This window comes from Coenobita brevimanus, chromosome 79 (genome assembly GCF_032717465.1).
Source record: "Coenobita brevimanus isolate Jiangsu-jjx chromosome 79, ASM3271746v2, whole genome shotgun sequence".
Taxonomy (NCBI): domain Eukaryota; kingdom Metazoa; phylum Arthropoda; class Malacostraca; order Decapoda; family Coenobitidae; genus Coenobita; species Coenobita brevimanus.
The window spans coordinates 16610200-16682288 of NC_137032.1; positions in this window are offsets into that span (position 1 = coordinate 16610200).

A 72089-nucleotide genomic window follows, 5' to 3' on the forward strand; every position below is an offset into this window, starting at 1 on the left:
AGAAAGATAATAACATCATTCATCAGACCAACCCTGGAGTATGCATCTGTAGTCTGGAGTCCTCATCTCAAAAAACACATAGATAAGATTGAAAAAGTTCAAAGGGCCACTACAAGATGGGTACCAAGCTTAAGGGATCTAAGCTACGAAGAAAGACTAAATAAACTGAATCTACCAACAGTACAGGAGAGAAGGAAAAGAGGTGACATGATTATGCTATATACTCGTAAATGCATATCAGGGAAGGAGAAAATAGACATAAATGATTACTTAACCTATGGGGAAGCATCAGCAAGAAGACACTGCAAAAAATTGCATAAGAAGAGAGGTGACAAAAACGTAAGGAAATTTAGTTTCCCAAATAGAGCAATTGATCACTGGAATGCACTACCGAATGGAATAGTGTGTGCCAAAACAATTCACAGTTTTAAGGATATGTATGATAAATATGGTTTAAGACACGGGGCAGTACAAGCTTGACTCATTCCTGTAAAGATACAATTAGGTAAGAACACACACACACTCACACATTACATAACTCCTCATCTTCAAACCCTTCAAGGTCCTGCTAACATCTCAACACCTCTGGAGGAAGTGAGTTATCCGTATTTTGTTGACTTGTATGTTGGCCTGTTTCTATATTTCTATATTTTTTTGCACAAATAAGTATTGTTTTTTACATATACATATATGAGATGGAAGTTCAGCTTCAGCATCACTACTTAGCAAAAAGACAAGTGGTCCTCGAATTTCTGAGTGCACTATCAAAAAGCTTGTGATATTTTATGTGTATACTTTGAGTAAAAAAAGAAAATAATAAAACCTAATGAGCGACAATATGTAGGTTTGGGTGAGGCAGGGAAAGAGAGTCCTTTTATCTCGCTTGCAGGCGAGGAGTATTCTACGTTTGTCCATTTACTCAAAAACTATTGGACGTATTGATTTCCTGTAAGAACCATGATAAAGATCAGTGAATTCTATGTGTGTACAGGACATAACAAGGTAATATCTCTAATGAAAAGTCGTTGTTACATAGGCGGGAATATAAAGGTTATTGTGCGCGCATGATGAAAGCGCAGCACGGTTTTGAGTACCCAGTAGTTTTTTGCGATTTACTTGGAAACTATGAGGCCTGTCAAAAATCTGCAGGTACCATGAGAAAGCTCATGAAATTCTAAACAAGATTATGAAATAGAAACACAACGTTCGTGAGAAAACTTTTGCAGAAGAGCTGCCTGAACAAAAATCATTTTTTCCAAAAAAATGGCTTTCAGGTTTTGGTTATTTTCTCGAAAACTACAAATCGTATCACAACCGGTGTCTCAAAACTTTTCAAGTCAGTTCTTAACAGAAATATTTTAAAGCATCTTTCCTATTACAACCTTCTTTCTGATAGTCAGTATGGGTTTTGTCAGGGACGCTCCACTGCCGATCTTCTCACCTACCTTTCAGACTCCTGGTCATCCTCATTTCAGGACTTTGGAGAAAACTTTGCCATTGCACTTGACACCTCAAAGGCTTTCGATCGAGTCTAGCATAAATCTTTAATTTCCAAATTGCCCTCTTACGGTTGCTATCCTATCTGTGCCTTCATCTATAGCTTTCTTTCTGGTCGTTGTATAGCCGCTGTTGTAGACAGCCACCGTTCTTCTAGATCTATCAACAGTGGTGTTCCTCAGGGCTCTGTTCTGTCACCATCTCTCTTCCTTTTATTCATTGATGATATTCTAAGCTGTATATTTAACCTTATCCACTCGTACTCTGATGGTTCCAACTTTCACCTTTCCATTCATTCCCACAACATCCATCTCAGCAGTTACTTCAACTAACAAGGGATGAGGCTATGGCAAATCTAATGTCTGACTTGGCTCGTATCTCTGACTGGGGTAAAAATAATCTTGTTGTTTTTAGTGCATCAAAAACTCAGTTTTTACACCTATCAACCCAACATAATCTTCCACAGGAGTATCCACTAATGTTTAATAATATCCAGCTCAACCCCACATCATTCTTGAATATGCTTGGGATTTCATTCACTCGGGACTTATCCTTGGAAAGACCATATTGCATCTCTTGTAAAATCTGCTTCCAAGAGATTAGGTGTGCTAAGCCGACTCCATATCTTCTTTACCCCTGCAAAGTTGTTAACTTTATACAGGGGTTTTATTTGCCCCTGTGTAAAGTACAACTCTGATGTGTGGGAAGGCTCCCCACATACAGCTCTTCTCAAAAGAGTGAAGTCAAAGGCTTTTCTTATCATCAACTCTCCTTCTCTTACTGGCTCTCTTCAACCTCTGTCTCTTCACCGCACTGTTGCCTCTTTATCTCTTTTATATCGCTACTTTAATGGTTGCTGCTCCTCTGAACTGTCTGCTTGCATCCCTCCACCTCTATGATGGGCGCTTAGCACCCATCTAGCAACAAACTCTCATCCCTTTTCTGTCCAGCTCTCTAATGCAAGCGTTAACTGTTACTCCCAGTCCTTCATTTATGCAACAGGTCAACTCTGGAACTGTCTCCCTCTGTCAGTATTTCCTACTTCTTATGATCTCCAGTCTTTCAAATGCAGTGTGTCCAGGCGTCTCGAAATGAATGGATCTTGAATTTGGCTCTCTTTTGTATTGTTTTTGTTTTTTTCTTGGAAGGAACTGTTTGCAGGCCCCTGGGCTTTGGTTCCTTCTTTCTTGCATAAAAAAAAAAAAATGAATCGGGTAAGTAATCGGGCCAATTTACGTGCGTGTCTGGATAACTCGAAATTAACAGATCTTGAAATTTACATTTCTTCCTTTGAGGGAATGACATTGTAAACTTTTATCCTTTAAATGCTTCCAAAAAAGAAAAAAAATAGGATTCGAACCTTTGTCCTCTGAATGCCTCCCGTACAGTCCACAACACCTGACAGCTGATTTACTGAGTGGAGTCTCAATTACCTAAGTTACATACATCTATGGATACACACAATGTTGCTGCTCAGTATCCCCATCTGTTCCGAATTGCTGCCAAGTGATGGAATGTCTGAAATGAAACCAATTAAATTAACTGCCTGGTGTGGGACTCGAACCTGTGCCTCCAAAACATCACATATGTACATGTTACTACTGAGCCATGGACGACCTTCTTAACCCGCCCCATCCCGACGTTTTCTGGGCAGTGGTAGCCCCAGTCCCGACATTTTTGGACCTTTTTTTTTTTTTGGCTCAAACATCTGCTTTTGGTGAGAAACATCGAAAATTCATAGAGAAACCGCTCACCTGAGGTTTAAAATACTCGATTCAGGTAAGAGTACCTTCTTACCTGACTGGGTTTTCTAACAGGCTGGCATAAAAGAAAACGAGTTCTATGGGAGGGTAACTATTTTATCCACTCATAAACAGTATTTATTTATTTACTTGGTACGAATTTATATGTAGTACAAGAGTATATTGGTTTTCAAACAGTAATATAGGCATTATAAGCATTGTTTCACTCACTAACTCATCACCATTCATGACCTTTTTTTCCCACATTACCTGATCATCATTTCTGACTGTTTCTTCCTCTAACGCTATGTAAACTTCGTCCTCCACATTGTCATCGATTGGGGAATCACTCTGGCCCTGAATGTCTTTATTGGCCAGGTCACTGGTAACAGGTGAATTGCTGAGACAATGGCGTGCAGGTGGGGGGGGAGGTTATGCGGTGTAAGGCATTGTTCCTGCTTGGCATCTTGTAGAGGAATAGAGGAAGGTGTCCCGTGTATACGTACCAAAAATCACTCGCGAAATCACTCATGAAAATTGAAAATTGTGCAAATTAGGGACCTTGCAATGTTGCCGCGTTAATTTACGTCTCCGGGATATGAGTGCACATCATGTGAGGACGTGAATTCACGTCTCCAGGATGCAGCAGGATAATCAAATAGTGCAACTCTGACCATTTTATAGACCTAGTTGTACATATTTTGTATGTATACCAGTGCCCCTTTAACATTATCAATTATGATCTAGTAAGCTGAAAACAAGTTCACTTCCACAAAAACATTACCAAAAATAAGACTTTCGTTTTATAACAAGACAGTTGCATGTGGAAAACTCCCTTTTGACGAAATTTCTATATTATATAAAATATATTTCAGTTATTCAATATATGAAAATGATCTGTGATGGATGATGTATATCACTCAGTTGTTAGCTGCTTTATTGGCGTGATCAGCAACACATAGATTAGGCCTACATTTTATTATCATTCTTGACCTAGTTTTCAAAAAAAGTTATATTTATATATCCGTCCAGTACATGTTTTACACCAAGTATGTATAAATCCATTACTGCCAGGAATCAGTCCAATGTATGGTTGCCGTTTCAGCCCAGTGTCGGAAAAAGTTTTATTTATATATCGGCCCAACACAAGTTTTACGTCCATTGGCCCGATATAAACAGCGTATTATGGTCAGGAATTGGTCCAGTGCATGGTTGCCGTTTTCCCTTAGTTCCGTTATATGTCAGTGATGGCCCGCCATTTCAATGTTTGCTGGGTACATGTTTTATCTATCTATCTATTGCCAGACGCCTCAATCCCGTTTGGGGTGGCCACAAACAAATCGCCTCCAAGTCGCCCTGTCCCCCGCCATTTCACTGCCCTGCTCCCAACTCACACCCCCCTCTCTCATATACCTCTCCACCCCATCCCTCCATCTCATCCTCGGCCTCCCCCTCCCTCTTCCCCCCTCCACCTCACTCACATACACTCTCTTCGTCAGTCTTTCACCCTCCATCCTCTCCACATGGCCAAACCACCTCAGTGTGTTCCTCATAACGCTTCCTATCACATCCACATCCACACCACAACGCTCCTTTATATCCTCATTTGTCAGCCTGTCTCTCCACGTGACTCCACAGGCTCCTCTTAAATAACTTATTTCCGCTGCTCTCACTCTTGACTTGTGTCCTTCCAACAACGTCCAAGCTTCACTTCCGTACTTTAGAGATGGTATCACAATACTGTCATGTAGTAACTTTTTCACTTCCATGCTCACTTCCCTGTTTCTTATCACTGCTTTCAAAGAACAGCAACCTTTCTTCCCTGCTGTACCCTTTCAAGCACTTCACCCTCCAAACCTCCATCCTTACTCATCACACTACCCAAGTACTTTAATGTACTCACATTTTCCAATTCCTCACCATCCAACCTCGCTGTACATTCACTGATTTCACCACTCTCAAAGACCAACACTTTACTCTTCCCAACATTCACCTTTAGATTCCGTTTCTTACACACTCTCCCAAACTCATCCACCAAGCCTTGCAGTTCCCCTTCGTCTTCACTCAACAACACATTATCATCTGCAAACGACGGTACAGGGAGTTTCCAAACACTATCGTCTCTCGCCAGGGCCACTCCAACATCCACTATCCTACCTTGTACCTCTTTTATTACCCAATCCATGTACAGATTGAACAACCATGGAGACATGACACATCTCTGTTTCAACCCAACTTTCAAAGAGAAAATTTCACTTAGTTCACCATCCACACGCACTGCAGCCTCAGCACCATCGTACATACTCTTCACAGCATTCAACAACTTCCCATCTACTCCATATATTCTTAACACTTTCCACAATCCTTGTCTATCCACCCTGTCATATGCTTTCTCCAAATCCATGAAAGCCACATACAACTTCTTTCCCTTCTCTAGAAACTTTTCCACTAAAGATCTAAGAATGAATATCTGATCTACACAACCTCTTCTCTTCCTAAAGCCTCCCTGTTCTTCTCCAATTAATTTCTCTGTTCTTTCTCTAACTCTGTCAATAAGTATCCTACCATACACTTTTCCTATTATACTAAGAAGACAAATGCCCCTATGATTACCACACACTTCTTTTTCCCCTTTTCCTTTGTACAAGGGAATAATTATACCTGACTTCCAATCCTCCGGGACTCTACCTTCCTCCCAGGCCAATCTGCACATCTTCCACATCCATTCTACTACTATCTCTCCCCCATGCTTCAGCATTTCACCACACACTCCATCAATTCCTGGGGCTTTCCCCGATTTAACTTTCTTCATTGTTTCCACAACTTCTATCCTACTGATTTCTTCCTGTCTTCTCACCTCCCTCCTTCTCCCAGCCATTCCCCAGCCACTTATACTCGCATTACTTCCATCCTCTATGTTCAACAATTCCTTAAAGTGTTTTCTCCATCTGCTCACTTTTTCTCCCTTCTCCACTAGTAATCTACCATTTTTATCTTTCACTCCCCTGCTAACGTCACTTTCACCCTGTCTTACTCTTTTCACCTCTTTCCGGAACATTTTCTTACAGTCCCTCCACTTTACACTCAAATTCCTTCCAAATTCCTCATCCACTCTCTTCTTACTCTCTCTTACTAATCTTTTCACCTCTCTCTTTCTTTCTACATATAACTCTCTCTTCCGCCTCTCAACTTCTTCCACGCCCCTATTTCTCATCCATTCATTGTATGCGCTCTTCTTTTGTGCCACAGCCTGTTTCACCTCTTCAGTCCACCACGCTGTTCCTTGCACCCCCCTCCATCTTCTCTTCCTTCCACACACCACATCACACGCTGCACATAATTCTTCTGTAAATGTCCTACACACACCTTCCACGTCTCCCATCTGCTCCAATTCATATTTGCCCAATCGTTCCTCCACTTCTTTCTTATACTCTGCCTTTTTCTTATCCTCTTGTAAACTTTCCACTCTCCTTGCAACTACTCCTTCCTCTCGTCTCTCCCTTCTTCTATTCCTCCATCTTTCTTGAATTCTAATTCTGGCCACCACCAAGTAGTGGTCAGAAAGTCCACTCTCCCAACCTCTATAAACTCTTGCATCCATTACACATCTTCGCATCCTTTCATCCACACACTCATAATCAATCATTGCCTTCCTTTCATTCAGTTCACCACCCACCCTTCTCATCACTCGCCATGTATACCTGTGGATCATTTTATGCCTGAAGAGGGTATTGGCTATCACCAACCCCCTCCCAGCACAAATGTCCACTAACGCACTCCCATTCTTATCTATCTCAGCAGGCACACCCCACTCACCAACTATTCCATCCACCTTCACATTCCCAACTTTACCATTCATATCACCAATCAAAAACACTCTCTCATTCCTTCCAAACTTTTCCATGCACACTTCTACATTTGTCCAGAACTCTTCTCTCACTCTTCTAGCACGATCTTGCATTGGCGCATACACACACACAATCGCCCACATTTGTATTCCAACTTTCAACTTTACCCACACAATCCTTGACCCAACTGATCCATACTGTCTTATGCTCCTCTTCCATCTTTTACTTACAACTATACATACTCCTTCCTTTGCCCTCTCATTCTCACCTACTCCTGCACATATACCCCATCCATACTCCCATTCTCACACACTTTCTCCTCTCCATTTTGTTTCAGTTATTCCACATACATCCACTTTCGTACCCTCAAGCACCTGGACAATCTCTCTCTCTTTCACATGTTGATTCATGTAAATATGTACTGCTGTATCAGACCTATTCATAACCATTACAGAACCATCTGTTAGCCAGCATTGGTTATGTATCAGACCAATAAAGGCAAAACTGCATATCCTGTTTTGATCTCTTTGTACAAGTTGAGAGACCACCTTTGAATTACCTTGAACCGAGCTGAACATCATTCATGTCTTTGTTGAATTGTGATATTCAGCACAATACAAGGTGATTTAAAGGTGGTTTTGCAGCTTGGAAAAAGTTTGTGATAAGTCTGTTTATGTCTTGCAGTTGTCAAACATCTGCAGTTTATGATTTTTGGTTCTTTCTTAAAGCATGTCTGATATATATTGCACACATAATTCTACTGGACAGACTGCCTGACCTGTATAGGAGCCAAATAGTTTGAAATAATAATAATAATAATAATAATAATAAAAAACAGGTTTAGCATACAGTAGGAAAGTACAAACTACACAAAATCAGTACTACACAAAATCAATATTTAATTTACCACACTAATAACGAATCGACTATTGAACTACTAAGAAAACACGGAGATTTGCCTAGTCAAATTAGTATAAAGAGTGTAATTTGCTCTGCAAATATCGGGAGAATAGACATCGGTGGTACTGTGGGAGGTGGAAGAAAAGTCGGAAAAATAAGGGGAAAACCTAGTGCAAATTCACTGTTTTGGATAATAATAATAATAATAATAATAATAATTATAATAATAATAATAAATAACCACTTGTTATTCAGAAAAGTTATAATAGAATGCATAATTTTCTAATTTTCAAGTAAAAATTGAATTTAAGATCATCCATCGACTAACCATTTTCTGTTTCAGTGTTCTCTATCCAAAATTAACTTAGAAACTGAAAAATTTATATATAGGCAAACATTAAACAAACAGCTGGAAATGGCGTGATAAGAGTTTAACTATATAGACCCAGTTCAGGTATATATTAGCATTGGCAACAATATTCTGTTTCAATTCTGGTTTGCCAGAATTGGAATGGAAGAGTATTTTGTGTATTAGGCCGATGCAGGTCACATGCTATTTGCTGCAACCCGGCGGTACCTATACTAATCTGGAATAAGCCAAATTTGGCCCGATAACCCCATGTTATCTGGGTTTTCTGCTTGTGATTATACATTGTTCTCCTTCAATTGTCAACTAGACTTTTCATGCAAGACGTGCCTGGCTTGCTAAGTAGTGACCACTACCCTACTGTGATTAACCCGTTGCCTCCGGCATATATTTCTTTTGACCCTTCTCCTAGTTGGGCACTTCTGAGAAAAGCACCTTTTTTTAAATCTTCATATCTCAGCTATTACTTAACCAAAATTTTTTAAAAACTAAGCATCATAATACTCGCCAATCCTTCGACTTCGAGCTGATTGCCTCAGATTGTCCATGAACTGCGTGAAGTCAGAGAAAGTGAATAGGGAAAGGAGGCAATTTTTGTGTTTTTGCCCGTGTCCTTATTCGTGGCTGAAGCACGATGGCACAACTAAGGCCCTCCACATTAACAACACATCCAGAAAAACGCAATCCACCACAAACACCATTTTCGTATTGGTTTCTCAAATGTGTGTTGTGAATGCTGCCATGAGTCCGGTAACTATAGTAACAACTTTGAGGCTGGCTGGCTTAGCCCTCCACCTACAGCTCCATGCGCCTTCTTGCCTCACCACTGCTCCACCAACTCCTTACATCCCCTTCCCTCCCACCCTTACACACACACACACACACACACACAGATGTATGTTTGGTTTGCATTGTTACTCGATTCTATCACCACTATGCCACTAGAAGAGTGAGCATTACTCCAACCACTACAAATACAACTACTACTACTACTACAACTGCTACTACTACTACCACTGTTACTGCTACTACCACTGCTGCTGCTGCTGCTACTACTACTACTACTACATAAAACCTTAATATTAATATTGTGAACAAAATATTTATGCACTTGCTATCCATAATCCACTGTATTTTCCACTATAACAGAATTTTTTCCCTGTGATTTTTACTTCTACATCATAACAAATATACACACACATGAAAACTTTCATTAAAAAATAAGGCACTGATTTCAGTATGAAACAAAGTTTCTGCTTCCATTACCAATAAATAAGCACAGCACAGATGCAAGTCTTGCCCTACTGTGCTTCCTTTTCCCTCCCTCCTCCACCTCCTTCCTTTCTCCACTCCACTATATTTGTCACTATAACAGATTTTTCCCCTCTGTAATTTTTACTTTTTCATCATAACAGTTATACACACACGAAAACTTTCAGTAAAAAATAAGACACTGATTTCATCATGACACACTCTTTCTGCTTCCATCATTCACATAAATAGACACAGCGTTGGTGTGAGGCTTGCCCCACCATGCTTCCTCCTCTTTCCCTCCACCACTTCCTGCCTTTCTCCACTCCCTGCCTCCTCTTCCATCTCCTCATCCGTACCAATATCCTCCTCTCCAGGATCGTCAGTACCCTCTGAACTATTCTCATCATCAGAAATAGCAGACGAACGTACAGGGGGAAATGATGGACTCACAGTGGAGGACTCCCGTGATCCATCCTCCTCATGCAATGCATAAATGTCAACACTCATCATGGCGATCGCTTTCCTCAAAGGAAGTCACTTTCTCCCCTCATAACTGGCGATAATGTCACCTTGAGTTCTCTCTGTATGGCAATATCACTAAGGCATTATCTTTTCTAACCTTTGAACTTCACTGGTGTTGAAGTTGATGGCTGCAGGCACTCAGCCGAGGATCCGGACACAGGGAAATTTTTTGCATATGTCTATCCGTTATGGAGGTAAGCAGGTAACTGAAGCATGATTCGGATGCATGCAGGAGGGTTGCCAGTAGCTGCATGTGGTGAAAATAACTCGCAAAACATTCAAACGATGCCGCAAAACACTAGATCATGTATACATGCCACCTGGATGTCCCTGGGTCATCAGATACATGTCACTCGGATGTGGTGAGTTACTGTAAAGCATGCAGTTCTGTGCTGGTGAGGTGTGTCCCTCATTTGTATTTGGGTAAGGTTGACTGGACTTAGTTTGAGGAACACTGTAGCCTTAAATGTAGCGTTCACGATTATCAGAGTGTTGATCATCTGCTGCATATCAGGACAGTATATTTTAAATTCCTCAAATGTCTGGATTGTAGGAAACCTGTGCTTTGGTGGAATGAGGGCTATAGTGATCATACCGCTCATCCACCTCTCCCATCCTCTGCTCCTATTCCTACTATCGTAATGACTCGGTGATGTATTGTACTCGTTTATCATAAATTTTATTTCCCATACATTATATTTTACCCCCCCCCCTGTGGCGGGGGGGATACAACCTGACCGCACTATGGGGTGGTACTACTACTCTGCGGCCAAGTTGTGTTAGGAAGAATACTGCTACCGTATTCCCTGCGTGTCGTAAAAGGCGACTAAAAGGGGCGGGGTGAGGGGACTAGGGACCCCCTCCTCTGTTTTTTAGTTCCTAAAAAGAGACAGGCCAGAGAAAGGGATGGGGGATGGAGTTATCCCCGTACGAAGATTGGGTCTATGAATGTGCGTGGATGTAGTATGATTGAGGCTAAAAGGGAGGAGATTGGGAGAATGTTTGTGAGAAGAAAGTTGGATGTGTTAGCTTTGAGTGAAACGAAGATGAAAGTGAAGGGGGAGTCTCTATGTTTGGAAGTGTGAATGGAAGATTGTCAGGTGTTGATAGAGGAAGGGCAAGAGAAGGTGTGGCCTTGTTAGTGAGTCCGGAAGTACACCAATGTGTGATTGAATTGAAGGAGGTGTCATTGAGACTGATGTGGGTGAAAGCAAAATTTGAACGTGAGTTGTGGGTGTTTGTGAGTGCATATGGGCCTGGTAGTGAAAGGGATGAACAAGAGAGGGAGTCTTTCTGGAATGATGTTGATGTGTCTGCAGAGTTTTGGAGCGAATGTGAATGTGGTAATGATGGGAGATCTGAATGCTAGAGTGGGAAATGTAGCAGTTGAAGGCATAGTTGGTATGCATGGTGTGCCTGGAAGAAATGAAAATGGGGAACGAATGATAGCGATGTGTGTTGAGTGAGAGATGGTGATTGGGAATACGCTGTTTGAGAAGAAAGATATTTATAAGTATATATATATATATAGGTGAGACAGGAGGGTGGAAGAGTTGTTGATAGAGCTTTAATGGACTATGTGGTTGTGTCTAGGAATGTAATAGGAAGATTGTTGGATGTGAGAGTTCTGAGAGGGTAGGGTGGAGGTATGTCTGACCACTACCTGGTGGAGGGAAAGTTAAGAGTAGGTAAGAGATGGGTGAGAGCTAGGAGGGTTAGGTGTGGCAGGGAGGTTTTGAAAGTGAGTGAGTTGGATAAAAGAGAGAAAAAGATAGAGTATCAGGAGAAATTGAAAGATGAGTGGAACGCAGTGAAAGATCGGGAAAATGGCAGCGTGGAGGAGGAATGGCAGTTATTTAAGAGTGCTGTGGTGGGGCATGCAGAAGAGGTGTGCGGTGTGAGACGTGTGGGTGGTGGTGTAAGAAAAGGAAGTGAATGGTGGTGCGAGGAAGTAAGTATGGCTGTGGCTGAGAAGAGACGTGCATATGAAGTGTGGCTGCAGAGGAAGGATGAGATGTCATATGAAAGGTATAAGGAAAAGAGAAATAGAGTGAGAAGGGCTGTGCGTGATGCTAAAGTGGCAGCAGATGTGAGGTGGGGTAGGTGGCTGACAGAGAATTTTCAACAGAATAAGAAAATGTTTTGGAAGGAGGTGAAAAGGGTGCGAAAGGGAGAGTCTGGGAAGGAAGAACGAGTAAAAGCAGAGGATGGAAGGATGTTAATTGAGATGGATGAAGTAAGGAAGAGATGGGCAGAGAATTTTGAAAGTTTGTTAAATGTAGAGGAGGAAAGGGTGGCTGAGATTGTGGCGGATGGAAGGGTGCAAGGAATAAATGTGTTGGGAGAGTTGAATGATTCTTTGATCACGAAGGAGGAAGTGGAGAAGGCAGTAAAGGAGATGAAAACAGGGAAAGCTGCAGGTATGGATGGGTGTGCTGTGCAATGCCTGAAGGGTGGTGGAGTGACTATTGTTGACTGGTTAGTAAGATTGTTGAATGTGTGCTTTGTGAAAGGTATGGTGCCAGTTGACTGGGCAAGTGCTTGTGTGGTCCCATTGTATAAAGGCAAGGGTGATAAGTATGAATGTACTAGCTTTAGGGGAATAAGTCTGTTGAGTGTTGTAGGTAAGGTGTATGGTAGAGTGTTAATTATGAGAGTTAGAGAGGGTACAGAGGGAGTGATTGGTGATGAGCAGTGTGGCTTTAGGAGAGGGAGGGAATGCATTGATCAGGTGTTTGCTGTGAGACAAGTGTGTGAAAAGTATTTAGCGAAAGGCAAGGATGTGTTTTGGGCATTTATGGATTTAGAGAAAGCGTATGATAGAATTGATAGGGAGGCTTTGTGGACTGTTTTAAGATTGTATGGACTTGGTAGGTTACTAAAAGGGGTGAAAAGTTTTTATGTAAATAGTAGAGCGTGTGTAAGAATGGAAAATGCTGTGAGTGATTGGTTTCCCCTGATAGTGGCGTTGCGACAGGGATGTGTGATGTCGCCTTGGTTGTTTAATATTTACATGGATGGTGTTGTAAGGGAGGTGAATGCAAGAGTTTTAGGTGGAGGTCTGAGTCTTGTGAATGTTGATGGTGGAGAGTGGAATCTGAAGCAGCTGCTGTTTGCAGATGATACCGCACTGGTGGCTGATTCAGAGGAGAGATTGAGACAGTTGGTAGAGGAGTTTGGAAGGGTGTGTGAAAGGAGGAAATTGAAAGTAAATGAGAATAAGAGTAAAGTGATGAAGTGTACGAGGTTGGTAGATGGTAGGGGGATGAATGTAGTTTTGAATGGCGAGTTGCTTGAGGAGGTAGAGTGTTTTAAATATCTCGGGTCACACGTTGCTGTGGATGGAAGAATAGATGCAGAAGTGAAGTTTAGAATAAATGAAGTAGGAAAGGTGCTGGGAGGAATGAAAAAAGTGTTTAGATGTCGTTCGCTTAGAATGGATGTAAAGAGAAGGCTGTATGAGGGTGTTGTGGTACCGACTGCATTATATGGGGCTGAAACATGGAATATGGGTGTAACAGAGAGGAAAAGCTTAAATGTAATGGAGATGAGGTGTCTGAGGAGTATGTGTGGAGTGACGCATATGGATCGAGTGCGAAATGATGAAGTGCGAAGGAGAACTGGAGTTGTTCGGGAGATGGCTGGTAGAGTTGAGCAGAGGGTGTTGCGATGGTTTGGGCATATGGAGAGAATGAAAAATGAGCGATTGGTGAAAAAGATAACTAGATCTGATGTGAGAGGTGTAAGGCTGAGAGGGAGACCACAAATAGGTTGGATGGACAGTGTGAAGAGAGCGCTGGATGCGAGAGGGATGTCTGTTGAGCAAGGAAGAGTGGCTGTGCGTGACAGAAATAAATGGAGAGAAATTGTGAATGAATAAGCGATGACGCGGCCCTGAGGGGATATTCTCACGCATTTGGTCTGATCAGCTAGTCAGGTCAGGTGCGGGTAAGGGAATGGATCTGTTATGATGTGGCAGGGGTAAACCAGTTCTGCTGTCGGGCCCTGCTGCAGATGTCACTGATTGCATTGCGCAGTTGACCCTTGTGTGGTGTGGTGCGGTGAGGATCTGTCCGTTCTCCACTTTGGGGCTAAGATGCGAATAAATGTGTTTAAATGGATGAGTAAATGGGGAGTGTGTCGTCCTGTCTCGGCTACCTCCCTTTCCTTGGGGGAAGCAGCCTAGGTATATAGATATATAGATAGATATTTTACCTTTAGTGTTTTATTTCACCATTCTTTGATTTTGTTTTTATTTGGTGTTATAAACTTTAGTATGTCTGTTTTACAGTGGAACCCACCGTAATGACCATTATCTTCTTTCAGTTCACCATTCTTCCTTAGTCTGTTTACGTTAACCCTGTTTGTCTTCCCCTCCAGTACCTATACTTGACTATTATTTCTTGTTTTCTCCTGCGCCATGTCTTGTTTCAGCTACGTTAGTCCACCACATGGTTCCTTTTGAACATCTTTCCCTTCACAGCAAGGTTCCGTTCATTTTATTCGTGTTTTTCTCGAATGTCGGATTACGGTGGTTTCCAATTATTTTCCACCCTCCCAGCATACTGATTTTCCTGCTGTATCTTTTATTGCCCCAGTTAATAACCCCAGTTTTATTGTCGGGAGATTTTAACTGTCACCATGTTCTATGAGGCGATGCTATTACTAATTCGCGTGGCCGCCGCCTTGAGTCTTTTGTTTTTAGTAATGTTTTATGTTTATTGAATACAGGAGCTTCGATGCATTTTGATGCTAGAACTCGTAATTTCTCCGGTCTAGATCTCTCCTTCTGTTCCCCTTCGCTTTCATTAGATTTTCATTGGTCTGTCATTTCTGATGGTGTATATAGTGATCACTTTCCTATCGAACTTACTCTTACTACATATTGTCCCATACTCAGACCTCCTCAGTGGTGTTTCTCGAAGGCTGACTGTCTATCTTTACTTCCTTAACAGTTACTTCTATACCCCCTTCTTCCGTCTCTGCTGTTTTAGATATGCCCACCTTTTTTAATGTTTTTGTTCTGAGTGCAGCTTTGACTGCAATTCCTAGGTCGTCCTGTCTTTTTACTTCTAAATGTGTGCCTTGGTAGGATTCTGATTGTACCATGGCACTCAGTGTTAAATGCACAATTTGGATAAGTTACCCATGTAAACGCAACGCCCTGGATGGACAGAGTGCGTTTCTGTTATTTAAAAAGACCCGTGCTTATCTTTGTAAGGCTGTTAAATGGGCTCAATGTCGTAGCTGGAGACTATTCATTTCCATTAGTAGGCTACTCTCGGAGATTATACGTTTTCACTGTTACCGTTGATACGTCCAGTGCTTCTGTCTGGAAACATATATGCAAAATAGCCGGTAACCATCTTCCCATGCCTTCCCCTGTCCTCCAGTTGGATAGGGAGTCAGTTGCAAATGCTCATCTAGTTGCTAATGGCTTAGGTCTTCATTTTATTAATGTTAGTGGTGGCTCTCATCTCTCACCTGAATTCCATGCCCTTAAAGCTACTTCTAAATGTATGTTTGTTGTCTTCTGGCTGTCGACTAGTCACTCATATAATGTGCCTTTCACACTCCATGAATTGTCCTTCATCCTTCATCTTTGCAAGAACACTTGCAAGGGTTCTGATGGCATATACTATGATATGCTCAGACACCTTTCCACCCCAGGCCCTGGCCTTATTATTAGCTATTTATAATCGTATCTGGACAGAGGGTGATTTCCTCCCTCTTTTCGTACTGCTATCATTCTCTCATTTCTTAAGCCCGGAAAGCTGGGCCATGCTCCTCAAGATTATTGCCCCATTGCTCTTACTAGTTGTACCTACAAGTTGTTCAAGCGTATGATAAGTCATCGTCTTATGTGGCTCCTAGAATCCATGTGGCTTTTGTCATCTTCACAGCTTGGTTTTCGAAAAGATCACAGTACTTTAACTCCCCTCCTGAATCAAGAGACTTATATCCGCTCAGCCTTTGCCACTCACCAATCTGTTATCACAATGTTCTTTGACCTTATAAAAGCTTATGATACAGCCTGTTGCTACCATATTTTACACACAGTTCGTTCTTGCAGTATTGATGGTAACCTTGGTGTTTTCTTAAAGAATTTTTTGTCAACTAGTTTCTTTAGAGTCTGTGTTCAGCATACTTATTTGGTTCCATTCCCACAATATGAAGGTGTTCCCCAAGGCAGTGTTCTTAGCACTACTCTCTTTTTATTAGCTTTTAATGGGATTGTTTCTTGTCTCCCAGTTGGGCTTCGCTCTTTTTTATATGTAGATGATTTTGCAGTATATGCTTCAAACTCTGATATTTCTACCCTTGGTGCTCTTATTCAACGTGCGGTTTCTGCTGCCTCAGAATGGGCTACTTCACATGGTTTCCGGTTATCTCCTCCTGTCTCATGCTATTACTTTTACTCACTCTCACCTTATTCCTCAACCATTTCTTTTTCTCTATGGCTCTCCCCTCCCATACAGACCTTCTGCTTCCCTTCTTGGCCTTCTTTTCGACTCTCGTCTTACTTGGAAGGACCATATTGTTCCTCGAAAATTTCAGACTGACAACGCCTCTGTCTCTCACAAACTTCGTCTCATGTGTCGTGGGGTGTTGATCGAACTTTTTTTTTTTTTTTTTGTATGTGAGGAGGAAGGAACCAAAGGCAACGAGCCCGCAAAACTGTTCCCTCCAAGAGAAAAACACAGTACAAGAGAGAGCCAAATTTAAGATCCGATCATTTTGAGATACCTGGACACACTGCGTTTGAAAGACTGGAGATCATGGGAAGCAGAATATACAGAGGGAGACAGTTCCAGAGTTTAACTACTCTTCTTCGCCTCCGTATTGTTCTCATTCTCTCCAAACTTGATTATGGTTGCCAAGTTTATTCTTCTGCTTCAGAGACCGTCCTCCACGGACTTGATTCTGTGCATCATCACAGTTTACATCTGGCTCTTGGGGCTTTTAAATCTTCCCCAGATGAGAGTCTCTGTGCTGAATTAAGAGTTCCTTCACTTTTTCGCCGTCATGCCTTACTTTCTCTTCGTACCTATGCTAAGTTGCACTGTTTTCCTAAAACCCCTTCTGTACTTCCTCCTCACATCCAAGGATTACGCCACCTTTTGTAGTTTGAGCTCGTACTCTCCTCTCGCATTCTTTCTTTACCATTAGTATTTTTTTTTCTTTCCACATATGTCTTTTTTCCCCGTGGCTACTTCTGCGACCCCACGTTTGTCCTTCCATTTTCCCTTATTCCAAGTCCAATTCTTCATTCATTCTCTGTTCCCAGTTCTCTGACCATCTCTCCCACCATTCCTCTGCAGTCCCTGTATACTGTACACTGATGATTCAAAAATCCCTGTGGATGTTGGGTTCGCAGTTCTCTTTCCTGACACCATTTATCATTTTAGCCTTCCTGTTTATATGAGTGTTCTAACAGCAGAGTTATATGCCCTCTTGTTTGCATTGCGGTATATTTGTCATGCTTCCTTTCCCTCATTTGTGATATTCTCTGATTCACATAATGCTCTGTCTCTTCTTCAGTCACCTTTTGCTTCTTACCCTTTAGTCCTTCATATCTTGGAATGGTTGTTCCATATCTCTTCTCGTCATAAAACAGTCCAGTTCTATTGGGTACCAGGACATGTGGGCATCGCGGGCAATGAACGTGCTGATCAGCTTGCCTGCACGGCTGTTGCCAAGGATGCATCTCCTTCCTTCCTCATTCGTCTCTGATTTTCTTCCTGCTCTATCTTCCTTCCTTCAACACCAGTGGCCGTCTTGTTGGAACTTTATTAATAATAATAAACTCCGTGTTGTTAAATCCTTTATTTCTCCTTGGCTGACCCCTATCCACTGTAATAGGAAGTGGGAGACTGCTTTAGCTCATCTTAGAATTGGTCATACTAGACCTACCCACTCTCATTTGATGTCTGGTGACCTCCCTCCTCTCTGTACTCACTGCAATACCATCTTCACCGTAGCCATATTTTCCTTGATTGTCCTCTTTATGCTCTACAGCGGCGGATTTCTTTTCCTTTCTTGTCTCACCTTCAACGTTCCCTCCTTCGTGCAGACTTCCTCCGAGAATCACTGTATTTTTCCTTGCTTAATATCATGTCCTTCCCTACCTCTATTGATCTTCTTTCCGACATCTCAATCCGTTCCCTACTTCAGTAGCCCCATCTGTAATATGATATACTTCTTCCATTGACCCATTTCTTTCACCATGCGGCGTCTGTGCTCCCTGCCTGCCCAGCATACACAGCTTGTAGCCGATGATCTGGCCTTGTGCTGGATTTTGGCACTAGGTTCTTGTTGTTCTTCTATGGTTGCGTGGTGTACTCTTCTGTTACTGTACCGCAGCTTTGTGATCTCGATCCTGGGCATCGTGCTGGCTTGGGAATTTGTCCTTGGTGAAGTCAGCTCCTCTCCATTCCTAGCTTGTTGGTGGAGGCTGACATGCCTCCCTTAGATCTGCAACATAAGTCATCAAAAATTCATTGCTGGAACCATGTGAAACCTGTGCCAGATTCGCCTACAGCTATTTGTGTATCACAACAGTATTTTTTTTTTTTTTTTTTTTTTTTTTTTGAGTATTATGATTCTCATCTTCACTCTCCACATCCCTTCGGGTACAGGGTCTGGCAGATTCTGGGGTACTAAGTTCTCTCTTTAGTACCTATGTGCCCCGTCCGACTCCCAAGGATCTCTCCATGTTTTTTTTTTCCAGAAATGCAGGTCTGAAAGATTTCGAAGGTACAATACCAACGTCTGTAGTCTCTTCTCAGACTCTTCATCAGTTATTTTTGGAGCATTCATCTCTTCATAAAGGTATCGTCCCTGCATACGCAGATGGTTCGAAATCAGATACTGATGTTGGGTTTGGGGTGGTGTTCCCAAATTCTGCAAGGGGAGGAAGGTTTCCTCTGGATGCGCCCATTTTTACTGTTGAGATTACTGTTGTCCTTTTAGCTCTCAAAGTATGTTTAGCAAGCAAAGAGGATTCTTTGGTTGTTATTAGTGCCTCTAGAAGCCACCCGTGTGTCCTTGAGTTTTAACTCACCTCATCCCCTGGTCCTTGATTTTTTCTGGTTCATCAACGAGGAAAACTAGTCCAGTTTTGGGGGGTTTCTTCGCATTATAGCGTCAAGGGCAGTGACAGGGCGGATTCATTAGCTAAATCCGTATCTTCTCCACGACCCCCTGCCAACTGTCCACATCCTACTTCCAGTATGACGGCTTCCTTGAAGCCTGCGATTCGTACTTGTTGGTGAAAGCAGTGGGATATTGTTGTTAATAATGAATTAAAGGAGAATTATCGGAGGGTGGCTGTACCAAGCGATTTCCCCTCCTTGCCTCTGCCCTTACAGTGGCTGCTGCCCAGCTTCGCTCTGAACACTCAAGAATACTCATGGGGTGGGACTTAGCCGTATTGTGATGACTACCTGGTTCCCTTTACTGACCGCCACATTCTGGTCGAGTGTCCGGTTATGAGGGACTTGCATCCCCGGTCTCTTTATAGGCATTGAACGGGCTGACGGTGCCATTTATCTGTCTTCCATGCTTGGGGAAACCTCTGGCTGTCCAGCTGACATTTTAACCCGCGCCGTCCCGAGGACGTACTTCCACGTCCTCACGTTTTGTCACAGCTAATCCCGAGGACGTACTTCAACGTCCTGCAATTGCAAGGTTCATAATTTCCACAATTTTCAATTTTCGCGAGTCATTTTTGGTACGTATACACGGGACACCTGCCTCAACAAGATGCCAGGCAGAGACAATGCCTTACCCAGCATGACCTCCTCCCCCCCCTTGCATGCCCTTTTCTCAGCAATTCACCTGTTATCAGTGACCTGGCCAGTATAGCCATGTCATGCCACGGTACGAAATTCAGGGCCAGAGTGATTCCCCAATCAATGACAATGTGGAGGACAAACTTTACATAGCATTAGAGAAAGAAACAGTTAGAAATGATGATCAGGTAATGTGGCAAAAAAAGGTCAGGTATTAGTGAGTGAAACAATGCTTACAATGCCTATATTACTGCTTGAAAACCAATATACTCTTGTACTACATATAAATTCGTAACAGTAAATAAATAAATACCGTTTATGAATGGTGTGAAATAGTTATCCTCCCATAGAACTCGTTTTCTTTGGTGCCAGCCTGATAGAAAACCCAGTAAGGTAAGGAGGCTCTCCTACCTCTAATGAGTATTTTAAACCTCAGGTGAGCGATTTCTCTATGAATTTTCGATGTTTCTCACCAAAAGCGAAAGTTTAAGCAAAAAAAAAAAAGGTCGAAAATTGCCCGGGATTGGGGGGTACCAGTGGTCGAAAAGTGGCCGGGACTGGGCGGGTTAAATATTCTGAAGGAGACAGACGTCCTTTATTATTTAAAATTATTATTATTTTTTTTTTTACCGCTCCATGTGTTATGTTTGGAAGCAGACACTTATTTTTGTTCAAGTACACAAGTTATAACATTCTTTCGATGCCATATGACCGAGCTGTTGTGGCGCCAAGTTATTATTTAATCATTCAGTCTAGTTCCCTGCCAGTTTAAAAACGTCATGTAGCCAAAAGTGCCGGAAACACATTTTTTATATAGGTAACAGTGACATTTTTATGCAGTCTCGTTGTCTTCGGTGTAAAGTGGTGGTCATGTGGTTAGAGATGTGGTCTGTGTATGAATGTATGCAAACAAGGCATGGATATGTTAAATGACTGAATTTCGTTGAAAAAGACATTACTGATCCTGAACAAGAATTATGGACATATCATGAAACCACCGTTTATACCACCACATCAATCCTGAATGAGAGAATTCAAGCCTGTTTTCAAGATCAACAGAGGGTATTAGCGACAAAGTGGTGACACGTGAAGGTGTGTGGCACAGAAGTTGTACTACTGGGCCTTGTGGAACCGGTAGTCAAGTCTATACGAAGAATGGGATATATAAAAAAATTGCATTTTCTTGTTAGCGAATTATTTGCATATTACATCTTAATATTCTCTTTTAGATTACATAAATTTCTATAATATCAGCATAATATGCATTTACTAGATACTAGAAATTACGTTGTGGCAAATAAAGAATATCTCATGGATGAACATAATTTACAAAATCATCTGTACCAAGGAGGATACAGCTCATTGGCTGGAAAAGAAGCGTTATTTTGCATAAAACAGAAACTAACACAGAAGTTCTATTTACGAGAAATATATCACAATTTTCTTTTAAAAATAACAATAGTACTGTGGGAAATTACACTGACCAGAAAAATCACACTTGGTCGCATATGAAAGTGGGACAGTATCCATGTGAAATGGAGGCCTGTTATCTACACTTTAGACATTCATGCATCACAGTGACTTGGCCATTTCGTCTAATGTTTGACAGCCCATTTCATTCATAATACTCTAACTAATAAACATGTGAATACATCAGTGCTGTCAAACGTATCGCATGACAGACCACGTTTAGACACTGATGCTGTCCCAGGTTCATAATGTGACCAACTGTACCTGCTCCAGTACTTACGCCTACCACGAACGACAGTACTGTACTCGGAAGTACGGCAGTGGTAAATCCCTTTCTCGACTCATTCACGTTAATCTATCATCCATATACAGTATTTACAATTTATGTGTAACACCAACTGACTGCAGCAAAACATTTCGGCCTGCTGGGAAAATGAATGTAAACTGAATATACAACTGCATTCTGTTATTCTTATTCTTGGGCTGGATTGACACTCAGTGTTTCATTTGTATGACTTGCAGAGTGAAAAAGTCCACATAACCCATTCTTAAAGATATATAGGAATAACCTGAATGTATATCTAAATTACAGCTAAAATACGACATAGATCCTCATATCTTATTTGCAGTTGTTCCATTTCTGATTTCATGTCTGTCACGGCGTCCCGTATTCTCTCCGAAGCAGCTGTGTTGCATCCTTTGTGGATTTCCTTTGCTCTATTAACGATGTTGGTGAGGTCCCACACCAGAAGGGCCCCGGCAGCTGCTCCTGCCGCCAGTCTAGCGCCTTTGCTCATGGCCACGGGGGCTGCTTTTCCAATTGCATCCACCACAGCTGAAGATCCAGAGCCTCTACAGGCTAACTTGGCTGTCAGTCTGAGTTCCGGCCTTGCCTCAAGCACTACTATGGCTTTTGCCAGACTGTTAATATCTTTAATCTGTTGAACCTTAGCTAGGGATTTAGGATTAAAATTAAATCCATTTTCTCTTTCAAGAGCTAATATAAATTGCCTGATCCAGCGAATGTCTTCGCCTACTGCATTAAGAGCAACATAAAGCTCTTGAAACTTACTGTTGGCCTGTTTTGCCAAAGTCTCTGCCTTTCCTAAACACTTGTTTACACTCCTACTTTTCAGTATATCTACGCCAATGTCAACTCCACCTCCAGCTACACTGAACGTCATGCCAGCTGTTGCCAAAATAGTGGATATGCCAGCAGTGAAAGGAGCCAGTCCCAGTCCTGCAACAGTACAAACCCCACCCACTACACTATAAGAGCTTCCAGCAGTCTTTGCCACTGTAGCACCTTTATTTATTTTCTGTAGGTCATTGGCTATTACCAGCAACTTATCACAGTCTTCCTGAAGCGTAGGTCGGTAGTCGTTATAGAGATCGATGAAGCGTATAATTGAAGACCTCCTCCGTCGAATATCTTCCTCTCTGGAAGCAAAATGGACAATTGTCTTAATATTATAGTAGCAGTGGAATTATTCTACCTATCTTATATCCCATATATTGTATACAAACCCATTAACCCAAGGTGTGTTACTCTATCTGTCTATCTATATTTGCCATGATCACTGCTATGAGGATGTAGAGATTTAATATTTTCTGCCTGTATGGGATTAATATTTATAGAAATTACTGCTGTAATGAAAATATATATATATATATATATATATATATATATATATATATATATATATATATATATATATATATATATATATATATATATTACGGTACTTAACAGTTTTTACTTTTGGAGTTTGTTGATATCTCTTACCGCTTTGCGGGCCGCTCTGCACAATAGTAATTCTGCTACGAAGCGGGTACGTGGTCGACTTTTAGTAAGTTTCGGGCTTATGCTTCTCAGGGTCCTTGAACACTTTGCTTTAGGAATTTGTTGATATATATATATATATATATATATATATATATATATATATATATATATATATATATATATATATACAGTATATATAAATATCGTTTGATATATTTGGCAAGCTGCTTTTCATACTTCCTCTATTTTTACCCAAAGCTCCCTATCCAGTTGTATGCTACGTGTTGTCATTTTCATAGTATTTCGCTTGTTTTATAATTTTCCCCAAGTAATTATATATATATATATATATATATATATATAGAGATATATAGAGAGAGAGAGAGAGAGAGAGAGAGAGAGAGAGAGAGAGAGAGATACACACACAGTTTGTCAAGATCGGTAGGGAGGGGGAAGGAAGGGGCAGTTGCCCGAACTTAAATTTTTACTAGGGGCAAACACAGAAATCATTGTCAGCTGTATGTATATCTGGCAATATTATAATTGCGAAAAAAATGAGGACGAGATGTTAGTTTTTAGAGTTGCAAGTATTTATATGTCAACAGTTTCAAGATACTACGAGGGTGTTGTAGATTTAGCAAGATTACTTTCTATTTTTTGCTATGATGCATCGTTACATCCCAAGGCTGACCACATGGCAGGAGAGCCTCCAGTTCTCCTAGATTATACATGCTGTCCTCACATCGTAATCTCTACATCCCCTCTCACCCTCCAATCCACCTCTCACGTTTCTTCAAGTTGGTCCTCCTGCAGGGGCGTCATTTGTGGGGGGCAGCGAGGGGCACTTGCCCCCCTCAAGCTTTCTGAGGGGGCCCCCGAATCAACTACAATTAATGAAAAAAAATATAAGGTTAACACAGTGAAATTAAAAATAAATTGTATTTGGCCTCAATACGTTTTGAATTAAATATATCGTGTGTGTGTGTGTGTGTGTGTGTGTGTGTGTGTGTGTGTGTGTGTGTGTGTGTGCTTTCCTAATTATTCATACCTAATTGTGTCTTCACAGGAATGAGTCAAGCTCATACTGCCCAGTGTATTAGACCATTTGTATCATACATATCCTTAAATTTATGAATAGTTTTGGCACACACTATTTCATTTGGTAGTTCATTTCACTGATAAATTGCCCTATTTGGGAAGCTGAATTTCCTTACGTCATTATCGCCTCTCTTTTCATGTAATTTTTTGCAGTGTCCTCTTGGTGATTCTTCCCCATAGGTTATATATTCTTTTATGTCTATTTCCTCTTTCCCTGAGATGCGTTTATATAGCATAATCATGTCTCCTCTTTTCCTTCTATCCTGTAGTGTTGGTAGATTCAGTTTTTCTAGTCTTTCTTCGTAGCTTAGATCCCTTAAGCTTTATACCCATCTTGTAGCTGCCCTTTGTACTTTTTCAGTCTTATCTGTGTGTTTTTTGAGATAAGGATTCCAGACTACTGATGCATACTTCAGGGTTGCTCTGATGAATGATGTTCTTATCTTTATCAGCATCTCTTCATTTATATATGTGAATGCTATTCTCATATTAGCAAGCAATGTATACATGTTACATACCTTCTCACTGATGTGGTCAGCTGGAGATACTCTGTTATTGATAATCACTTCTAGGTCCTTCTCCCTTTCTAATATGTGTAGGGTTGATCTTCCTAACTTATAATCCCAATCTGGACTTTTCTCACTTTTACCAAACTTATTACATGCCACTTGTCCACATTAACCCTTCGTTAGTCCTGTGGGGTATTCAAACGTGGTTAGTCCGGTGGGGTGTTACAACACCCCAATACAAAAATACATGTAGTGTTACTAACATGTATAATATATTCATACTGCCGCTTCAGCATATCTCTGCAATCACTAATGAAAAGATTGAATGCCTTGTAGGTGGTGTTTATTAATAAAGAATAATAAAATACAATAAATTGTAATATCAGTAAAAAAATAACAAATGGACTCATATCTCATTTGTCAGGTAAACACGCACAGTAAAATACATTTTGTGATTTTTAAAATCAGTATAATGATAAACAATAAGCAAAAATAAGATAAAAAACCAATCTGTATCACAATATGATCTAAATGGTCAGTTTGATGGGGTGACTGGACACCCCAGGGGGGGGGGAAGAGCCCCCTCTCTCTCACTCAGTGGCTTACCCAGAGAGTTGAAAAGGGGGGGGGGAACTTTATTTATTTATTTCTTAATCTTTTTAACTGTGCAGCCCATGACTTTGGCGAGCGCAGCGAATCCGTACAGTTGGGGGGTTCGGGGAAGCGCTGTAAGCCCCCCCCCCCCACGCCAAGAAAATTTTGCATTTTGGCCGATTTTGTGATCATTTTGAGGCCATATGTAATGAGTATACGACATAAAGATAGCATATTCGAAAGTCATTTTAAGTACTCTGTGCCAGTAAGTTTTGATCCAGTCTCTCCAATAACCTTGTACAGTACTACTAAAATTCAAACGTTCACATTTCGATCAAACAACTTTACAACTGTAATAAACTAAAAACAAATTATATATTGTTACGGAACAGAGAAAGATAATGTACACTTTAAGTGAGAATGCTAAAAATCACTACTGTCCCGTAAGGTTCCAGGTTCAAAACAAAAGAGTTAGGTAAAATTACAAGTTAAAGTTTAATGCACAAACTAACAACAAAACATTCAGGACTCATAAAGATAATGTAATGGCAAATAAACAGGTTAAATATATGGTTAACTGCAATAGCCTCTATTAACACGAAATTAGCAAGAGTAAATTTTATCTAAGTCAGCCCTGATAAAATGAGATACCAGATAATACTCAGTGAATGCCAGATAAATAATTACAGATACAAACTATTATCAAAAATGACTGACATAAAGAACCCCACACGAATTACAAAAACTTCACTAGGCCCACAAATTAAAGTTATGCTATACAGTACAAGAAAAAATACAACAGTTATACTCAAATTACACACAGCTGCCAGATGTTTGGAGATTTCTTGAGCACTCACAATAATAATATCTGTACAGGGGAGGACAGAGATGTGAACAAAATGAGGAGCAGATCTAAGTGGCAATGATGCAGAGACTGAGCTCATTATATAGGGGCCAGCAGAGCCTGATACAACTTGTAATAAGGACGCGCAAATGAAGCGATGGGGACAAACGGTCGACAATCCCGCACTGAATAACAGAAAGGACGACTTACTCTACTATAACGGTAGAAGGGGGGGACTGAGGCAGAACACGCTCGTGATCAAACATGCAGCAACTGTGCGTTAAAATTAGACAACGGATGATGAAATCATAGGCTATGTAACACCTCCCCACAAAGAAAAAAGAAATTTACAAAGGAAATTTCTTATTACTCTAAAACAATCTGTATATGGCACTACAGACCATGCAAAAGTCTTTCCTAATAGTACAAAACATGAGATCTCCCTAGCACGCTCAGTCATAGGTACTTGCCAGTATCCCTTTAAGAAATCAAACTTACCTATGTACCTAGCCTTTCCGATCTTGTCTATGCAATCTTCCACACGAGGAAGAGGGTAAGTGTCTGTTTTAGTTATCTGATTAACACGTCTGTAGTCGATGCAAAGCCTATGTGACCCACCTGGCTTAGGAACTAGAGTGACAGGAGAACTCCACTCGCTCTGACAGGGCTCAATCATCTTGTGGTCCAACAGGTAGCCAAGCTCCTTCTGGATGAGAGGAACTTTCACTGGGTTCACACGGTAAGGAGGCAATTTAATTGGCTTTGCGTCTCCAACATCGACATCATGCATCAACACAGTAGTTCTTCCTGGAGTGGCATGGAACACTTGCGGGTACTCCTGCAGTAATGCCGAAAACTCCTGCCTTTCCTTGGGAGGTAGATGAGAAAGCTTAGTCTGGAGATCATTCATGATATCAGGATTCTTCCCCAAACTATCACTCAGGCTCATACTGCATGGGAGAGCTTCACTTGCAGACTCGGGTGGAACAGCTACAGTGCAGACTGGATTATTTTCGTCCCGCCTGTGATATAACTTTAGCATGTTGATGTGACATAGTTGCTTGCTCTTTCTACGATCTGGCGTGGCGATGACATAGTTGACATCACTGAGTTTCTTCTCCACGAAATAAGGACCACTAAACTTGGCTTGAAGAGGTTGCCCATGAACTGGTAGCAGAATCAAAACCTGGTCTCCTGGCTGAAAGTGGCGTAACCTGGACTTCTTATCATACCAAGTCTTCATCTTCTCCTGAGCAGCTCCTAAATTCTCTCTCGCCAGCTGTAAAGCAGTGGACAGCCGTTCTTTGAACTTCATCACATACTCCAGCAGGTTGACGTCATCCTCCGACAGCCAGCATTCCTTGAGTAGCTTAAGGGGTCCTCTTACTTCATGGCCAAACAGTAGTTCAAAAGGTGAGAAGCCCAGTGATTCATTTGGAGATTCTCTTGCAGCAAACACAACGAATGGAAGACCCTTATCCCAGTCTTTCTGATGTTCCAAACAGTATTTCTTGAGCATCGATTTGAGTGTTTGATGATATCTCTCCAACGCTCCTTGGGTCTGGGGATGGTAAGCTGAAGACGTGATCTGGGTAATGCCCAACTCTTTCAGAGACTGCTTGAAAACGTTTGACATGAAATTACTTCCCCGGTCTGACTGTACCTCCTTAGGCAGACCAAACTTTGTGAAGAACCCCAGCATTTCCTTAACCACGTTCTTTGCTGAGATGTTTCTAAGTGGAATGGCTTCAGGATAACGAGTAGCCATGTCAATCATGGTCAACACATAAGAAAATCCTGAAGAAGTCTTAGGAAGAGGGCCCACAATATCCACCAACACACGGGTGAAAGGCGCCTCAAAAGGAGGAATGGGAACTAGAGGTGCAACCTTTTCGGTCTGATTACACTTCCCCACAACTTGACAGGTGTGACAAGACTTACAATACCAAGAAACATCCCTGAAGATACCTGGCCAGTAGAAGTGTTTCAAAATGCGTGCCACAGTCTTCCTCACTCCAAGGTGTCCTGCCAAACTGGAATCATGAGCCACTCTAATGATATCCTGCCTACAAACACGAGGGATGACAACTTGATGTACAACCTCCCATTCACAGTCGGCTGATGCTGTTGGGGGTCTCCACTTCCTCATAAGTACTCCTGACTTTACATAATAACAAGTAGAAGCACCGGCTGACTCTTCTTCACTGTAAGCAGAGTTAGCTAGACCTTTCAACTCAGGGTCAGCAACCTGCAACTCAACCAACTCTTGACGAGACAAATTATCAACACTACGGGGTACTGCCTCATCTGGTGAGTGGTCCAAATTAGCAAGAAAAGTGTCAGCTAGGATAACATCATCATCATCATTATCCTCTAAATCACCAGTAACTTTAGACTTAGCCCTAGTGACAGCACATGCAGGGAACACATCAGGGACATCACAATCCTGGGCCGCAGCCACTGGCTCACTAGACAACTGAGGAGCTGGACACACTTGACTTCCACCAATATCATTTCCAAGTAAGAAAGTTACACCTGACATTGGGAGTGTCTCAACCAACCCAACCATAACAGAACCATTAACAAAACCAGACTCTAAATTCACTCTGCACAGAGGAACAGAGAAGTAATTGTTCCCTACACCTTGTAAGCTTACAGTTTCATCAGAGGAATTAAAATTAGAGCCTAGAACACTGGTCAGCATAAGGGATTGGCAAGCACCTGTATCACGATATATTTTAACTGATTTCCTGTCATTACTGTCCAGAGGACTGACAAAACCATCAGACAGGAAATTAGCACATGAACTCTTGAGAGTGTCACCCACGTTACTGCTCAAAAGAGGAGCTCCATCATGAGAATTTAAGTTACCCCTCAAAGCAGGTTCAGTTAACTCAGTTAAAGAATTCTGGGAACTCTCAAGAGTGGACACTAGACCAATTGACTGAATATTTAAAGACTCCTTTTTGTTCACATCACGCTGTCTCCTGAAACATCTCTCCGTAGTATGACCAAGCTTACTACAATAAGTACATTTACTTTTCTGAAATCTAGAGGTGAAGCTGGTATTTACTTCCTGAGAAACATCATCCTTATTCTCTTTCCTGTTACCTGTACTCTGAGTAGAGGCAACGTACTGACTCTCAGCTTTCCTTTTTCCTCTAAAATATCTCTTGTGAGTGAGAACATATTCATCAGCTAAAACTGCAGCATCAGACAAATTATCTATTCTTTTCTCATCAAGATATAGGCTTACATCTTTACTAATACACCTTTTGAAATCCTCCAGCAAAATCATCTGCTTAAATTTGTCAAAATCAGAATCCACATTCTTAGAATTTAACCACTGCTCTAACAAATCTTCTTTGATTTTTGCATACTCAACATGGGATTGCTTATCTTGCTTGTAAGTTGTCCTAAATTTTACTCTATAGGCTTCAGGAACAAGCTCATAGGCCTTAAGAATCAAGCTCTTAACTACATCATAATTATCAGACTGATCCTGAGGCAAAGATGCATAAGTTACTTGAGCTTTACCGGTGAGAACAGTTTGAAGGAGTACTGGCCAATACTCCTTAGGCCAATTAAAACCTGTAGCTACCCTCTCAAACAACTGAAAATACTTTGTTAAATCAGATTCATTAAAAGGAGGGACAAGTTTAACATTTTTAGCCACATCAAAATCATCAGAGCTAGATGATCCAGTTCCACCTTGTTTCATGCGATACTCATGGTCTGCCTGAATCCTAGCAAGTTCAACTTGTGCCTGTATCTGTGCCTCCTGAATCCGAGCCTGAGATTCCGCCTCCTTAGCATTTGCCTGAAATTCAGCTTCTTTAGCACGAGCCTCCTGCAGAGCTAGCTGTAACTTAGCTAATTCAATCTGCGTTTGCTCATTTGGAGGAGTTACATTAAACAAGCTTTTATTAATCATGCCAACAATTTGATCTTTAGAATGATGAGAGTGAACTGCAATTCCCAATTGTTGAGCAACAAGCTTAAGTTCATTCTTTGTTCTGTTTTCTATATCACACACTGTTTGCACATTTGACAAAAAATCTTTGGCTTCATCAAGTGTAGAAATAGTAGCCATCATGGATAAGTAACAGTCACAAAATTTCAAGCAATATCCTTATGATAATATCCTGAATATCCTGATATGAGGTCGCCAAATTTATGTTACGGAACAGAGAAAGATAATGTACACTTTAAGTGAGAATGCTAAAAATCACTACTGTCCCGTAAGGTTCCAGGTTCAAAACAAAAGAGTTAGGTAAAATTACAAGTTAAAGTTTAATGCACAAACTAACAACAAAACATTCAGGACTCATAAAGATAATGTAATGGCAAATAAACAGGTTAAATATATGGTTAACTGCAATAGCCTCTATTAACACGAAATTAGCAAGAGTAAATTTTATCTAAGTCAGCCCTGATAAAATGAGATACCAGATAATACTCAGTGAATGCCAGATAAATAATTACAGATACAAACTATTATCAAAAATGACTGACATAAAGAACCCCACACGAATTACAAAAACTTCACTAGGCCCACAAATTAAACTTATGCTATACAGTACAAGAAAAAATACAACAGTTATACTCAAATTACACACAGCTGGCAGATGTTTGGAGATTTCTTGAGCACTCACAATAATAATATCTGTACAGGGGAGGACAGAGATGTGAACAAAATGAGGAGCAGATCTAAGTGGCAATGATGCAGAGACTGAGCTCATTATATAGGGGCCAGCAGAGCCTGATACAACTTGTAATAAGGACGCGCAAATGAAGCGATGGGGACAAACGGTCGACAATCCCGCACTGAATAACAGAAAGGACGACTTACTCTACTATAACGGTAGAAGGGGGGGACTGAGGCAGAACACGCTCGTGATCAAACATGCAGCAACTGTGCGTTAAAATTAGACAAAGGATGATGAAATCATAGGCTATGTAGCAATATATATATATATATATATATATATATATATATATATATATATATATATATATATATATATATATATATATATATATATATACCCCCCCCTCGGTACCCCACTGCTCTCACTACGGCAGAGGCAGGACTAAACTAATCCACATGCTCCCTCCCCTCCCTGAATCAGGAGAGTACTGGAACGGAGAGAAATATTTGAATTACTGAATAGGAAATATGAGCTTTTAAAAAATTCTGGGCTGCCAAAACACCCCACCTGACTAACGAAGGGTTAAATTCCATTTGCCATATAGGCCTATTGCTCCATTCATGAAGCTTATTTAATTTCTCTTGCAGCCCTTTGCAAGAATCTGTTAGCAATTATCCTTTGTATTTTTGCATCATCCACAAACATATTTAGATGGCTTCCATTTCCAATGTTACTGTCTATGTCATTTATATATATTAATAACATAATTGGTGCCAGCACTGAGCCCTGTGGAACACCGCTAGTCACTTCCCTCCATGATGAGTAATTTCCCCTTAATACTGTTTTCATTTTCATTTTTCTGAGAAAATCCTTCATCCATCAGCACAGGTTGCTTTGGACACCTCCCTGATGGTACAGTTTCCAAAAAAGTCTTTGGTGTGGTAGCCTACTCTGTCAAATGCTTTCTTGAAATCTACTGTAAGTAGATACTGTCCACCCATCCTTCCCTTTTCTGCAATGTTTCTGTTACTATCGTAGTACCTTAGTAGATTAATTACACACGGTTTTCCCTTTCTAAAACCGAACTGTCTTTCTGTTATCATATTGTGTTCTAGATGGTTTACCCAAACTTTCCTTATCAGCTTTTCCAGTATCTTACTTACAATTCTGGTCAGTGATACTGATCGGTAGTTGAGTGGATTCTGTCTATTCCCTTTCTTGAATAGGGGAACAATGTTTGCTTTCTTCCAAATATCAGGTAGTTGACCTTAATATTAAGATTCCTCGAATATTAAATATATTGGTCTGCTTGACTCTTAGTTGGCCTTGATATAAGGATTCCTTGAATATTATATATATATTGGTTTGCTTGACTCTTCTGCACATTCACGTAGCACCCAACCTGAAATTTCGTCAGGACCATTTGTGTGTGTGTGTGTGTGTGTGTGTGTGTGTGTGTGTGTAATAATCACAATAATTTACTAGATATATTAAAGGATGTCAATGTAAGCATGTTCCTAGCCCGCTGTTCAGTTACTTTCAGTATCGAGCTGCCTTTTTTATTGTATTCTGGCTATCATTAATAGCTTTTATTCATCCTTGGAGGTACGTACCTGTAGGTAGGAGTCTTAAGAGTTCATTTAGATCAGTGGTTCCCAAAGTGGGAGGTGGTCTGGAAAGATCCAGGGGGACAGTGAGGTACCGTCAGACCGTGAGGAAATGGGGACGGTAGGGTGGCATCAGAACCAGGTAAGCATTTTTATTTTTTACAAAATCTGTATAGCAAACTCTAAGTCACAAACACTTAAGTGACATTTATGCTTTACAAAAAATTAAATGAACATAGAATTTTACATGAAAGTATGTGTTTTGTTTTGTGTCTTCAAGTCGGAGTTAAAACTTCAAACATTTCCCAGTGCTAGAATATCCATTAGTGTGTGTGTCAGGAAGTAACTGGTTTAATAAATAATTATATACAGTATACATATTTATTTACTCCTTTAATTGCCTAAACATAGCTTTGCATGTGACTTCAAAATGCTCGCTCGCCACCACATCCACGTGGGCAGGTGGCAGTAGGGGGGCCTTCTAAGTAGCCTATGCCTCCCCCTCCCAAGGAAAATTGAAATGACGCCCCTGTCCTCCAGTTATGTTGGAAGTATCTCTTTTACACCTGCATCTACAATTTTAATCTCACAATTTTTTTCGTAAGTTCACACACACACGCACACACACACACACACATTAGAGAGAGAGAGAGAGAGAGAGAGAGAGATGGATAGATAGATAGAGATATTACAGGGAATTTGTGTAACCAGTGATTTCATGAATTCCCTGGTGAAGTCGTGAAATGAGTTTAAATTAGGATGGGTTAATTAAGGTTAGGTTAGTTTAGGCTGCGGTTAGGTTAGGCTAGAATTACCTAGATTAAGTTTAGGTTAGGTTAGGTTAGGTTAGGCTAGATTAGTTAGGTTAGGTTAGATTAGGTTTATTTAGATGAATAAGTTATGTTAAGCGTTCATCAAAATTAACCTAACTTAACCTGACTAACCTTGCCTAACCTAACCTAAACTTAACCTACATCATCCTAGCCTAACCTAACTGCAACCTAAGTTAAGCTAACTTTAAATAACCCATCCTAAGTTAAACTCATTTCAGGAATTCACCAGGGATTTCATGGAATCACTTGTTACACAAATTCCCTGTAACATATATTATATATACTGTAGATAGATAGATAGATAGATAGGTAGGTAGATAGATAGATATAGATAGGTAGACAGATAGATAGATAGATAGATATAATAAATATCTGCCAAATTCTGCCTGCAAACTATGCTATCTCACCTCACCACCTCCTGTCTGGCATTTTTCTGCTATGTTAGCGATCTCCTGCAGTCCTGTCAGTCAGCCTCTTGCTCCATTTGTTATCACTTAATCTTGCTACATGACCTGCCCACCTCCATTTCAGATCTTTTATAACATCTATAGACTAATGTTTTTCACTTTAGTCTGCTATCCCACCCACGTTGATCTCTTCCTATCTCGCAAAGATATTTCTCATATTGACCTTTCCATTGTTCTCTGAGAACGGACTAGTTTCACTTATTTTTATTGTTTTCTAGGCGTCGCAGCCGTACGTTATAGATGGTATTATACATGGTCTTTCGTTGGTTTCCCCCATTTACTGCACTCTTCGACTTCTTCAGTATTTTCATCGTGTATTCTGATGACGCTCTTTGGTGTATTTGGACTAAACATTAGTTTTACTCCAGTTCATCTTTTGCCCTTCTTTGAGACTTTATTTCGGTTATTTAACATTTCTTGCAATGTCTGCTGTTTCTAAGAATATCAGAAAGTCATCTGCAAATTTTATATGGTTTAAGTACTCTCCATCTATGTTTACTCCTTTGTTCTCCCATTCTAGCTTTCTAAAGTGCTTTCCAGATATGCTGTAAATAATTTTGGTGAAACTTTATCTCCCTGATGCACGCTTTTCTCACCTTCTAAGTTTTTATGTAGCTCACCTGTAGCAGTTTCCTCTTTGTATATGTTTTCGTACAGGTAACAATGTTCTCGTTTACTCTGTTCCTCCAGTGAATTTATGATTACTGTGTGCTCCACTGAGTCGAAAGTCTCTTTGTAATCGAGGAAAAGAGAAAAATTGAGGAAACTGGTTCATTAGATTCTGTAGTTTTATCAGTTACTTGATTCTTTGTGTGCAGATGATCAGTAGTAAAATTCCCACTTCGGAATCCTGCTAGTTAACGATTCTGGCTTTCTTCTAAATTTCTTATTATTCTGTTCGTAACAACTTTTGTGATGAGTTTGTAAATAAATGATAATGTTTATATATATATATATATATATATATATATATATATACACACACACACACACATGCACGCACGAGGTGCTACCCAAAAGTTCCAGTAATTTGAACAGAGGGAGCCAACCATTTGAGGCCGCGCATGCGAGTTTGTACCAAGCACCACCCAAGCCGATCATGTGTTTTCATGTTATATCACTATTTTGACCCTCCTTTTATATCCCAGGCATGTCGCCTGGTACAATTTTGAACTAGAAAAAAGCTTGAAAGTCCTCCAAAATACAACACTGAAATCGATTTGTGAGGTGAGGGTGGGTGACAGACCACCAGCGCGGGCGAGTTTGTACCAAGCGACACCGACAGGGTGAGTCACTGCCAATCCACTTGCTATACATTGTTAGTTATTGTTAGAAGCTAACAATTGTTATGAATATAATTTTATGTACCAGATTATTAAGTAAGTTTTGCCAATGCACTGACATGTTAAATAAGGTCAATATTGTTTCTCATTAACCAAGAAACTCTTATGCTAATGATATGGCTACGTGCTATTTTCAGCGTTTCCAGCGCATGCTGTTGGTGGTACTGCGAAGGCCCAGTTTTGCCTCGCGTGTCATTCTCCGCATACAAAAGCTACACTTGTTTTTTTTTTTTTTTATTGTGTCCTTAATGTCTTCTGACAGTGAGTATGTTGATGACCCTACCGCTGGGCCTTCAGGGGTGCAAGAGAATGGCCTTGCTGAAAGCTCCAAGTCTTTTAACCTGCCCCGTCCTGTCGACGTATGGGTACATTGCAACATTTTGCATCTGTCAGTCCCGACGACGTACTGGTACGTCGTGCAATTGCAAGGTCCCTAATTTGCACAATTTTCAAATTTTGTGCGTGATTTTTCGTATGTATACACGGGACACCTTCCTCTATTCCTCTACAAGATGCCAAGCAGGTACAATGCCTTACACTGCATAGCCTCCACCCCTCCATTGTCTCGGCAATTCACCTGTTATCAGTGACCTGGCCAATAAGGACATTCAGGGCCAGAGTGATTCCCCAATTGAAGACAATGTGGAGGACAAAGTTTACTTAGCATTAGAGGAAGAAACAGTCAGAAATGATGATCAGGTAATGTGGCAAAAGAAGGTCAGGAATGGTGATGAGTTAGTGAGTGAAACAATGCTTATAATGCCTATATTACTGTTTGAAAACTAATATACTCTCATACTACATACAAATTCATACCAAATAAATAAATAAATATCGTTTATGAGTGGTGTGGAATAGTTATCCTCCCATAGAACTCGTTTTCATTGCAGCCAGCCTAATAGAAAATCCTGTAAGGTAAGGAGGTACTCCTACCTGTATCGAGTATTTTGAACCTCAGGTGAGCGATTTCTCTATGAATTTTCGATGTTTCTCACCAAAAGCGGAGGTTTTAGCCCAAAAAAATAATTTCCAAAAATGCTCGGGACTGGAGGGTGTTGGAGGTGTGAAAGTGCTCGGGACGTGACGGGTTAAAGTGGCTATTTTTTACACCCACAAAGCTCGCCCTGGTCTTTGGGATAAAGCACGGTGTGTCAGTGTGCCTGCTTTGGAGAGCGGTGATAGTCATAGTGATGATGGTGATAATGGTGCAGCTAATGTGGCGTTATGTGAGGATGCTGGTGATGGTGATACGACTCCTGGTGCCATAGTTCGTGATGGTGAAAGTGATGGGGTTGGTGGTGATAGTAGTGATGACGCTGGTGATAATGGTGGATGTGTGGCACCACCTGAGGGCACTGGGGGTGGTGGTAATGCACGTGGTAACCTAGTGCATTATCACCACCCCTAGTGCATATTTGATGTCTTTATGTCCCATAACAACTATGTACTGAATGGTTTTGTGATCATGAACTTTGAGTCAAAATTCTGTCGCACTTGGAAAACAGGTGTTTTCTCCTGCACTAATTGGTTTATCCAAAATCTGTTTATATATTCTTAATCTGCATCCTTTCCTCTTTACTATGGTTTTTTTAATGGAGTCTCTAGCTTTATTAATAACGGAGTTATACTTCGTTGAAGTTGTATACTAAAAATCGCCGATTTTCGGCATTTCGAAACAAACTATAATTTCGTATATTTGCGTATAACATTTTCAATGACTAACAACATGGCCATATTCGGCATACTTTACCCTTCATTTTGGTATTTGAATGAAGTCTCTAGCTTGAAAAACAAAGGAGTTATAATCGTTTCAATATTCACAAACTTTAAACGCGATTTCTGGCTTTTTAAAAAAATGTCGGTACAAACTCGCACGCACGGCCTCATTTGCATTTTGCGTTTTACCTCTAGGAGGAGTCAACAGCACCCCTTGTGAGTCATTATGGCCCCGGCCGTGTCTGTGAGCAGACGTGTTGTTGAGCTACACTTACTAGTGTAATATTGTTTGTAAGTGGTTCGGCGGGTTTGCAATGGCAGACCTCATGGAACAAAGAACCTGCATCTAATTCTGCTTCAAGATCAACAAGTCGGCTGCAGGAACTCACTGGTTGCTTCATAAGCCTTTGGTGACGATGCCATGTCCCAAAGCAGAACACTTTTCTGGTACAAGCGGTTCAAGGAAGGACGAACATCCATCGAAGACGCTGACTGTTCTGGACGACCATCAATGGCAACAACACCAGAAAACCTCAGAAATGTTCATCAAGCTATCCTTGCAGATCGTAGACGAGCAATCTATGTTGCTATGGGAAAATTATAATAAGGGAAAACGAAGAAGGGGAAGAAGTGCGGACTCATTTAACCATATAACATAGCAGTAGGTTCCCTCACACCCCTACACCTTCCCTCACACCCACATACCTTCCCGCACACATTTCAGTCCCTTCCCTCACTTCGGACTGAAAATATGTCATGATCTGGAGAGTGGAGCACACATCTACTCACCATCACGGTCAGGCATCAACTGAACTTGGGTTTCGTGCCAGCTGACGTCACTCCGATGCTCCGCCCCCTGCGCCAGCTTGGACCCGTTTTACATGGACGTGATCTGACTTGTTATTAGTAGACTTAGCCATGTTGTTTGTGATATCGTTGGACTGTCGTATGGGAGCGTGCAACGCATTTTGTCATACGTGTTGGGCATGAGACGCATCACTGCAAAAATTATACTAAGACTGCTGTGTGACGAGCAGAAGGCACATCACATTGCAGTTTGCAGGGAGCTCAAGAATCAGGTCAGAGACAATGCCATCCTCATCTCCAAGGTCATAACTGGTGATGAATCATGGATTAATGGTTATGATCCAGAGACAAAGCAGCAGTCATCACAATGGAAGTCTCCCAATTCACCGGGGTCGAAAAAAGCGATTCAAGTTCGCAGCAATGGAAAGTTAATGTTGATCGTATTCTTCTATATCCAAGGGATTGTTCACAAGGAATTCGTCCCACCCAGTAAATCTGTCAGCAGAAAGTTTTACTGTGAAGTTTTGCAGCGTCTGAGGGAGAACATCTGCCGGAAACATCCAGAACAGTGAAAGAACAAGGACTGGGTCCTGCATCATGACAACACCCCCGCCCACACATCAATTCCTGTCCGGCAGTTCCTGGCTTCCACTAACACGGTAGTCATTCCCCACCCACCCTGTTTGCCTGACCTTGCCCCCTGTGACTATTTCCTATCTCCCAAGCTGAAATTATGACTGAAAGGGCGTCGATTTGACTTCATTGAGGAGATCCAGACAGAATCGCAGGAGTTGCTCAAGACCATAGTTTTACTGTGAAGTTTTGCGGCATCTGAGGGAGAACATCTGCTGCAAATGTCCAGAACAGTGAAAGAACGAGGACTGGGTCCTGCATCATGACAACGCCCCCGCCCAAACATCAATTGCTGTCCGGCAGTTCCTGGCTTCCACTAGCACAGTAGTCATTCCCAACTCACCCTATTTGTCTGATCTTGTCCCCTGTGACATTTTCCTGTTTCCCAAGCTGAAATTATGACTGAAAAGGCGTCGATTTGCCTCGATTGAGGAGATCCAGACAGACTTGCAGGAGATGCTCAAGACCATCATGCCTGAAGCCTTCCAGGGATGGAAAGACTTGTGGAAAAAATGCTGGGACCACTGTATACATGCCCAAGGGGACTACTTCGAAGGCGACAGTGAGAACTAGGAGGTAAGGTAACTTATTTTCCTACAATATTCAAATTACTGGACCTTATGGGTACCATCTCATATATATATATATATATATATATATATATATATATATATATATATATAATTGTGGTGGATGGGGGTACCCATCATCCACTCAGTGTAAAGATGCCATTATGGTTTTTACACTGAGTGACAAGCCAAATGGTTTCCTGTACCCAGGAAACCATTTACAATGCTGGGTGATAACCATATAACCGGGGTTTCTGGCAGGGTTAACTGTCCCCCAGATTCCCCTATCCAACATCACTTAATCATGGCAGCCGTTTCAGAGAGCCTCGGAAGGCCCAATACCTCCCCAGCCCCAACCAAATGGGCAGATTTGCATGGCCATGTGGAATGTGAGAGGTGTGCATGAGAAGAGTAAGAGGGTTGAAGTGGTGAATGTGTCCAAGAGTGTGAGATGTGCCATGATGACATTGTGCGAAATGATGATGAAAGGGTGTGAAATGGAGGAGTGGGAGGGTGTGAAATGTGCAAGACTGGGAATGAATGGATGAGGAAGATGCAAGGAAGGGGTTCTTTAGTTGATCAATGAGGTGTGGCAGAGTGGAATGAGAGACTACAAATGTGTCAGCTTGCGGCGTATGTATGTCAAGTTCAAGATTGTGAAGGTAAAAGTGGCAGTGATTGTGGCATATGCACCGTGTGAGGACAGGAGTGAGAGAGAGAAAGACAGGTTCTGGGATGAGCTGGATGAAGTAGTGGGAGAATTGCCTAAGAGCTAAAAAGTGATCGTAATGGGGGATATGAATGGAAGAGTAGGCACTGGTCCTGAGGATGACATAACGAGTTGTTATGGAGTAACAGGTGAAAATGATAATGGGACGTGACTAAAGGATATGTGTCAGGAGAGGAGGTTGTGCATTTGTAACTCGTATTTCAAACACACACATAAATATACATGGTATAAAGGAAATGGGGATCATGTTGAAAGAAGCCTGATTGATTACTGTACGTGCTCGTAGAGAGGTCGATGATGGGAATGGTTGCTGATACGAGGGCCATGAGAGGACGATGTAGAGGTTTGTCAGATCATAATTATGATTGTGGTATCCAAGATCAAGCTGAGAGGAGTGAGGTGGATCAGGAGAGAAAGGAGCAGTCAAGGAGAAAGACTGAAAGTTGAGAAGCTGAGGATCAAGGAAATGGCAGATTATTACAGGACCAAAGTAGGAGTTAGAATCATTAAATTGGAATGAAATGGATCTGTACAGCCCGTGGAATCCATACAGGGATTGCTTAGCTAGGAATGCTAAAGTGGTGTGTTGTGTGGCAAGAGTTACAACAAAGAAGAAAGGTACGTCTGTTGGGATGAGGAGGTTAAGAGAGCGGTGGAGGAAAAGAGAAGTGGCTAAAGTGGTTACAGAACAGGGGTTCAGTTGAAATAAGAACAGAATGTATTGAGAGCAAAAAGCACAAAAAGAGACTAGTGAAGAGGAAAAAGGAGGAGGTAAATGATGATCTAGGAAGAAAAATTAATGCAAATACTCCGAAATTAGGAAGTTATTCTGGAAAGAGGTGCAGAAAAGTAGAAGTGAAAGCAGAAAGAAATGTAATGGTGTGAAGGATGTAGGTGGTAGATTATTAACCCTTTCATGCACGATGACTCAATGTGAGTCATAATCCTTGCAAACTGAAGAGTAACCGATAACACAACATGACGCAAACTCCCCATAAATGATCATAAAGACTTTTCCTGTGAATGAATTTGCATCAAATTTTAGTGCGTCAAAGGTGAGGGTAGCTAGGTCTAGGGGAAATATAAAACAACACCTAGGAGCTCATCAGAGGGGCAAACAGGCTATTTTTAGCTCAATGTTTTCCCAGCAGTCACCCTCGTTGGGTGTCTGAGCGGGCGACCAGCCATTTAAATCAGCGTTCTCTATTACCGCACCATCCATACCTTACGTGTATTATAGTAATAGTCGTTTCGTTTTGTTTCGTTTTTAAAGGCTCCAACATGCTTGCATGCGTCGGCCTTGGTCACCCAATGGCGGGTTTCCTCGCTGTACAATCCATCGCAGCCTCCCTGTTCAGTCCCCTAACCCTGAGTTCACACTTAATGACCCCGTCCCATGTCTTTCTCAGTCTACCCCTCATAACCCCACCCCCAATATTAACACTTCTCACCTTCCTCACCCAATTATCATCCCCCATCCTCTCCACATGTCCAAACCATCTCAATCTACCTCTCCTCATCACAACACCAATACACTACAGTCCCATCCTACCTCTCAACTCTTCCATCGTAAACCCAGCCCCCCCCGGACCTTGCACGCAGGGACGCACTACACATCCACCTAATCATTGTCATTTCTGTACGTCTGAGCCAACGAATATCCTTCTCCTTTACAGCCCAGGTCTCACTACCATACAGCATTACACTCCTAACACATGCTGCATACAAAGACCCCTTAGCACACAGGGAGAGCCCTCTCAATGTCAGAAGAGGCAACAGCTTCCTGAACTTCTTCCAACCACTTCTCACCTTAGCCACAGAGCTTGCTTCAGCCCCACCTCCAGCACATATGTCTCCCAAATAACAAAACTCTTCCACACACTCAAGAGATTCACCAGCAAGTTCAATCCTTTCACACCTGACAATCTCCACCTGCTCTCCCCGACTCGCCGTACACATAAAATCAGCATTATCTCGCAGTCTACCTCTAATACCACTACATCTCTTGTGCACTCATCTATCACAAAGTGTGTTACATATAATGCTGTGTGCTTGTGAAGAAGGTTTATAAGTGTTTCTTATATACTTTCAGGGAAAGCCAGATTTGAAATACCCTAACCGATTTTTACTGTTCCCCTCCTATTTTACGCTATACCTACAGTGTCTCGCAAGGGCTTATCAGAGAAAGAGTACATGAAATACTTGTTTAGTGGAAGTGAGAGTGAAGAAAGCAATGAAAGTGAATTGGAAAGTGATTCAGGTGAGGAGGAGAGAGTGAGGAGGAGGAGGAAAGTGAGGGCTTAATCTGACCCCAAGGGAAATAAGCGCAAAGCTGTGGTCAAGGCTGCGGCGATTAGCACTACAAACAGTAGTAGCACCATCACTACCACCACTCCTTTCACCACTACCACCATTGGTGTAACTACTCCTCCACCATTGCCATCACTCCTATGACAACCGTCACCATTGCCATCACTCTTATGACCACTGACACCACTACCATCACTCCTATGACCACTGACATCACTGCCATCACTGCCACCAGTCCTACCACCACTGGGGTAACCCCTGCCACCACTGGTGTCACACCTGCCACCAGTGGAACCACCCGCACCATGGAGACTGAGCCGTATTATCGCCACCTCTCTCCCACCCACCCCACTGCAAACACTGACCTCATTACCCCCACAGTCACCCTACACTCTCACAGCACTCCAACCTTCCCGCATGTCACCACCCATCCAGGATATTTCCATATCATCTTCTCCTGCAATATCAGCAAAGTCACTGTCCCCTTCAGACTTCATTCCCCCTGAATATAAGCCAGCAGCAGCAGCACTACAACCATCTCCTCCACAACCATCTTCACCACAACCATCACCACAAACACCTTTATCACAACCATCACCATAACCATCTTCCTCACCACGATCACCTGAACCTTCATCCACCCAGCTATCATCAACACAATCATCATCACCATCTCCCTCCCCACCACAAAGACAAGGGCGGCTTTGGCCTAGGCGAGGTAGTGGTGGGCAGCCAAGAGGTAGTCGTCTGTCTCAGGGTCGTGTGCACCACACACAAGCATTTCCCCATGTGAAGACCATCAGGAGGATGCATGGAGTTCTGGGTCATTCACACTCCATGTTGGCCTCTTCACTGAAACTCCAGGTTTGAGAGTGGCAGCACCAAGAACACCACTCCAATACTTTCAACTTTTTTTTACCACGCAGTTGTTGCTCTGTCTGACAGTCGAAACCAGCAACCATGCCAGGTTCCCGGGGACTGCACTAGATGTTTGGTATCTCTGCAATGAAGAGGAAATGGCCTGGTTCCTTGGATTATACTTTCTTATGGGGATTTGCTAACTGCCAACCATAAGACACCATTGGAGTTCAACAAATGTTCACCAATACCCCATATATTTGTGGGCTATGAGTGAAAAGTGCTTCAGGGTCATCCTGAAGCACTTTCTTGCTTTCAATGGTCTCGCCATACCCGAGGGCAATCAGGACTGGCAAATAAGGATTTGCACAGTTATGCAGTATCTCCTTCAGAGGTTCAAGGAGGTTTACATCCCGCCCAAACATCTCAGTCCAGATAAGGGATCTCTGGCTTGGAAGGGCGGCTCTCCTTGGCTGGAGCAAGGAGTGGTTACATTTGGAATTTTGAAGTATACAAAGTATACACAAGGGAGAAGAATTCTCTTGAGAACATGGTGTGGGACCTCACTGAACCTTTGAAGGGCAAAGGATTTAAGTTGTATATGGACAATTATTCTAACTCTGTATCACTGTGCGAACACCTCTTCACAGAGGGAATGCATGTGTGTGGCACAGTACGACTGGCAAGGGGAGCACTGAGGGAGCTGCAGGACATCAGCAGTGCTAAACGCCTTCCTAATGATGGACTGGAAGCAAGGCACAAGGGCAATGTAATGGTGTTGCTGTGGAAGGACAAACGTATTGTAAGTATAGTGTCCACCTTCCACAGTGACACCACCGTCCCTAAGCAGGTGCAAGGGAAGGTCAAGGGTCCAGACAGGAGATTCCACCACATTCTGAAAACAGTGAACAAGCCCGTCATGGTGGAGGACTATAATAGGCACATGGATGGGGTGGATCACTTCGATCAGATGATCCAATACTACCCCGCCCAAAGGAGGATGGTCAAGTGGACCAAGATACTGACTTTTTATTTCATCCACGTGGCCCTGTTCATTGCCTACACCCTGTATAAAAAGAACACCATCAGGCTTATGACTCCTGGAATTCCAGGAGCATATATGAGATGCTCCGAGCTAAAGGGCGCATTTTGCTTATTTGCTTTGGCATCTAATTACCAAACTGTAATATATGTTAAACATGTCATGTTTACCACCATTTCAATGGTCTTGGCTAGCACTCTCAAGCTAAACAATAAAATGCACATAATTTTACCAATGTATAATTACCATGTCAAAGTTTAACATCTAATTACCGAAAATAAGCAAAATGCACGGTTGCCCCTCTGGCTCAGAGCACCTCATATATCACAAACTCCTGGCATTCCGGGGGAAGAAATGGCTGGCATCGGGTAATGCCCTTCACCATGCCCCCTTCCTTCCCTCGCGATGATGACCACCTGTACCTGCAGCAACCAGTCCCTCAACTGCAGCCTCCGCTTGACCTGCAACAATCACTCCACCTCTTGCAACCATCGCTCCACCTCCTGCAACAATCGCTTCACCTCCTGCAACCATCGCTCCACCTCCTGCAGTAGCTGGTCCGTCACGAGTAACTCAGACTGTTACTGCCACGACTGCTTCACCTCCCGTGGTGGCTGGCCCATCAGGAGTTACTTGACCAGCTCCTGCCACTGCACTTCCAGCAGGAGTATGGAAGCGAGGAGATGGAGGACCACCACTGTCCAAACGCTGTTGATATATCGATGATAGGACACGCTTGGACGCAACACTGCTCCACATCCTGGAGAGAATTCCCGACAGGAAAAGGCTGTGGTGTGTGTTGTGTTGTATGAACACGAGGAGGAGGGACACCAGCTATATAAGTCCTGTTTGCGATGTGCCGCTCTGCACAGGACTGCTTTCATCAGTATCATACTGATGAGAGCATACAGCAGTAAATCACATTGCAAACACACACACACACACACACACACACACACACACACACACACACACACACATACACGCATACACAGACACACAGGTAGAGAGACAGACAGACAGACACTCACACAGACACACATCACAAATACTCACACATACACACAGGCTGTGATTGTAACTTTCTTCCTATCTGCAACTCCATCTCCTCTCAAGAAACACTGCAACACTGCTAGAGGATGTGAGTAACCAGCTTATTTGTCTAGGTTTTATACTATTATAGTGTAAGGTATAGATTTTGTGTTTACTATATATTTCTCATAGGGAAAATGTGGTGCATTTCATTGCTATACTCTCAGCCATTTTACACGTAAGGTATAGGTTGCATAAAAAATCTGAAGAAAGCATGATCAAGCTGATGCTTTCTTATGCATACTTTTGTAAAGCAAAGTAACCTATGTGTGCAAATAATTATTTGGGGAAAAGTTACAAAAGACAATCATACTTAGCCTACGGGCCGGAGCATAGGTGCTGTCACCGTGCGCAATCCATTGTAACTTATCAAAATTCATTTTCTCCATAACAATAAGGGTTATAACACTGTGAACTATATCATGGGTTTCCTTAACCACTGGGCTACAAAACTGGATAGAATTTACATATATGTTTGTTACAGTGTCACTAATAACATACGAAATAATAAACAAATCAGACGTTTTTAGGCTATTTTCTATTTTTTTTCGATTTACTCGAAAACTTCTGGACGGATCAACTCGAAACCTGTCTTTTTTGAAAGATCGTGAAATTCTGCATATAGACTTGTCCTTTGCAACTGAGCGTCATGGGAAAAAATTTTCACGGTGAGGTTGGGAAGTTATGAGAAGCTAGTTTTTACCTAAATAAGGTTTATTCTGGCTTCATTTCTGTACATTCATCCATCTGTTTTATGTTTTTTTTCCTATCTGATAGCATAAACATCAGCAAAGATGATGGGATGGGATTTATAACAATATAAACACTTTCTGAGGGTAAATTGGGCCATAGAATTTTTTTTCTTTCCATGCGAGCAGAGCCAGCCTGGGCGAGGTTTTGGTTCTGTGCGCGGAACCAAAACTTATTGAAAACTTATGGTGCCCGAGAGGGTTAACCCATGAGGATGAGGTAAGGACCAGGTGGAAAGAATATTTTGACAGCTTGTTGAAAGGGAATACAGAGAGCAGAGCAGCCATAAACATGATTGATTTTGGGGTTGTGCAGAGAAGGAATGCAGTACCAGAAGAGGTGACACTCACACAGGTGAAGAGTGCTGTGAAGCAGCTGAAAAATGGGAAACCAACTGGGGTAGATGAGGTGTATGCAGAGATGCTTTAGTGTAATGGAGAGAGTGGAATGAAGTGCTTGTTGGAGATATGTAAGAAGGCATGGATGAGTGAAACTGTCCCTGCAGAGTGGAAAAAAGGCTGTGATTGTACGCCCGTACAAAAATAAATGTGAGTAAAATGAGTGCAAGAACTATCGTGGCATAAGTTAATTGAGTGTGGTAGGGAAGGTATATGGAAGAATTATTACAAAGTAAGAGAGATATCAGAAGTCCTAGTGAATGATGAATAGGATGGCTTTAGGAGTGGCAGAGGAAGTGTGAATCAAATATTTGCAGTGAGACAGATAGCAGAGACGGCTTATGAGAAGGACCATAAGGTGTGTGGCGTTCATGGATGTGGAAGAAGCGTACGACAAAGTGGACAGGGAAGGATTGTGGAAAGTTCTGCACATGTACGGTGTAGATGGTAAGCTGCTAGGTGCCGTCAAGAGTTTTTATGATGGTAGTGAAGCATTTGTAAGGGTTAATGGGCATCTAAGTTCACGATTGGTGTGGGCGTGCGACAAGGTCGTGTGACAAGGTTGTGTGATGTCACCATGGTTGTTCAATATATATATGGATGGGGTGGTGAGAGAAGTAAATACATGAGTAATGGAGTGAGGAATGGCGTTGGTAATGAATGGTGATGGATGGAATAACTCAAATTTGTTGTATGCTGATGGTGCAGTACTGCTTGCACATATCGGACAAGAACTTGGTAGGCTGGTGCAGAGTTTTGCTGAGGTCTGTGAGCATCATGCCTTGAGAGTAAATGTAGAAAAGAGTAAAGTGATGGTTATTGAGAGAGAAGGTGACTCCCAGTGCAATGTTGCAGTGAATGGAGAGAGACTGGAATTGGTGAGAGAGTTCAAGTACCTGGGTACGTTGACAGAAAAGACAGGAAAATGTGCAAAAGAAGTTAACAGTAGAGTGACAGAGAAGAAAAGTATCTGGTACAATGAAGGCCTTGGTAAGAAACAAAAGCTATAGTGTTGCAGCTGCACAAGACTTACATGAAGGAGTGTTAGTGCCAACTTTAACATATGGATGTGAGAGTATGGTGTGGCATGAAAATGAAGTCAAGAGTAAGAGCAGTGCAGATGGGATTGCTGAGGAATGTATGTGGAGTATAGTGGGTGGATAAGATACGAAATAATGTGATTCGTGAAAGATGTGGTGAGGAAGTCGGTGGACACCAGAATCAGAGAGAGTGTACCGAGATTTGTCATGTGGAGAGAATGGATAACAATATAGTGGTGAAAAAGGTATATCTGAGCGAATTTGAAGCAGGAAGGAGGCGAGGTAGGCCAAGGAGAAGGTCGAGTGATATAGTGGATGAGTGTGTGAGGAAGAAAGCTTTGGAAGCTGGTGAGGCTGGGGAACTGACACAGGGGCGTCATTTCAATTTTCCTTTGGAGGTGGGGGCATAGGCTATTTAGGAGGCCTCCCTACTCCCACCTCCCCACATGGGTGGGGTGGCGAGCGAGCATTTTGAAGCCACATGCAATGCTATATTAACGGAACTGAAGCAGTAAACAATATATCTATATATATATACTGTATATAATTATTTATTAACCAATTACTTCCTGACACATACACAAATAGATATTCTAGTACTGGTAAGTATGTCTTTGTGAAATTGAATATGTAATTTAAAGTGCATGGTAAAGTATATATCATTGCATTATATGCTAATAAACTTGGGTAATAGACCAAATAGCAATTAAAATATTTGTATCGGTGAAAGCTTAAACTGACCTCATTCTTATAGACTAATGAAAATATATTGAATATAAAATTGCAAATGAAAAGTTGTAAAGTTGTAAATGAATTAAAAATGGAAAGCTTTTAGATTACAAGCCCCCAAAATACCATGAACCATATAAAGTAATGTGAAAAAGTAATCTCTACACTAAGAGGTGTGAGAAATAAAATTATGGTTTTTGTATTTGGAAGAGGCTCAAGTAAGAATAGTATATTAATTTCAGAATTCATTAGAGAAAACTGAGAACTAAACTACATATAATTATTGTACTGAAAAATGAATAAACTACTGCAACAGTGGATAGCTCCGTGACCTCTGCTTTACAAAGTTATCAGCCAGGGTGTCAGGACCTGGAGCGGTGGCGTCTTCGTCATGGGTCTACCCCCCAGAGGCTATTGAAGAGAAGAGGAGGACAGCATGGAGGCCAAACCCCCCCCCCCCGGCCCTCACAGGGCCCGAGTATTTGGGAGTGGCTTCGGTCGCCTGGGCAAGTACCACCTCTCCCAACACAACACAAACAACAACAACGTTTTTTCTGCACCGAGAAATGACTTCCCGGCTGTCATTTTTCGACGACTTCTTTTAGCTGGGGACATTGAGAGCAATCCAGGACCCACCAACAAATACTTATGTCCAACAAGCTCAAAACCTATCAGGTCGAGTCAACAGACAAAGGGTTCAGTTCAGTGCAATTCCTGCAAGAACTGGACCCATTACACCTGCACAACACTTGTATCCAGAAAATATTACACATACACCTGGACCTGCTCCTTATGCTCCTTCCCCCTACCCACTAACCCCCCCCACCAATCCTACTCCTACTTCCTTCACACCTCCACAGCCAAACCCACCGATCCTTCCCACACCATCCAGTCCCCCAACTCCTCCCATTCCAACCCATCCTAATCCACCTCAACCCTTACCTCCATCACATCCTCCTTCTACCCCTTCCCCTCCACCCACACCACCTCCCCCCCCATGCTGCAGCAGCCAACACACATCGTACACACAACATAAACATCCTTCAGTTAAACATAGATGGCATAAACACCAAAAAACAAGAACTCACACAGTTCATCAAACAACAGAACATACACATTGTCATCTTACAAGAAACAAAACTACACAGAGCACAGAAAACACCAATATTTCAAAACTTCACCACCATTCGACAAGACCGGGCCAACGGCGGTGGCGGTGGACTCATCACCCTGGTACACAAATCCATCAACTTTGCAGATACCAGTGCACACACAAAGTCACTTCTCCCCCCACATGACACCACAACAGAAATACAATCAATTAAAATACGCACTGGTAACAATCACACATAACAATCGCTAACACATACATTCCCCCACAATCGTCCCCCACAGTACCACACACTTACTCTCCACAGATACACCACATCACTAACATACCCAACATCATCCTGGGTGGTGATTTCACCGCCAAGTCGTCGGCCTGGCATGTCAACAACCCTGACACAGACAGAGGGCTGGTACTTCAATCCCAGACAGATCATCTTTTCATACTGAACAATCTAGACCAACATACCCATATCCCACACCAAGCCCTCTTCCTCCCATCATCCCCAGATATCACCTGCTCCCCAAACCTCGCCCCCACTACATCCTGGAGAGTGGTCAAAACCCTAGGTTCTGATCACCTCCCAATCATCATCACTACCAAAACCAGAATCACCCCAGCTAGCCAACTGGGAAGCCTTTGTAACTGAAACAGAACAACATTTCGAAACAACAGTACACCCATCATAAACATCAACACTGCTGTGCACACTTTCAATAAATTATACAAAACGCAGACAAAAGACACATCTCTAGAGGCAACAGAAAGAGACACAACCCCGGTGACGACTCGAGGTGCCTGGAACCACTGTCTGACTCTCTTCTTCTTCATTTCTGCAACATGCGCGGCCTTTCCTCTAACTTTCGCTCTGTTGAGCACCACCTCTCCTCCTCTAAACCTCACCTTCTTTTTCTAACTGAGACTCAGCTGTCTGAGGCAACTGACAGCAAATCCTTTTCTGTATCCTCCTACGTTCTCTATACTCATTTCAAAGCCAAAGGTGGCTGTTGTGTATATATACGCAACGACTTATCTTCCTCTCGTGTTCCTGAACTCGATTCTTCTGAATTCTCTACACTCTGGCTTCAGCTTTCCTGTCATTCTCTGACTAAATATATCTGTGCTGTTTACTTATCCCCTAATTCTACTGACTATCAAAAATTCTTTGACTATCTTACTTCTACGATGAAACACATTCTATCCATTTCTCCTTTCTCTGAAATCTCCATTCTAGGAGAATTCAATGTTCACCACCACCTTTGGCTCTCCTCTCCTTTCACTGATCCACCTGGTGAACAAGCCTACATCTTTTCTATCCTTAATGACCTAGAGCAGCTTGTACAGCACCCTACCTGTATCCCTGACTGCCTTGGAGAAAGCTCCAACATACTTGACCTCTTCCTCACAACTAATCCTTCTGCTTACTCTGTTAACCTTTTTTCTCCGTTGGGCTCCTCCGATCACAACCTTATCACCTTAACCTGTCCTATCACTCTGGTACGGCCTGTGGATCCTCCGAGGAAACGTCATCTGTGGCATTTTGGAGCCGCGGACTGGGAGGCCCTCATACAGTACTTCTTTGATTTTCCCTGGAATGATTAGTGCTTCCATGGCTGTGAGCCATCTGAGTGTGCCTTGCACATTATGGAGGTTATTCTCTTGGGCATAGAAGCATACATTCCTTTCTCATATCCTTTGACTAATGCAAGAAAGCCTTGGTTTAATCACGCTTGTTCTAATGCTGTTCGCAAAAAGAAGAACGCCTACAAAAGGTACCAGAGCCAACCCACCCCTGAATCACATCATCTTTACCTTTCTGCCCGGAATCGTGCTAAGTCTGTTCTTCGCTCTGCTAAAAATAATTTCATCCGTACTAAATGCTCTCAACTCTTCAACTCGAATTCTTCCCGCTCCTTCTGGTACCTTGCCAAAAACTTTTCTGACAACTTTACCTCTTCATCCTTCCCTCCTCTTTTCTACTCTGATGGTTCTATAGCTATTCCTTCTACTGATAAAGCAGATCTCTTCACACAGACTTTCTCCTCCAATTCCACCTTAGACGATTCCGGTGCTGTTCCTCCATCACTTCCCTCCTCTGACTTCCTCATGGCTGACATTAAAATTTCCTCAGCTGATGTATTTTCTGCCATCACTGGCCTCAGTACTAACAAGGCAAATGGGCTTGATGGGGTCCCTCCTGTTGTTCTCAAGAACTGTGTTTCTGTGCCTACACCCTGCCTAGGCAAACTCTTTCGCCTTTGTCTGTCAACTTGTACCTTTCCTTCTTGTTGGAGGTTTGCTCTCATTCAGCCAGTCCCAAAGAAGGGTGACCACTCCCAACCCTCCAACTATCATCCAATTGCTTGAACGTCCTGTGTTTCAAAAGTTTTTGAGTCAATTTTCAATAGAAACATTTTAAGGCATCTTTCCTATCACAACCTTCTTTCTGATTGTTAGTACGGGTTCCGTCAGGGACGCTCCACTGGCAATCTTCTCACCTACCTTTCACACTCCTGGTCATCCTCCTTTCGGGACTTTGGCGAAATCTTTGCCATTGTACTTGACATCTCAAAGGCTTTCGATCGAGTCTGCCATAAATCTTTAATTTCCAAACTCCTCTCCTACGGTTTCTATCCTTCTATCTGTCCCTTCATCGCTAGCTTCCTTTCTGGTCGTTCTATAGCCGCTGTTGTAGATGGCCATCGTTCTTCTCCTAGATCTATCAACAGTGGTGTTCCTCAGGGCTCTGTCCTATCACCAACTCTCTTCCTTTTATTCATCAATGATCTTCTAAGCTGTACATCTAACCCTATCCACTCATACGCTGTTGACTCCACCCTTCACCTTTCCATTCGGTTCCCGCAACGCCCATCTCAACAGTTACTTCAAGAAACAAGGGATGAGGCTATGGCACACCTAATGTCTGACTTGGCTCGTATCTCTGACTGGGGTAAGAATAATATGGTTGTTTTTAATGCATCTAAGACTCAGTTCTTACACCTATCAACCCGACAAAATCTTCCACAGGTATACCCACTAATGTTTAATAATGTTCAGCTTAATCCTGCATCATCCTTGAACATGCTTGGGGTTTCATTTACTCGGGACTTATCTTGGAAAGATCATATTACATCTCTTGTAAAATCTGCTTCCAAGAGATTGGGTGTGCTAAGCCGACTCCGCTCTTTCTTTACCCCTGCACAATTGTTGACTCTATACAGGGGTTTTATCCGCCCTTGTGTGGAGTACAACTCTCGTGTGGGGAGGCTCCCCACATACAGCTCTTCTCAATAGGGTGGAGTTAAAGGCTTTTCGTCTCATTAACTCTCCTCCTCTTACTGACTCCCTTCAACTTCTCTCTCTTCGCCGCACTGTTGCATCTTTATCTCTTTTCTATCGCTCCTTTAATGATCACTGCTCCTCTGAACTGTCTGCATGCATTCCTCCACCTCTATGACGGGTGCGTAGCACCCGTCTGGCAGCAAACCGTTACTCCCAGTCTTTCATTTATGCAACAGGTCAACTCTGGAACTGTCTCCCTCTGTCTGTATTTCCTGCTGCCTATGATCTCCAGTCTTTCAAAAGCAGTGTGTCCAGGCATCTCAAAATGATCGGATCTTGAATTTGGCTCTCTATTGTATTTCGTTTTTCTCTTGGAGGGAACTGTTACTGCGGGCTCATGGCCTTTGGTTCCTTCTTCCTCGCATAAAAAAAAAAAACTTCACACCAGAAATTCAAGGCCTCATCAGACAACGGGACACACTGCGACACTCCCCAACACCCCATACACAAGACACCGTACAACAAATACAAGAACTCAACACCCAAATAAATAATAAAATATGAGAACAGCAAACACTAAACTGGAAAAATTACCTTTAAACACTTGACCACAAAACAAACATCAGCAAACTCTATAAAACTCTAAACAGCATCACACTTTCCAATAGCAGCACCACACAGTCACACGCTGCCATCATAACAATAGACACCATACCCTCAAACAAACAACAAGCAAACACTCTCATCGATCATTTTTCACAAGTCAGCCATCTAAACCCCCATCCCGAAGACCGACATATCAACCGACGTAAGAGACAGTTCTCCACAGACCCAGACTACGCACCTTTCACTTACAACCAGACGAAGCACATCATTAACAACCTTAAGAGCTCATCTGCTTGTGGACCAGACAACATAAGCAACATTCACCTTAAACACCTTGGACAACAAGGCATACAAGCACTCACCAACATATTAAACTACATCTACTCACACAACATAATACCCAGCATCTGGAAGCATGGCATTATCATCACTATCACTAAACCCAACAAAGACCCCACTTTACCCCCCTCATACCGTTCCATCACACTCCTCTGTACACCCTCTAAAGTCACTGAACGACTGGTACTACAACCAGTCACACCTGACATTCCCCTAGCCCAATCACAACATGGCTTTAGGCCACTACACTCCACAAACACCCTTCTTACAGACCTTACACAGAGTTTTCGATGGCATGAATTCAGCTAGGCCACCACAGAGAACACTCCTAATCACACTAGACATCAGCAAAGCTTTTGATGCCATTCCTCGCCACAACCTCACAAACAAAACACTCAACACAAAGATGCACAATAACGCAAAAAGATGGCTGGGAAACTAATTAGCAGGCAGATGTACACAGTTAACATTTGCCGGCCAGTCTTCTAACATCAGAAACTTCACAAACGGTATCCCCCAAGGATCTGCTTTGTCCCCTACACTCTTTAACCTATACATGCACGACATACCCACACCCCACATGTACACATAGCTTCCTATGCAGATGATAATTATAACACTTACATGTATGCACAAAATGCAAACACAGCTGCACACATCATCCAACCTTACCTCAACACACTACACAAATTGTTCACCTCAAACAGGCTCAAAATAGCCCCAGCCAAATCTTCTCACAAACTGGACAGCAGAACACAGTCACATACCACACCTCACCATAAACAACACTCCTCTACCACACACACACACACATACACATACACACAAAATCCTTGGTGTAACATACAATACATCAATGTCATTTACACAACACATCACAAACATTAAAAATAAAATAACACCAAGACTCAATGGCTTGAGGACACTTGCCCATACAACATTCGAGTACAACAAAGAAACCACCACCACAGTATACAAACAATACATACGTTCAGTGACGAATTATGCAAGCCCTGCCTGGGCTCCTAACCTCACCAAAACACACTAGAACACTCTACAGACCATACAGAACAAGGACCTAAAAATAATCACAGGCTGCACAGCTACTACACCCACAGACCACCTACATCAAGAAACCAAAGTCCTCGAAGTCATGGATCATTTAGACATGAGAGGCACCCAGTTTCTTGCTGCAGCCTCCGCAAACCCACAGCATCCACTATATTACATGGCAGCACATCCACACACACCAAGCAACATCAAAACAACACCCAGCACACGATACCATACACATATACTGTCATCTCTCCCCCCTCGCCCACCTCATACCAGCTTCCAGAAGCACAGCCACACTCAGATCACTCGCCGCTCCATTCAGTCAGTTAAAGACAACACACAGCTGCATGCACGGCCTCCTGACATCCACCCTTCTGAATCCTATCTTCCTCGTGAGGGCAGGGTCCACCTAGCCAGGCTTAGATGTGGACACCACCCAGCTCTCTTAAGCTACCAGAAGAGGCTGAATGACTGTCGCTGATACCTGTCAAGGATGCAATACAGCATCCCATACTATTAAGCACATTATGGAAGACTGCATTGCACACAATCACCTACGCCAACAACACAACATACACTCTTTGAGAGCTCTGTGTGAAAGCCCGGTCTCGGCCATGGCCTTCCTAAGGGACTCGGGGCTGTTCGGCCAGACTACCTAGGGAACAACTGCTACTGTTACTACCACCAGGGTGTCAAAGTTAAGATTTTTTACAAGTTCCTTTTCTAAGTCCATAAGTAGCAAGTCGCTTAAGCGATCCTTTCTCACTGAGGTTCTTAGATATGTCTTGACTAAGCTAAGTACTGAAAAAAGTCATTCATTGCTTGCAGTAGTTACTGGAAGGGTGATAAGAATTTTGACAATTTTCACTATTTCTGAATAAGCACAATCTAATGGTTTGAGTTCATCATATAATTCAGATTCTTTGGCTTGGCACTCTTACTTAGAAAATGTCTTTTTGCAACAGATATTAGGGAAACTAGAAGAATTTCATCTATGTATATATCTTTGTATGACTGCACTATAACGGAAAGCTTCTCATATTCTAGAAAGTCTCTGGAATTGCAATCAAGTGCATTCATTGCTTCTATTAGGGGCATGTTTTGTGTGAAGCGAATATCAAGCTCTGAGAGAAATCTGTCTAATATATCAAAATAGGTTCTTTTGATTTCAGTCTTTGGAACAATACAAGTATTCAGCTCACTCCTCCCTTGCACTGAATCAGTTAAGAAGCTCTTTAGTCTTGATGATACCTTCTAAATTCTCTTAGGTCTGCTTAACTGATTTGACTTTTCCAAGTTGGTATCAATCTCATTTAGTGAAGCAGAATCTGTAGCTTTGTCAAAAATATCAGAGAAAGCCTCGTCCATTCTCAAAACCTGTATTTCTTTAACAGTTGACTGTGTGCGAGAGCAAGCTTCAGATAGTAAGGCTTCATTTGCTTGAAGCTGATCTGACAAACTATTGGTAACTCTAAGGACTTGATCAATAATATGTAAATCCATTCCGAACCTGAAAGACTCTAACTTTTTGTACAGTCCATTTACTTCTGCCGCAGCTTCTGAATCGGAACCCTCTGAAACTGTATGAAGCACTGATAGCAAACTTTCATAGTGAAGCTTAACCTTTGTTACTGACCTATAATAGTAAGACCATTTAGTTATAGCAGGTCCTTAGTGCCCCACCCCGTAAAAAGAACTAACTAAAAAAGCAAATAAAGCGCCTCGGACCCGGACGGACCATACGTTGACGACTAAGGAACGGACAAAGGACATTCTGAGGGTAGGAACGTGGAATGTGAGAGGAGTGAATGATGAAGTGAAAGAGAGAGAGATTGTCCAGGTGCTTGAGGATGCAAAAGTGGATATATGTGGATTGACTGAAACTAAATGGTAAAGTGAAAGGGTGAGAGAATGGGAATACAGTGTAGGTATATGTGCGGGAGTCAGTGAGAATGAGAGGGCAAGAGAGGGAGTATGTCTGATGATAAGCAAGAAGTGGAAGGAGAATATAAGAGAGTATGGAACAGTGGGTGCAAGGATTGTATGGGTGAGGATGAAACTAGGTATACAAGCATGGGCGATTGTATGTGTGTATGCTCCAACAGAGGATCAAGTGGCAAGAGTGAAAGATGAGTTTTGGGCGAGAGTAGAAGCATGTATGGATAAGTTTGAGAGGAGCGAGAGAGTGCTGTTGATTGGAGACATGAATGGCAAAGTTGGGAATGTACGAGTGGATGTAGTGGTTGGTCAGTGGGGTGTGCCAGCTGAAGTAGATGGGAATGGTAGTGCTTTGGTGGACATCTGTGCTGGTAAGGGGTTGGCAATAGCCAACACCTACTTTCGTCATAAGATGATCCACCGGTATACATGGAGAGTAATGAGGAGGATGGATGGTGAACTTGTTGAACGAAAGGCAATGATAGACTACGTGTGTGTGGATGAGCGAATGAGAAGACAAGTGTTGGATGCAAGGGTGTGGAGAGGGTGGGGGAATGGAGTCTCGGACCATCACTTAGTGATGGCCAAGGTAGAGCTGCAAAGAAAGTGGTTGAGGAGACGAAGGGGAAGACAGGAGGAAGCAGCTCCTGTGAGAAGAGTGGAGAAATTGCAAGATAGTAAGAAAAGGACAGAGTATAAGAGCATAGTGGAAGAAAGATTGGGAAGGTATGAGCTAGAGCAGATGGAAGGGGTGGAAGACGTATGTAAGATATTCACGGAAGAGATAAGCGCAGCGTGTGAGGCGGGTTGTGGAGTGAGGAGGAGATGCAAGGGTGTGCAAGGGACAGCATGGTGGAATGATGAGGTGAAACGAGCTGTGGAACAAAAGAAGAAGGCATATGGTGAATGGTTGGCGAGTAGAGGTAGGGGAGAAGATGAGAGAGAGAAGAGAGAGGTATATGTGAGCAGGAGAAGGGAGGTTAAGAGACTGGTGAAGGAGAGTAAGAAGAAAGTGGATGAAGAGTTTGGGAGGAATCTGAGTGTGAAATGGAGGGAGTGTAAGAAATTGTTTTGGAAGGAGGTAAAGAAAGTAAGGCAGTGTGAAAGGGGAAATAGTAGGGAAGTGAAAGATAGGAATAATAGATTGTTGGTGGAGAAGAGAGAGAAATTGAGGAGATGGAAGGAGCACTTTGAGGATTTGTTGAATGTAGAGAGTGAGAGCAGTGTGAGTATAAGTGGTTGGGGAATGGCTGGGAGAAGAAGAGATGAGAGGAGGGAGGAAGAGATCAGTAGGTCGGAAGTAGTGGAAGCGATGAAGAAGATTAAGCTGGGAAAGGCCCCAGGAATTGATGGAGTGTGTGGTGAAATGCTTAGGTATGGGGGTGAGATTGTTGTGGAGTGGATATGGAAGTTGTGTAGATTGGCTTAGGAAGAGGGAAGGGTTCCAGAGGACTGGAAATCAGGTATAATTGTTCCTCTGTACAAAGGAAAAGGGGAGAGAGAAGTATGTGGTAACCATAGGGGTTTTTGCCTTCTTAGTGTGACTGGTAAAATATATGGTAGAATACTCATTGATAGGGTTAGGCATATGACAGAGGAGCTAGTTGGAGAAGAACAAGGGGGATTTAGGAAGTGAAAAGGGTGTGTGGATCAGATATTTGTTCTAAGATGTTTAGTGAAGTATCTAGAGAAGGGAAGGAAAGTGTATGCTGCCTTCATGGACTTGGAGAAAGCTTATGACAGAATAGATAGGCAAGGTATGTGGAAGGTATTAAGAATATATGGAGTGGAGGGGAAATTGTTGAGTGCTGTGAAGAGTATGTACGAGGGAGCTAGGGCTACGGTGCGAGTGGATGGTGAGCTGAGTGAGTTCTTTGATCTCAATGTGGGACTGAAACAGGGGTGTGTGATGTCTCCATGGCTGTTTAATATATATATGGATGGGGTTGTAAAGGAGGTGCAAGGTAGGGCAGTGGATGTGGGGGTGGCCCTAATGAATGAGGGTGAGATTTGGAAGCTTCCGGTGTTGCTGTTTGCTGATGATACAGTATTGTTGAGTGAAGATGAATGGGAGTTGCAAGGTTTGGTGAATGAATTTGGGACAGTGTGTAGGAGGAGGAAGCTGAAAGTTAATGTAAACAAAAGTAAAGTTATGGTGTTTGAGAGGAATGAAGTCACAGTGTGTGCAGTGAGGTTGGATGGTGAGGATATGGAGAATGTGAGTGCATTCAAGTACTTGGGTAGTGTGATGAGTAAGGATGGAACTTTGGGGGATGAAGTACGTGAAAGGGTACAGCAGGGAAGAAAGGTTGTTGGTACACTGAAAGCAGTGATGAGAAATAGGGAGGTGAGTATGGAAGTTAAGAAGTCACTGCATGATGGTATTGTGATCCCTACCCTGACGTATGGAAGCGAGGCGTGGACCTTGCAAGAGGGGAACAAGTCAAGAGTGAGAGCAGTGGAAATGAGTTACTTGAGAGGAGCATGTGGAGTGACGTGGAGGGACAGGTTGACGAATGAAGAAGTGAAGGAACGTTGTGGGGTAGATGTGGATGTGGTTGAAAAGATTAGGAGAAATACACTGAGGTGGTTTGGACATGTGGAGAGAATGGAGAATGAAAGACTGACTAAGAGGGTGTATGTAGGTGAGGTGGAGGGAGGGAGAGGGAGGGGTAGACCGAGGATGAGGTGGAGGGATGGAGTTGAGAGGTATATGAGGGAGGGGGGGTGAGTTGGGGGGAGGGGAGTCAAATGCTGGGTGACAGAGTGACTTGGAGGCGTTTTGTCTGTGGCCACCCTTTGCGGGATTAGGGCGTCGGGCTATAGATAGATAGATAGATAGGTCCTTCTAGTGTCAAAACCTGAAGATCTTCTGCTTTCTTTGCCTTTATGAAAAGTTGGTTCCTTGTGTTACTGTTTGTATTAAATGTGTAAAGTGTGTTAATAACTGAAAAAAAATGAAGAGAGGCCACTGGTATTCTGTATGCAGTCGCCCAGTACTAAATTCAGCCTGTGTGTATGGCAATGTATACTGCTTGGGGAATTTTATCCCGTAGTCTTGCTTGAACCCCGCTAAAGCATCCACACTAGCACCATCATAACACTGAGCCACACAGTTAGACCAAATTAAATCAGACTGTTCTATCTCCTTATATATAAAATCAGGCAAACTTGCAGCATCAACCTTTTCCATGAGATAGGTTCCAATGGCAAGTTCCTTCACATTATCCTCACTAAAGTACCGCACAAGAATAGCCATCTGTTCTTTTTTTGACGAGTCTTTCGTTTCATCAACCATAACTGAAAAGTACTTGTCCTCTTGTGCTCCAGCACAAATTGTGTCCTTGATATGTCTTCCAACAACTGATATCAACTCACTCTGGTACTGAGGACTTGTGTAATGACCATATCGTCGATCTAACTTTTGTTTTAGAGAGGGATTTGATTCAGCAATTTGGTGATGAATTTCCACAAAATTTCCCGAATTTAATGTATCACCATCCTCATTATGTCCACGAAAAGACAGGCCTTGCCTTCCCAGTAATGCAGTTACTTTTAAAAGTAACTTTACATGTTCCCTGTTGTCCTCAATTTCTTGTAGCCTAGCTGAAGAAGGGCACTGATACCTTTCCATTTCCTCGTTCCAACATCAATAAACGGTCTCCTACCTAGTCCTTCCCCCTTACGAACAGATGCTTCAGCAAAGTGTCTACAAGGAAAGCAGTAAAACGCATCTTGCGAGACCTAGTATTCTAACCAAGAAAAGATATCAAAATAGGGGCTTCTAAATTTCCTATTATTCTGATTGCTTGGCTAGCTTGGCAATATTGGTTGACTGGGTTTATCATAGGGGGACTTAGATATATCAACTACTTGAGTCGCTGGAGTCTGTGATGTAGATTCACTGTCTGCATCTTTTTGATCTTGGTTCAGTGCAACAGAATGTGCTAATGTGACTTCTGGTTCAACAAGAATCAAATCTGTGTCTTGACTAGGGGATGCTGAAGTGGCTAAGTCAATATTGTCAGTTCCTTTACTCGTTGAGGAACTCGAAGTTCTACAGGCATCATCATCCTATAAGGTGGAAATATATAATATATATATATATATATATATATATATATATATATATATATATATATATATATATATAACTAAGAATTGCCCAATTAAATATGTGTATGCTTTTTAAAAACTTGTCAAACACTGTACTGTATATATCTATCTATCTATACCTCGGATTACCGTTTAACCTGGTACAGTCATTACTCGTTTTACGATTGGGTTACGTCAGGTCATACCTTATCGTATACCGATTTTGTTGTAAATCGGTACACTGAAACCCATTATAAAAGGGGGGTTACGTCAACTCAACTTCCCAAAGTCACATAACCAAGACTGAACCATAAATGACAACCCACCTTCATTCCTTCCTCTGTTGGTCCAAGTCATCTCCAAGTCATCCCCCCCCCGAGGCTGCGGGACAGCCTGTGCTTACAGGCACTAGTGGTCAGCCTCTGAATCAGACAGGAACATGTTAGGGGGAGGGGAATCCAGCCCATACCTGCTCCAACCTTAGCACTGGGACCCATACCTGCACCAACCATAGCACTGGGGCTACACTGGCACTGACCTTACCACTGGGCACACAAATCCACAGTAATCCCTTAATTCACGCGAACTTTTTTCACGCGGTTTCGATTATCCACGAATTTTTCGTACAATAATTAAAACAAAATTATAGTATTCAAATAAATAATTTTAATATATGAGAGAAATAAAATATAAAAATGCCTACCCGCTGCCAGTGCACATACATATGTGTGTGCGTGTGTGTGTGTGGGTGGGAGGTCGGTCTACCACGCACCACACAGTCAGTTTGAATCCGACAGTCGAACCGTGCGTGTCTGGCGTATCGTTATTTGTGGCTTATTTTTCTGACTTCCAGTGATTTTTTTTTTTTTTTTATGTGTCCGACTCTGGGCATAGGCTTCACAGCCTGCTATCAAAGGCCCAGTAGTCCTCCTACATACCATACACCTCTACATGTCACCATGCTTGCCTTGTTTGCCAACATGGGGCCTGAGCGTGGTGCTAGTGATGTATGTGGTAACACACCAAAGCAGGCTCTTGAAGTGATGTCGCTGACAAAGAAAGTTAAAGTTTTGGACAAACTTAGGGAAGGGATGTCAGCGACAATTCGCCGTCAGGACGATTCCCCGTCATTTATTTACACACCAATTTATTTAGCAAGTGCAGTACACTAGTTTTTTACTTACATGAGTAAAAATCCTCCTTAAAATTAGTTATTAAAGTATTAATTAATCGATAATAAGTATATTTATAGAATGACAGGGAATTGTCCAGGGTGCGCATTGTCCTGATGGGGAATCGTCCATGTTTTGACAGTGAATTGACTTTACCGGGAATTGTTCCGGAACCGTATGTTTGGGGTGAATGAGTCAACTGTTCGTACAATAAAGAAGGCCATCTTGCCTGGGACAAGCGACGGTCACCTTGTGTGTGTCTGGCGTTTTCCGATGGCAAAATCGTTATAGCGGGAAATTTATTGTAAATTGAATTTTTGGGAGCAACTTTTCTATTATCGTTGTAGCGAAATATCATAAACCGAAACATCATAAAACGAGTAATGACTGTATATCAATTCCCATATTATATATATCTATATATATATATATATATATATATATATATATATATATATATATATATATATATATATATATATATATATATATATATATATATATATATATATATATATATATATATATATATATATATATATATATATATATAAATATATATATATAAATATATATATATATATATATATATATATATATATATATATATATATATATATATATGGAGCCTCTGTGATACAGTGGTAGAGTGTGCGTTTCATACACGGGTGAACCAGGGTTCACGACCTGCCAGGGTAATAAACTTTGGGAGTGTTCACTTGGCCACATACTTCATTGGCGGACACAAAGGATGCTATGGTTGAACCAGTGTCGCATACTATAAAGTATGCTTGCACCCAGTCGGCTTGCGCAGGCCGATTACATTTGGTTCACAGGCTACACACACATCCAAAGCCACTCCAACATTACAGTTACACTTACAAGCACTTCTCACCTTACATACAATCTCTACCAGACTGCCTAAGCCACTTGGTAGAGATATATTGGCTGTATCGTCCCCACTTCCGTCGGGATAGGCCGATCCTGCAGTGGATACTCAAACGGCTGATATATATATATATATATATATATATATATATATATATATATATATATATATATATATATATATATACGCTGTGTGTGTGCAGTGATGACTAGCGTATAACAAAAATAGGAACCTCTTTATCTGCCGCTTTATTTTGCAGCTTGAAGAAATTATGAAGCTTCCTTTGCCTCTTTCCCTCTTCAGCTTTTTTTCTTGCTGTTTTACGTTTCTGAGACCCTGAAAGATGCTGCCGACCACTGATTCTGCTTCTCCAAGCTAATTAAACAACACTTATCACTCTGTATTCCCACGTGCTTCAAGGCACAGTATTTTGACATTCATTTTTGAGGTAAATAAAAAATAGCTGTTAGGTTGGTTATGATTGGTTAGGTGACAAGGACATATTTAGTGAAGTTGCAAACAAACCAAACCAAAATATTTTATTTCATGGAATGGATTTCTTTGCCTTTTCGTGTTGCGGTTCCTCTTGTAGCCTATGTGGCACGTATATTCTGCTTAAGCAGCTTTATACTCTACCAGTTCCAAGAGATTATTATAGTTTCATGATATCATACATCAATTTAACAAAGTAACAATGTTCATACGTGTTTAACAGCCATTACAGAACAAACTCTTCACGGCAGTGATGCCACCAACAAAAATAAAATTCTTTCAAGATTGCTAAAATTATTTCAAGGTAAGTATAAAGTACAAATGGCTTGAGATATCCGGATTTTTTCAATGAATCACCAATGAAAATTAAAAAAAAAAAAAATGCAAAGGTTTATGAACTATCAACTTCTAAATATATTATCTGCAGAAAACGTAAATAGAAAATGGATTACTGGAGGCAGAACTATACTTAATCATATAACTGTTAGTATAACGAATCTATACAGCCAATGTTGAATTTAGGTAATATCGAGGATAGACCATAAAATCTCATGTCTCCGAACTTCCATATATTCTCCCTGATCTAATTAAAATTGTCTTATTGCAAGAGAATATAAAAATGTTTCTTCCAAATAACTGTGATAAACGTAGGCTACATAAACCCACAGCTACTGAATAATCTAAGGGAGAAAAAGGATAATGATTAAAAAACCTAATGGAGAAAAGGGATAATGATTAAAAAATCTAATGGAGAAAAGGGATAATGATTAATGACTATCTCAAGCTGCGCTCCGGCTTCAATAAATCCTACCCATACATGATAGAAATTGATCATTTGGGGGTACACTATCTGTATGAAAATTTATTGGATTCAGTATAGCTATACTTCATCCCTGAATAAACCCAGACCAAAATAATTACCTGTAGTTATGGGATGTGTCTACTGGTTTAGGAGGGGACAATATCATCTTCCCCGGTGCAACTTTCTGGCCTGCACGTGGAGTCGGGACTGGAGGAGAGGACAGGACAGGATAAGTTCCTAACTTTCTGATCAGTGCTCAGTACATGTGGCAGCGTGACAGCTAGGCGAGTTCCAATGGTTGCCACTTGACAAATTCCATAGCAGATTAAGTTTATTTATAAAAAAAATTTCAAAATTAGGAAATATACAAGAAAAATGAGAATTATTCAAGATTTTATACTTTTTAAAATAAGTATTTCAAGCTTTCAAGATAAGGGTCAATATTTCAAGATCTTGGGGAAAAAAAAATTCAAGCGGTGGCAGCACTGCTTCATGCTGTCTGCTGTCTGACTGGCTGGCCGCGGTGGCGTGTGGCACCTATCGTGTCCAGAAACATTTAATTCCGACTTCGAACCACAAAAAATAAAACCATGCTTTCGTGTCTATGTTAATTGTATTTTTTTTTTTTTTTATAAAGCATACATGTCACTTAAGTGTTTGTGACTTAGTTTTTGTTATACAGATTTTGCAGAAAATAAAAATTCTTACTTGGTTCTGATGTCACCCTGCTGCCACCCTACAATCCCGTTTCTCCTCACGGTCTCACGGAACCTCATGCTCCCCTGCATCTCTCCATCATGCACTTTGAAAACCACTTATCTAAATGAACTTTTAAGACTCTTTCCTATAGGTACGTACTTCCTAGGATGAATAAAAGCTTTTAATGATAATCAGACCAATAAAAGAGGCAGCTCGATACTGAAGTCAACTGAACAGCAGGGTACGAATATATTTATATTGACATCCTTCAACATACCTTGTAAATTATTGTGATTATTACACACACACACACACGCACACACACACACACACACACGATATATTTCACTCAAAACGTATTGAGGCTTAATACAGATTATTTTTAATTTTGCGTTGTTAACCTAATATTTTTTTCCATTAATTGTAGTTGATTTGGACGCCCCCTCAGAAAGCTTGGGGGGAGGAAACACCCTTTCCTGCCCCCCACAAATGACGCCCCTGAACTGACAACCGATCGAGCTGACTGGATCAATGTTGTGAAAAGTGCGGGAACCGGGATTTGGCACCCTTTTTTAACGTGGCAGTGTCCGGATTGACTCAACTGGATATGTTTATGTGAAGCTATAGAACGTGGTGAATGTTTTTGGTGTATCCGATAGAGCCAGGATTCTGGGGGCTTGAATTATAAGTGAATGGAAGTGTGGCCCATTGGATTGGGCAAATTTGGGCTGTCTGGACAGCCCAAGGAGGTCTGGATGATGATGATGATGATATATATATATATATATATATATATATATATATATATATATATATATATATATATACACTTCTCTGTCATTGCCAATATTCCTAATTTGGGGGAGGATTTGGATATTTCTATGTCCATATATATTTCCATCTGATACAATTCATCTGGGAGGAAAATGATAAATGTCTTAAGTGTCAAGCACACCTAGTGAAATAGTAAGTGACAGTTAGAGAGAGAGAGAGAGAGAGAGAGAGAGGCAACATTACTGTTGCTGGTGAGTGAACATCTGCTCTGAGAGGGCTTTTTTTTTATGGGGGGGGGGGGAGCAAGTGAAAGAGGATCTTCTCAACTTTGAAACAATAATGTTTATAAAATTCAGTGTTAGAGCCTGTACATTCAGTGTTAGTATATGTACGTTCAATTAAAACAGCATGCTACATCGTCTTCCACTGGCTGCCATCTAGCTCCTTTGTACACGATGACGCATTAGTCTTCATTAGGGTCTTTCCTTGTAAATACTCATTGATGCCTTTACCGTCATAAAACCATAAAATTATCGAAAAAAAAAAAAAAAAAAGTTTTGGGTCGATTTGCATCATTTTTGGAGGTGTCATAGCTTGCCTGGCTCTCGTCAAAAGTAATGAGTTGGCAACTGTGGGTCCCGATACCAGCGAGAGAGCAGGCAGGTTATTCAGTACCAAATGAGCTGTGAGTGAAGAAGGTACTGTGTGGTTATGTCCCTTTAAATCTCCTGTGTTATCCCCATCCCGGCAGTGCAACATATTTCACTATACCAGTAGTGCTTATGTATATATTTTTGGCACTGTTGTGATTAGATTTGGTGTTTTCAATAGGAATTTTGGTGTTTGTGAAGCATTCCTCATCATTATCAGCTGTTGACCCATTAAAGATTGTGTTACCATTTCTAATCAACTGCACTGTCTCTTCCCTGCACCAAATGTGAGCATTCAACTATAGAAATAGTGACAGTGAATCATGTGAATATAGTGTTCATATCTAGTGTACATGGAATTGGTGAAATGCGTGCAGGAGCTTAGAGTGAGGCAGGAAACTGCCCTATAGTCACGACACGGTGTGCATACACCATAGTTTTTTGGATTTTTCTCGAAAATTATGAGGCGTAGGAGAACCGTTCTGATCTCATATGAAAGCCCATGAAATTCTGCATAAGATGCTGAAATAAAAACATAACACTGCCCAAAAAAAGTTTCTCATTAGAGCTCCCAATCTCTGTTGTCTGTCTGAAATAGGATTTACTTTTTTGCTTAATACTCGAAAACCATAATTGTATCAAAATGCAACCTACCCTATTCGAAAGCTAATAAAATTAGCTTTCCGATTATGTTAATATGTAGAGACCGATTAGTAAACATTCGAGTTATGATGTTAGGAAGTGAGATGTATGCTCTTGAATGTTTTTTCACTCGGCCCTAATGTACGTATAGTGTTTTTTTTTTTTTTTTTGTTGCTTATCGTGTAGAACAAACCCCCGAGATATAGGCCCTGAAGCCTTTGCCCAGAGTCGGACACACACACACAAAAAAAAAAACACAGTGATGAATAGGAATATATGGGTTTTGATGCAAAATAATAATGTTTCGGTGGTGAAAATAAGCTGAGAATACACTTTTTTTGGAGCACGTGGCGGGCAGAGGGGGAGGGGAGAAAAGCTGATGTGTTGTGGAACACGAAACTTTTTAAAACTTATTGCGCGTGAAAGGGCTAGTAGGCCTATTTAAAATTTTCAGAGTTTAGTTGCCAAATGATTAAAGATATGAATAAACAAGTTAAACTGGTATTCACTTGTTCAACACTGAATTTTACCTCTCAGTTTAATTATATGGTTAATCATGATAATACTAAATGTCAAGTATGACATGCAACATTATTTTCTCCAATTAATATTCTTCAAATAAGAAGTTAGTATCGACCAATCATCTTAAAATGATAAATTTGTATCTAATCTGGGTAGGTAAAATTGTAACAGATGTACATACAGATGCAATGATGTTTAAAGTTTCATGATTTTCTCCATTTAATTTCCATCAAATACATGAATAAGGAGCTGAAAATTATTGTTTCTAAACAGAGCTGATCAAGTTGTCATGGATGTAGATTTTTTTTTTCTTCTTTTTTCAGATAAACAGAAAACTAAAACTGATGTTAATTTATCCTTCATAATATTGCTGATATTCACATTATAATCTAAGGAGAAAAAGTACATGTACTTGGACTCTAATACAACGCTCTGTACTTGTCTGTAAGCACAGACAGGAGAGGGCAGTACTTGTACCTGAACTCTTTTTTACTATTTGCACTTGAATTTAAGTACAGTAACTTGTACTTAAACCCATTCTGTTTACATCTAGGTGATGTGAATCCTCTATGACACTACAGTCAGCATCAAAACTTTTGTTGCCTCTCATGCTTCTTTGTTGCCTTTGGAAATCAGTGTACTGAATCTTCAGCAACCGTCATTTTTTATAATGATCTGTGGCCAAATAAAATCATCAGTGGTTAAACTGCGGAAAAAGTTAGAGTGGTTTCCAAGGTCCATGAAAACAAAAACAGAAGTGACAAGATAGTTGATGTCGACAATACATCCTGTTACAATTGAAATGGTGAGGGAAGTAATTACAGTGGTAACGAAAAGAGAAAAGTTATTGGCTGCAAAGCATGGAGGTGACAGAGGTATGTTTGTTCTGCATCAGTTGAACAAGACTATAGAGGCAGACACAGAAGATTTGGCTGAACAGTTGGCGTCTGTGTTTAGGACAGTATTTGAGAAGCAGATATTAATCCTCTCAGGCGCAGGTTGTTTGAGTTGTTAGATTGTTTAACAACCTGTAAATCTCGCCATAACACGAATCGGGTAAAACAAAATACCAAAATATGACACATATCGGCGGGAAACTTGTGTCCTCCTTTGTTTGACACGATGTGCATCATGGTGCATTGTACAGGATGGTATTTAATGACTCGATTGAAGTCCGTGCATGAAATGGTTAAAAATTAAAGAATTTTCATTTAGAAAGTTTAAGTTTCTTGGATAGAATATCAGGTAATAAGGTAATAAGTGGCCACACTAAGGTGTGGAATATTTTCGAGCTAGTTGAACAGGTTCCAGTCGAGTAGATCCATGTATATGATGTAATAGATATTATTCAAGTTTGTCATTTTTCATTCTAATATCACTATTTGCTTTCTCTGAAATTCCGTGTTATTATTAATGATGGCCTTAGGATCACAGGAGCACGAGCACTCCCCTCCCCCTGCCCATTTTTTTTCTGTCTCGCATTGACAATTAGTCATCTATCCGAAGACACTCTGTCCCAGGGGGAAGTAAACATAAGGCTGGAAGTTGCAGTCACTAAGATGGGTGGCATGTCCAAACCTGCAGCAAGCACCTGCAGAATGTTTATTTCAGGACCACACCGCGACAGCTCACACCAGCGACAAATCGTGTTAATGTTTGCAGAGCCAGAAATCGAAATTTGGGTCAATGAGAGTGCATCTTATAAAACCAGGGTTCAGGAGTAGCACTTTAGTAGCTTAGAGTTGAAAAGAGGTGAGGGGTATAGGGGGTAGGAGGGAAGGAGGGGGGAGGGATAGAGGGAAGGAGGAGAGGTACCAGGTGGTGGGGGGTGAATTCTGTCCCCTACACCACCAATCACAACGATTTATCTGCTGAATGTCAGCCAATGAGAAGGAAAGAAGAAATAATGAAAAAAAAATAGCACCACGCCAAAATATGGCTATATGACACTAAAGCAGAAAGGAGAGGGGTAGATAATTATCTTTACTGTGTGATATGAACTGCAGTAAGAAATGTGATAATACTGGAAACAGAACCAGTGGAAGGGTACCTAGGAAATCAGTAAGTTGTGCAGGCCGATGGAGTGAGGAAAGGAAGGGGAACGCTGCAAGACGTTTTTGGAATATAGACGGGCAAACAAGAAAAAGGTGATGGATAGTCATAGTGTCAGGACTCCATATTATAATTACAAATCATAATAAATAGATAGATATATAGATAGATAGACAAAACTCCACTACAAAAAAACTACAAAGTCTTTTGTGACATTTGGTTGGCAGCGAACGTATACGAACCTCGTCTACGAATCTGCAGTGAATTCCTACAAAATATCAAGATTGAAAACAAAAAAATACCTCTCACAACCAACAACTCACAACCAGCTCCTGACAGTATTCTCTCTAACCAGCCCCCTCCGTCTCCCCGATCATCATGCTGATGTAGAGGTGAAAAGGTCACACGACGCCTTGCAAGTAGTATAACAATATATTGATACAAACAATCTTGCAATTTCTACGACGAACCAACGAACTACAACCATCTACAATCAACTACAAGTAACAACTCTACAAGTCGTCTGTATAATCTTCTACACGCACCTACAAGTAGCGGCAGTCTTCATCCCACAACGAGTAAATCACAAGAAAAAAGGACCGCGAATGCATCGAGAAGAAAAACAAAACAAACAAACGAAGAATGAGACACGACTCACAACTCACAACCATCAGACCTCACCCTCCTCTCTCTGCTACATCCACCCAACCTCCACCGCTGACGCAGGAGTGAAGAGGTCAAGACAACGAAGCAAATACCAAGCCCGTATTCACAACTCATCTTACTCACTCATCTTCACTCAAGTTACTCATCACTACTCATTTACTCACCACAGCTACCAGTGTGGGAAGTCGACGTCACCATACATGTGCTGAGACGACGCCAAGCCATGTGTCTGACACCCCACAACACGTCAATCAACCCGTGAAGAACAACGCTATCACCACGTGCAACACCACTCACACCATTTCCACCACGGTAAAAATTAGTGAGTTACAGAGTTACTTCATTTATACGATACACAGTGATAAACACATTTTGCACAAACATATAAAACGTGCTGTATAATTAAAACTTAAATACATATACCTACTTCAGTTATCTTCACAATTCAATCATTAAATACGTGCACCAACAATAAATATTCTACACTGTATATATTCATTCATTTATTATAGCATTTATTTACTACCAACGAGTGTTACCATTTATACCTACATAAAATACGTGTTGCTATACATTATTACATCTACAAAGTAATAAAGAAAATATGCCATCACAGTTACTCAGTGAGCGATTAAAAGAACAGTATTAAACATTTATTAATTAAAGCTACCTTGTGGAAACAGATAAATTAAGTTACAAGGAAAATCAGAAAAAAAAAATATGGCCAACACAAATGACGTTAGCAAGAATGAACATCTTCAAGACAATCGTGAAGACAATGATTTCCATACAGTGCTGACACATATATTGCCCACGATAGGTACAAGTGAAGAACAAGTCAGTGTATATACTTAATACTGTATATAGTGTTTATGTATTTTTTATATAAAATAACAAAATGTGGGACTATATAATATCATTTTCAGTAATATCTGTGCAATAGAAACTAAACCTTAAAAAAGGTTCCCAAGGAAATTAGCCAGCAATTATGCAACCTCGAGCAACACCGAAAAAACGTGGACAAATGAAGAAAAATAAACTATAGAAAATCAATACATACAAAAAAAAAAAAAAAAAAAAGAAAAAGAAATAGAGTAAGATCACATAACATACAAATGAAAATATGCGTAAGTGAGAGAGAGGGGTGTGAGTTGGGAGCAGGGCACTGAAATGGCGGGGGACAGGGCGACTTGGAGGCGATTTGTTTGTGGCCACCCCAAACGGGATTGAGGCGTCTGGCAATAGATAGATAGATAGTTACTACAAATGCCAAAATACCACATAAACTCCTTCTATAAGTGAAACGAAAAGCAAATTGTTGTCTCCACAAGCAAGTGGCATGGCACATCATCACATAAACTCCTTCTATAAGTGAAATAAAAAGCAAATTGTTGTCTCCACAAGCTAGTGGCATGGCACATCATATCATCGACCGCAGCATGACCGGATTCAATGTCAAGACTGCAATTATTACAATTATGTAACTACAAACAATATGTAACAATTATGTAATAGTTGCATTAACAAGATGTAACTTTTATGTTACCGGATTCAGTGTCAGGACTGCAATTATTACAAGTATGTAACTACAAACGATATGTAACTACAAACAAGATGTAACTTTTATGTAACTTTAACTACAATTATAAGGCCAACACAATTATGTGACAGTTGCATTAACAAGATGTAACTTTTATGTAACTTTAACTACAATTCTAAGGCCAACACAATTATGTAACAATTGCATTAAGAAAATGTAACTACAATTATAAGGCCAACATAATTATGCATTACCACAATATTATGTAATAATTCATAAAATATTACAGTTATGTATTACTACAATGTTACTACGATGTAACAGTTATAATACAATTATGTAACAGTTCACAATGTTACAATTATGTATTACCACAATGTTACTACAATATTATGTAAAATCATACCATTTTATCACAATTCTGTATTACCAGAATCATCATACAAGTTAGGTGAAATATAAGACATTACTAAAGGGATAACTCAATATGTAATGTAATAACCTAGCAGTATTACCATTGCACAATTATATGCGTATGTCTGTTATACATACACATCTTACAAATGTCATACAACAACCATTGCATTTATTCAAATATGTATACAACTTGTTTAAAATGTAATATTACTAGATCATTGCAATTTACTATGAATATTGTATGTGTACAATATCATAATCAATATTATGTACTAATAGATTAGCATATGTCAATGATGATTGCTGTCGGAGGACCTTCAGCGGCGCGGCCGAGCAATGTCTGGACTCCATATTATAATTACAAATCATAATAAATAAATAGATATATAGATAGATAGACAGAGCTCCAGGCAAGCCTGGGAAAGGGAAATGATCTTGCAAGTTAACTGAGGAAATGTTGACAATACACAGGAAGTAGCAAGTCAGGGGATGATATACTGTAGGTAGTGTGTCAGCGAGATAGCATACGAACAAAGCCTAGTGACCA